The sequence below is a fragment of the Lactuca sativa genome, chromosome 3 (genome assembly GCF_002870075.4).
Source record: "Lactuca sativa cultivar Salinas chromosome 3, Lsat_Salinas_v11, whole genome shotgun sequence".
Lineage (NCBI taxonomy): Eukaryota > Viridiplantae > Streptophyta > Magnoliopsida > Asterales > Asteraceae > Lactuca > Lactuca sativa.
In genome coordinates this window covers 316,246,927-316,319,015 of record NC_056625.2, presented here as the reverse complement: position 1 = coordinate 316,319,015, position 72,089 = coordinate 316,246,927, and positions in this window count along the sequence as shown.

The following is a 72,089-nucleotide window of genomic DNA, read 5'->3' as shown; positions in this document are numbered from 1 at the left end:
CCGATCTGCGTAGCTCTTGTGGCGACTCTGGGCTGTCAGTAACCTCCGTTTGACTTGCTAAATTTGCTCGGTAGTCTTCAACACTATCTTAGTGTAACCCATCACTTGCTTCCCAATCTCTCCCCAACAGATGGGGGTACGACACCTCCTCCCATATAAGAGCTAGAAGGGAGGCATATCAATACTACAATAGTGGTTTTTGTTGTAAGAAATCTCATCCAAGGGCAAATAGGCGTCCCAACTTCCTCCGAAGTCCATAACACATGCACATAGCATGTCCTCAAGTGTCTGAATCGTCCGCTCACTCTGCCCGTTTGTCTATGGGTGGTATGTGGTACTAAAATGTAAACGGGTACCCAACTCCTCATGAAATTTCTTCCATAACCTGGAAGTAAAACGCACATCTCAATCTGACACTATCAAGGCCAGCACTTCATATTGTGCTACCACCTCTCTCACATAAATCTCAGCCAGTTTCTCTGTAGAAGAGCTCTCACTGATGGCAAGGAAGTGAGCACTCTTCGTCAACCGGTCTATAATCACCCATGTCGCATCAACCCCACGCGCGGTCCTCGGTAGCTTGGTGATAAAATCCATCGAAATTTGTTCCCACTTCCACTAGTGAATCTTTAGAAGCTGTAACGGGCCATGTGGATGCTGGTGCTCCGACTTAACCTGGCGACAGGTCAAGCGACTCTCAACTACCTAGGCCACGTCCCTCTTCATACAGGGCCACCCATATTCTCTCTTTAGCTCCAAATACATCTTAGTGGCCCCGGGATGGATCGAGAATCTCAATCTATGTGACTCCTCCATCAGTATGCGTCGTGATCCACCTGTATAGAGCACCCAAATCTGCCCTCGAAAAGTCATAAGCCCACGACTGTCTGTCTCAAACTTATAAACCTGCCTAGTAACCTGCTCTCTCTTACGGTTCTCCGGTCTCACGGTCTCCACCTAGTCCTCTCGAATGGTATCTAAGACTGGAGTCATCACTGTCATCCTCATGCACATATCTCGGATCGGAGCACTCACTGTTCTACAACTTAGGGCGTCAGCTACCACATTAGCCTTGCCCGGATGATATAAGATCTCGCAGTCATAATCCTTCACTACGTCCAATCACCACCTCTTGCTCATATTCAGGTTGGGCTGATCCGTGAGGTACTTCAAGATCTTGTGGTCTATATATATGGTACACCGGACTCCATATAGGTAGTGGTGCCAGATGTTGAGGGCGAACACCACCACCCCCAACTCCAAGTCATGGGTTGGATACCTCGTCTCATGAGGATTCAGCTGCCTCGATGCATATGCTATCACGTGCCCCCTCTACATCAACACCGCACCCATCCCGGATATAGATTTGTCACAACAAACCACAAAGTCATCCACTCCCTCGGGTAGGGCTAACACTGGGGCTTCACACAATCTCTGGAGAAGGGTCTCAAATGAGGCCTGCTGCTCGGTCCCCCAAGTAAAAGTAACACCCTTTCGGGTCAACCTGGTGTGAGGAACGATAATCTTGGAGAAATCTCTGATAAAACTCCGATAGTAGCCGGGCAAACCCAGAAAACTCCTGATCTCGGACGGGGATCCCGACACCTCCCATCTCATAACTGCCTCAATCTTAGTCGGGTCGACCAATATCCCATTCTGATTAACAAGGTGTCCCAGAAACTGGACCTCTCATAACCATACATCACACTTGGAGAATTTGGCGTAAAGCCTATCCGTCCTCAGTACTCCAAGGATCTCTATAAGGTGCTCCTCATGCTGCTCTCTGGATCTCGAATACACGAGAATATCGTCAATGAACATGATCACCGATCCATCCAACATAGGCCTATACACCCAGTTCATGAGGTCCATGAACGTTGACGGTGCTTGGCGAGTCCGAAAGGCATCACCACAAACTCGTATTGCCCATAACGAGTCCTAAAGGCCGTCTTCTGGATATCCTCCTCGCAGACTCTTATCTAATGATATCCATATCTCAAATCAATCTTGGAAAACCAATAAGCCTCCTACAACTGATCGAACAGATCGTCGATCCTCAGTAGTGTATAACATTTCTTGACCGTCAGCTTGTTCAACTCCCGATAATGAATACACATCCGGTGTGAACCATCCTTTTTCTTGACAAAAAGGATCAGTGCTCCCCATGGTGAGCTACTGGGTATGATAAAAGCTTTCCCATGCAGCTCCTTGAGCTGTGAGGATAACTCTTGCATCTCTGGTGGCGCAAGGCGATACCCGACAACTCCTCGGGAAAAACATCCGAAACCCGCACACTATCGGAACCTTGGTGATAGAACTCGGCCTCTCTGTAGTAACCTGTGTATCCATCACATACGCCAAATAGCCCATATAAACCTGCTGTAGACACTGCTCGCTCTGGAAGCATAGCAGAAAGGTGATCCAGATTTGGCGCCCACACCATACACCGTGAGCACTCCCCCACTAGGGTCTCGTATGGTTACCATCTGACGCTCGCAGTCGATCACAGCTCCAAACTGACTCAACCAGTCCATGCCTACTATGACACATACATCACCCATTGCGATCGGTACCAGGTCTATCGGGAAATCAGCACCAAAAATCTCTTGTACACACCCCCGATTACATCAGTAGAAAAACCGCATGCTCTTCGGCTATAGAAACGCTCAGAGGTCGACTCAACGCCTCACGTCAGATACTGATGTGACAACTAAAATCTAAAGACACAAAGGATCGACTCACACCCGAGTCAAATAACACCAAAGCAGGTACAACACTCACAAGAAAAGTACCTATGCACAACACAATATAAGCACAACATATATCGAAATATCATAAATAAGGAAATATGTACCGGCCACGAAGTCAGGTGCTACGCGAACCTCCTCTGTTGTTAGCTGAGAGGCTCTCCCACAAACCCTCAGTGTCTCTTTCTTCGTTGGTCGACTATTAGTAGCACGTAAAGCAGCAACTCCAGATCCTTGTGCTGATCGCTGAAGAAGCTGGGGGTACTCGACCTTCCCATGGTCGGTTTGGTTGCAGTGAAAGCAAATTGAAAACCCCTTCGGGGAATCCTACGCCGTGTGCCCGTCTTTGCCACATTTGTAGCAAATACCTTCTTGGAACGATCCCTCGTGACTCTTGCTGCACTTACCATAAGTGCGGCCCTTCTAGCCCCCTGTCCTCGTATCAACGGTCTTAGCTCTCTTTGTCGCCAACTGCGACTGCATTGGTCTCCGGTCCCTACCCCGAGACTCCTCCTCCTCCCTGGTCTGTAACTCTAGCTCGATATCCCCCGTCTGGCATTGGTCTGAAGCTCAACCAATGTCCTGTATGATGAGTTCTCCACAAACTCTTGTATATCCCTCCTCAATATTCTCATATACCGACTTACACGTGCCTGCTCAGTGGACACGTGTTTAGGGCAAAACAACGCCCTCTCATGAAACATCATCGTAATCTCAGTCACTGACTCTGTCTGCTTGATAGATAGAAACTCATGGGCCAAATGTTCCCTTTTCACTGGGGGAACATACTCATCTTAGAACAACTGGGTGAACCTCTCCCATGTCACTGCAACATGGTCTGTAGGAGTAAATTTGGTAGTCAAAAACTTCCACTAGTCCTTGACCCCCGCGTGAAGTTGGTTCAGCGCCAGCCGAACCTTCAAATGATCAGGACATGAACACGTATAGAAACACCCCTCGATATCAGAGATCCATCTTATAGAAGCAATTGGATCATATGTCCCATCAAACTCTGGTGGCTTCGTGTTGTTGAACTCTCGAAACAACAATGAGTCACCTCCCTGTGGTCTGGCAGCGGCGACAACTATGGTGGCTGCGGCTGCAGTCGCCTCAGTAACAACATCATGTTGCTCATCAAATGTCTCAATCAATGTGGTCTTAATGGACACAAACATCTCAGGAATCACCTCTCGAATTGCTGCGGACACCTCCTCGTGAATCATCCTGCGAATCTCATCATCACTGGTCCCACTTCATGTACCCACCATGATGTCTCTGAAACACAACACAAAAATCATCAGAGACTCGCTCAAGCATACTCACACTCAATCACTCATCCATACTTGTTCCTTAGCACCCTAAGGATTCTTACTTCGGTTGCATACAGATCCGGTGGTTTCAGTAGTACGGGCCCAATACTACCTTGCACACCAACCTGTAGTCACCCCAAGCCTCCTCCTAGGATCCCAATTCACAAGTACTCTATCTATCATGAATAATAGACTACCCACTCAGTAGATCTATCATATACTCATCTAGGTATCTCTCCTAGATTATATCCCGACTCAGAAATCTCTCTCTAAGTTATTCCTACTAGATACTCTCTCTCGGCACATACTCAAGGCACATAACAGATAGCAACGACTCCTAGGCTAAGACATCGCAAATCAGACAAATCTATCCCTAAATATGAATTACTTAGCCTGTCCTCTAACATGCATTACTAATATCTCATAAATATCTCATAACACAAATAAGTAAGAGTATTTTGGGAAATCACCGTTCGGGCTCTGGTTGATTATACACACTACTCCAACTTGTTTTCTCTTAAAAACTCTTTCTTATTTTAGAAAAATCATTTCTTGTAAATTTTTTTCTCAAATCCTCAGTTTGAGTTCAGATATACCCGAAGGTACACCCGAATCCCTCAAACCAAGGCTCTGATACCAACTTGTAACGACGTAAATTTTCAAACCAAAATTTTCATTTTTTAAAACACATAAAAAGTCATAATATATCTCAAAAACATAATTGTCTCAAGTGTCAACACAAATTCACATAAAAATGTTACTATCCCAAACTCATCCACATATTCTCGAAGACATAATGCAGGTTGTTACAATCCTTAATATAAGCACATAAGACCCTCCGATCACACAAAGATTACCACTCTAGGTAAGTATAGTGAGAAGACTCACCGCGTAAGCAAGCAAGTAAATAATCTCGTACACGAATCTCCAACTAGCCTCCTCCTAATAACATAAGATAATTATATCTAATTAACATTTAAGTCATGAATCTTAATAAACTAAGTTATTCTCTCTCTCTCTCTCTCTCAAACCCTTAGAATTGGTAAAAGACCATTTTACCCCTCCATGGTCCCCATAACCCCTGCCTTAACCAAACCCTAAACTCAACAAAAGTCAACACTCAAGTCAACTGTCCATGTTGACCTGAATCGCCGAGTGCATCTATGTAACTCGCCGAGTCCCCCTAGTTCCTTCAGAACATCACGAAAACCCAACTTAAGTCATCGAGTAGTCTCATCAACTCGCCGAGTTACCCATGTCCAGACTCACCGGGGAAAACCATAGCCGAGTCGTCGAGTCAGCTCATTGACTTGTCGAGTCCCTTAAGTTAAATTCTCATTCAGATTATTTAAAGTAGAACCCATGCCCCATACTCCAGATCTGACTTCCTAAGGCTCAATTATGATGTACAGCTTCGATCTTTACGTTCACGCATGGAATATTTGTTGGGTTTTGAGCATTCTAACACTCCTAAGTCTACATGCAACCCTAAATACCTTGGATCTATTTTTTCTCTATTATACATGCAAATAAGAACATCCAAGGTATTATCCTAATCTAGCATACAAAACAATGAATATAACAAGATAGAATACATACCTCTTTGGTGTAGAATGTTCTCAAGAAGATTGAGTGCCTAGTGCCCCAAGTGTGACACCTCAAATGGTTCACACAACACCAAATACACTTGGAATAACTTGAGAGAAACTTGAACACTTTATGAAAATCGGCTAGCCCTTCTCTATCTCACTTAATGACCGATTTTTCCAAGAGTATGATCTTTATATAGTGTTACAATTAGGGTAAACCCTAATTGTCATGACTTTCCATTTCCTTGGATCCATGGGTTCAAATACACCATGGTGCATCCATGGAGCATCTTATGGGTTTTAGCCCAACTTGATAATCTATGAAGCATTAGCCCACTATACAAGTATAGATGATTTACACAATCAACCCATATATTTAATTAGTCTTCTTTTGATCACTTAATTAATTCTAGATTAATTCTTGATCAATACTAATTAAATAATCTTATTAATATATTATAACTTATAATATATTAACAAACCTTAAGTGTTATTTCTCTCATTATAGTCTATCCAAATGCATGATGCCATGCAACCCAAATGGACCATGCCAGGTCGGGTCAAGTCTTACCAATTATAGTTATGGACTTAGACATTAATCCAACAGTCTCCCACTTGGATAAGTCTAAAATTATTATTGCGTATGACTTCAAGAACCGACTGGCAATCGTAGCTCTCAAAAGCTTCCGTCGAACTCTGACCTTGCCGATGATCTCTGACCTTTGTCAATGACTTGTCCATTAGATAAGGGATAATATATTCCTCCATTCTAGATATCATATGGACTGATACATGGATTGTAAATCATTCTCTCTGTCCATCTGTTGTTTCCCGATTTCCAATTTATGACGACTGACTGATTGAAAAAATCAAATCAGTCCTGGCTTGGCCAAGCACTCACATGTATCATCATTAAATCATCGAGGGGCCCATAGATATCGCTTCTATCCTGAAGGTAAAAGGAATGGATAAACTTCAACTCATATGGCTTGTTATGCTACTTGTTGAATCATACACAAAGGCACGTTTTATAACATCGAGTTACCAATGCGGTTTCGCGCAATCAATGTATAACCAACTCATAGTAACAACTCATATCTCTAGGTTTGAAGAATATAAGATATTATCGTCTCATTATCACTCGTGATAAAATCCATGAAGTGATTCAAATGAGCGCGGGTTGAATCAAATACTCATAACTTATGAGCACTCATGAGCGTTGTAGCACAACTTTGTCCACTAACTTGGACCTCTACATGCCAACCTATGACAGTCTTGATTCATATCTACTTCCAACATATGACCGACTGTGGATAGTTTGAATAAGTTAGTCATTCCGGAAGAATAACCTAGTTATTATGGAAGTCAAAACATGCAAAGTGAAACACAAGAATAAATGAATCAAATATGGTATCAAACCCTATGAATATAAATAGACCACTTCTATTTATCACCATACTGATTACTCATTATTCATTGTTTCAGTTTTATCAACTTTATACTTGAGTTAAAACATTAGGTATCCCATGCTCCAAGCATGTACACTATGATTTCCTAAACAATAGCTTTGCCATACACCAAGTATGCACTCTATGTTTATCTATGATCCTTTGTACAATAAACCAATTGACCAAACTTTCAATGATTCTAATTTCACACTCCCAAATCAAAATTTGTTAGATTTTAACCTTAAATGCACCACCCTCTTGCAATGAGTGTGTACAAAGTCACAAAGACTTGTCAACAACCATTACAGGGTATTCCAATGAAGATCTATTCCATGGACACAAAGCCTTATGTTCAAAGTATGCATTGCTTTGAATATGCTTCTTGCACTAAGTTCTTTCTAATCTTACACATATTGTTTCTATCTATAGAGACAACTCTATTTCCCATTTTGACTACTACTTCTGAACAAAAGTTTCCTCTTTTTAGACTATGTCAACATGGCCCTTCCAATATTAACAATATACTTCCAACTGTTATAGCACATGTAATCGATCTTTTACCCAAAGTAAATGACCCAAGGCATTTGGAAAATGCATAAAGAATAAATATTATAGCACATGTAATCGATCTTTTACCCAAAGTAAATGGGACACGATTCATGATGTTTCACATAAAGACATGGTTCTAGACCATTCCTCCTTAATGACCCAAGGCATTTGGAAAATGCATAAAGAATAAATATTATAGCACATGTAATCGATCTTTTACCCAAAGTAAATGGGACACGATTCATGATGTTTCACATAAAGACATGGTTCTAGACCATACTTTTGCATAATAACTTTTGTTTGCCATATTCTCAAAATTTTACTATGAAAAGGGATGCCTTAATCATAATCGAATTTTGAGAATGCAATATATAGACTTTTCTTAAGTTGAACCAATCCAACATGAAATTCATATATAAATATATATATATATATATATATATATATATATATATATATATATATATATATATTCTTGACTAAAGGTGATTAAAATCTCAATAAAAGCTCTTTAAAATGATTATAAACTCAATCTAAGCTTTTCATAATTGAAATGAAGTATAATTTAAAATCTCAATAAAAGCTCCTTAGAATGATTATAAACTCAATCTAAGCTTTTCATAATTGAAATGAAGTATAATTTCCTCTCCCTTAATTATAGCAAAACAACTTTTCCAACCCCTGCAACCTCACGAATTGAAACTTTTGTTTTCTATAATTAACATTGCTAACTTGCAATACTCATCATAATTATCAAGCTCCTACTAACATGATGATTATTAGCATAACACTTATGCTCCCACTAGCTTTGACATGTACTCAGAAATCAGCTATTGACTTTTTTTTATACCAAAGTTCAGATTTCTGATACTAGATTGCTTTGATAAGACTTTATCAAAATTATACACCTTATCTTAGATAGCTTACAGGTGTGTCTAAACAATTTCAGAACTATGAAAAGGGATTCCGTAATCATAGTCTTTATTGTTTAGACCTTTTCTATTTCTCATAAGTCCATGTTAGTGTGCCTACTAACAACTTTGAGAATGCAAAGATTACTATCTACTTACAAATCTACTTAGTGGAAGTGTTTCCTCACCATCATTTTCATGAATCGGAGAGAAACCTTATGACACTTAGATTTTTATGGTGTATAAGTTCCTACCCATATGAATTTGTCAAAACCATAATCACAAGACAAGGTTAGTGACAAATCCAAACTCATACAGATTGAACTTGTGCAATCTTAAGTGCTTTCCATTTGGCAGTACAGGGCCTGCCATTGCTTCCAAGTTGTTATGCAACCAATTGAGGACTCTAAGAAATCATATGCAAAGCCAACTTTAACTGGAATGGGCACAGAATATGTCAACACGATAGGTTATAAACCTCAAGTCGTGTGCTAGTGAAGAACCTCAGGTTTTATTCTTGATTAGTTCTTGAGACTTTCAAGACCTTTAAGACTCCCACTTTCCTCTTGACATATAAGACTCTCTTGTCAAATATTCAAGGGATAGTGTGGATTCTTGATCAAGACAAACACTTCACACAATTGGTCTAAGTTGGTCTCTGTTTTATCCAAAACATCACAACTTATCAATTTCAAATGTACAAGAGTAGATAACCTTTTACTCTTACATTTGACTAGTGTTAATAAACCTTCTTTAAGATATGTCACTCACGTTACAATCTTGGAGTATGACTCTAAGAATTGTTTTTGGAACAAAGTATGACTCATCTTCTTGATTTAACCACTTCAACAATTCATAACTCCTCTTCTTAGCTATCAGAATGCACTTAGAGGATGAATTGTGATAAGGTCTCTTAATCATTAAGATGATCATATATCATAAAGTACTCTCCCATCTTTTCATATTTGAGAAACTTTTATCCTTCTTCCTAATTTGATTCTTCTCATTCGTTCTGCCATACATCGAGACTTTTCCAATGCTTCAGAATTATACTTAGACTTATAAGTATAACCATATTTACTAAACTTTAGTAAATCATGACGAATAGTCTTATCGATTATTTGTGGTGGGCTTGATCAGTGCACAAGAATGTGTACTCGATCCCTTAGTCCTTTACTTGACTCACACATCCATGTGAACAAGTAATTAGTCTTAATTTTCCAATGCTTGAAAGTTCTCATTCATCATACTATACAACTAGCATGATTCCAAGTTTCGGTCCAATGGAAACTTGGGTGATGAGAATCTTTTTTTATTTGGTAAATTTAGACATTACCACAAATGAAAGAATCAATTTCATATTTCTAGTCTTGCTATTAATGGAATCTTATAAGCAACAAAAATTTTCACAGATTCCATATGAAAACTTTTTGTTATCTATTCCTAACCAATGTGTCATAACTCCTAAGTAATAGCTTCAAAATTCTGATGCGATCGAAGTCCATCTTCACGAACAGAAGCAGCATATACTTCCTTTAAGCTTTCTCTCTTTTCTTTGATTATTATAACATCACCATGTGACTTAGCCACATTATGTAATAAGAATCTCCAAATGGGAGCTTAACAGAGTTAGACAATGGACTTTACCTGAAGTAGAGTCAAACTTATTGACTTTAACATTCTTAGGTAAGTTTGGCAGCTTCGTAACCAAAGTCCCATCCTTTGGCAATAGAAACATATGGACCCTTAGGTAATAGTGCATGGCACTATCTCAGACTTAGCCTTTCTCTTTAACATTTAGTCAACCAAGTTGACTATGGCCAATCCCTTTCCATTGGGAAGAGAATGCTCTTCTGGATTTCCTGTGTCACTATTGTCCCTGTCCATCAAGGCTTTGGAAAGTTGATCTGCTAATCACATTTTGTGACAACCGTCAATTTTTGGTCAAGTCAAAGTGAACTGAAGTCAACAAGTCAAACCGGTCAACTCAACTAACCCTTGTGTACTAGGTCTTACGTTATGTAATTACTAAACAACTCGCTATTCTAATAAGGGATCATAAATCGAAAAGTACGTACATCTAGATCTCCTTAACCTAAAACTTTGGTGATTGACGAGCCAAACTGATAATACAATGTTGCATACTCATCGGGAGTGTGTAAGATCCTTAAGCAAGGCTTAACGGGGTTTACGGACCTTGCATTGCGAAGCCGGACACTCAAAAAGCTCACAAATGAAACCTCTCTCAATCGTTTCCACTCTATCTCTTCTTATCGAGAGTCTCTCCCAAATCTCTCTAAGTATGTGGAATCTCACCCAAATATCTCTTTGTATGTGAAATCTCTCCAAGAATGTCAAATCTCTCCCAAATCGCTCTAAGTATGTGAAATCTCTCCCAAATATCTCTTTGTATGAGAAATCTCTCCAAGCATGTCAAATCTCTCCCAAATCTCTCTAAGTATGTGAAAACTCTCCCAAATATCTCTTTGTATGAGAAATCTCTCCAAGCATGTCAAATCTCTCCCAAATCTCTCTAAGTATGTGAAATCTCTCCCAAATCTCTCTTTGTATGAGAAATCTCTCCAAGCATGTCAAATCTCTCCCAAATCTCTCTAAGTATGTGAAATCTCTCCCAAATCGCTCTCAAAAGTTTCCGTAACTTTTTGAAGTCATTCGGGTCATTCCGATCCTTAACCGGGTCAAAAACGGCTTAAAACGGAGCAAAAACGGACAAAAAGGGCTTAAGGACCCGAAACCTCTCTTAGGACCCGAAAGTCCTCTTAGGGACCGAAACCAAGAAGACCCGAACCCGAAGGCCCTCTCATGGCCGAACCTCGCTCAAGGGAACCGAACCCGAAGGGTCCTCTCGGGCCCGAACCTCGCATGCCACACCCGAACCCGAACCTTCGGTCCATTTCGAATTCTGATGCCTTCGGACCGAGCTTTCGCTTCTCGCTTCCTCGCCTCCCTTCATTTCGGACCTAGCCTCGCTGGAAGTGCTTTTCTTCCCGGTTTTCGACTACGACTTCATTTTAGCTTCGTTTTTAATTGTTTTAACGCGGGATTTTCACCCAAAACTTTATTTTAACATATAAGGACCCGTAATTAATTAATTATCATGTTTTTAAGGACAAAACCTTATCCAAAAAGAGTTGGTGAAGTACAAGAGGTGGAGTGTTAACTTTCCATTATTTTATGACACAAACAACCTCCCATACCCACTCCATGTCACTATTCCCCATCAGCCCTTACCTAGTCACTTTATTGTACTTTCCCACCTTTTTCCAACCACACAATTAGTCAAAGGCTAGAAAAGTCTCATCTCTCCTCACTTCTCTCATTTTCTCTCTTTTTACCAAAAAGATCAAACTCTTTTCTCTCTCACTTCCTCTCTCTAGAATTCGAGATTCAAGGGCTGATCTTGGGTTTTTCCTCCACATTTGGTAAGCAAAATCAACTCTCCTTATGATTATTTCACTTCTTTCTACTCAAATCATAGATATCTTACACAAACTCCATCATAATTGTGTTAGATCTTCGAATCTTCAAGTGATTCTTCAAGTGTTCTTGGGTTGAACACTTCTCCTCTTCAACACTCATCTTCTGAAATCACTCAAGGTGAGTTCATACCCCTACATTTTCATGTTTTCTCAAGTTTTTAGGGGGGGGGGGGGGGGTGGGGAATACAAGTTAAAACACCAAGAACATAACTAAATTTTTCTAACAGCCTTCATTAGAAAAGTTCAACTCCATTCACGGACTGTTTTGGACCACTTAAACATTTATGTTTTCAAAACTGTTTTATGGTGATTTTTACAAAACTGTCTATCATTGCAAACATCAATCCGGACCAGTCTGTGATTATGGACTTTTTCACACAAGTAAGAGGTCATTAAAATTTATAATAAAAATTATGAACAAACTAGACTCATTTTCCAAACTCTCAGAATTTACGGATTCTGATTTGCACCTTTAGTTATTTTTCTATGAATTTTCTAAAAACAGAATAGAAATCGCAATACTAGAAAAATGTTTTCAATTTCATATACACCTTGTAACTTGTTGAGCAAGGTGTGTACCTTCATGTGATGATATGTTATTACCATATATGTCATCTTGTCTTATTATATAGACATACATCAGAAAACAAATGGATTCTTACCTCCATAAGTACGGTAAATATATAAATGATATCACAAGGCTATATCCATTAAAATATAAACATTGGTAAACTATGACAAGTAAGGCTTATGCTCACTACCCAAACAAAGTGATAAACTATAATAGGTATAGTTTAGGGTTCTTTTACATAACAAACACATTATTAAAGGTGTTACACATACAAAAGAGTTATTACCACTATGAATAATTATGATAAACTATAATAAGTATAGTTAAGCCATTATACCCCCCACAAACGGACACGCTAGTTATAATCGGTATAGTTATGGCATTCATATATTACAAACAAAGTGATAAACTATAATAGGTATAGTTTATGTTTCATCAACACTACGAACTTAATTACAAGAAAGGAATTCACCATCACCACCACTTTTGATAAGCTATAATATGCATAGTTCATGTTCACTACCACTATCACTATTTGATGAACTATGATGTGTATAGGTTATATTCACCATCACCACCACTTTTGATAAGCTATAATATGCATAGTTCATGTTCACTACCACTATCACTATTTGATGAACTATGATATGTATGGGTTATATTCACCATCACCACCACTTTTGGTAAACTATAATATGCATAGTTCATGTTCACTAGTCACTATCACTATCCGATGAACTATGATATGTATAGTTTATGTTCACAGTCACTATTACTATTTCGTACACTACACTAGGGTTTGGTTCCGGTTTTTGGATTTAAGTCCACATTCAATTTTCGCATTGGCTTAGAATTGGTGGTGCCCGCCTCATCTCCTGTTCCTCGTTGGGTTGTGGACCTAGGGCAGACCCACTATATTCAACGTTTTATCTAACCTAAATCTTATATAACTCATATACGCTGGACGATCATAGGGGAAACCTACGGGTCATTCTAGTGTTCATTAACGCATCATATAGAAATATTCTACTCATGCTTAACTAAGAAAATATTGGATTTTCTGGAAATAAAACTCTATCGATTTTACAAGAAAATTGGTTTCTACTTCAAACAAAACTCTTATGAACTCACCAACTTAATTGTTGACACTTTTTCAAAACTATTTGTATTATCAGGAAATCAGTGAACACAGGAAAACTTCAGCGCTTTGAGGATGGGACGTTAAACTGTCAACAATTTATTTTTGTCATCATAATGTAATTGATTTTGAAACATGTAAACATATACTTTGGTGTAACTTTTTCAATTATATTTATGATGGTTGCATCTACTTTGAGCACTATTATACACGTTGTTGTGATACTGTACATGAAGTCCTCCACCCCCGGACGTTTCCACCATCCTTGGTTTGGGGGTGTGACAGATTGGTATCAGAGCATGGTTTATAGTGAACTCAGTATATCGAACCACATAAGATATATAAACTATAAACACATTGGGGCTGAAAGTATCTGATTTAAAGTTTTCAAAGCAACTATACTTTTAGAAACAAATAATTTCTCGGTAAAAGTAGGAGCATGTGCACACACACTAGGGTCAGTATCATGGTGGAATAGGACACAAGTGGTGATTATTGAACAATACGAGTAGGCTTGGGGATGTATAGTCAGGTTTGGGAATGACATAGCCTGATCAACTATGTCTCACTCAGAAGTGATTAGCATATGCCCAGGAGTGGTCTTAGGTGTTGCAACAAGTCTAAAAGCTTACCAACACTACCACAATGAAATACCATAGGGGTATTTGGTGTTATTATAATTACTTATCTGAGAACTAAATAGATTTTTATCAATAGGTCAATAATTGCTTAGTGGATACATTAAAATTATATGTATCCAGGACGTCATAGACTTAGAATCTGTGGATCTTTGCTTTACTTCCTGTTCTCGTTGGATTGGGGATTTAGAGTTAGGGTCGCTTATTCGAAGGTCTATCCTGTCCCAAATACATGTGACTAGTATGCACTAAACAATGTATTGAAGTACCTGATAAAGATCATCTTATAATTATCTAAATCGTACGTCTACTTAGTTACTTCTTATATTCCCTTTTTCTTGCAAAGATATCATTGCTGGATTCCATTCCCACAACGACCCGTACTACCCTAACCACGACAATACTGAATGGCTCGGAGAGGAGCCAGAGAATGATTACCCAATCCCTGTGGATGGTCACCAAGTTGAAGGCTTTGCTGATGGTTCTGACTCCGACCCTGAAGTGGAGAACCTACCCCGATGACCCTTGTTCCGAATCCTAACCCTCGCCCGGTTTTTTCAAGGCCCGACGCCTCCTTGGGTAGAATGCTTGGAAACCTGGAGCGAAGAGCAAGCCCAACCTATGCCGTTTAGTGGAGACCGAAGCTTCTACAACATAAGCGAAGGAAGCTCAACAGATAGAATCCTTCTAATCCATGTTAGTAGATTTGCCCGAAACGAGATTCAGGGCAGAACAACTCTCCATCATATCGTATAGGTTGATGCAAATTCAAGAATGCATACAATCCGCACCAATCGCCTTGAGCACACTTGTGAAAAATCTGAGAGAGACCATGAAACCCGGCTGCAAGCACTGGCTGAAACACGAACCGAAGTCATAGAACTCCGAGTATGCCAGAGGGTGTACGAAAGGCACATGCTTGATACAGAGCGGCAACTAGCTGAACTGAAGGTTCACCAGAGGGATGACCGCCGCCAGTAGTAGATGCCTTACTTTCTTTCCCTGTTAAAAGAAAAAAGAATCGTCTTTCCTATCTATGTCCTATGTGGCATTCTCTATGAAACTATCTTGTACTGTAAATACTTTTAGTTAGGCCTTTAGGTGGCCAAAAACTCTCCTGCTCCGGATGTGATGTAAGACCCTCTACAAAGTCAATTTTCCCAAGCCTGTTACATCTTAAACATCAATGACGTTGTCAATCGGATAAATTCTGTGACACTCTTTGTTCAAATAGTTCCATAGGAGTCTATCTGAAACCCACTTTAGTCAAGTTGTGGGACTAGAGTAATTTAGCTCCGGGATCGTTCCCAATTCTCTTTCCAAGGTTGGATCATGTTATTCACCAACCAATGGAACCCGATTTTGAAATGACAAACGTCATGAGACTATTCTACGAACTTACTTCTACTCCGTAATAGGACTGCATCATAGGGATGTAGGTCAAACCTTCGAGAACATACTTCCACTCTATAGGTGACCAATCGAAATACATCTAGGTTCAATGATAGCCCTTACTAGGAATTCTAGTTCATCAAGAAGGATTAGTAAGAACGTTATTTGTAATGATTTCCTCACTTATACATTCCCCAGTTATTTATAACGAAGACCTGGTAGACAATAGAATGTGAGATTTCTAACTTAGTTTCTTTTCCTCGTTGGGATGTGAAACTGAAGTAGAATCACACATTTTACTATCCGCCCAGTCTTGGTTATATCATAATGTGTATAAGCTAAGTTTTCATGTACAATAACTTATCTCTTAGTCAGAATAAAAATAATTCAGAGCCAACCTTAGTCACTCACAAACTCTTTGTCTTTCGTGTTGCAGAATCGTATCATCATCCAGAAATAGTCAGCCGAACAATGAAGCCCCTATCCTTCATATCGATGCCGCTACATTTCAAGCCGCGGTAACAGCTGCTGTGGCAGCTGTCCTTACAAACCTCAACACTGGCAACGCAATCACGACTGACAAAGGAATTGAAAATTTCGATTGTTGTATCAATCCAGGAAGCCAAAAAAGGGCAACAGTCATGGACGTACAAAGTTGTAAAACCGAGAAGAGGAAACGAAATTGCCAAGCTCAAAAGGAGCGTCAACGATCCCAAAGACTTGCCATGCAACAACAACAAGTGGCAACTCCTGCCCCTTTAGCACCGGCACAACCAATTTCTCAAGCCCCCGACATTGGGACAAACTCTACACACAAAGGTTGTGGTAAAACCGGACCCCGTAAAAGGAAAGTTTCGAAGTGGATGAACGAGGAGGGCACCCGTGTCCATGTAACTTTGACTAAACACCTCACTTCCACCACCAATGCTAGTGCAAGCCAGATATGTCACCAATGTGGCGAGATTGGACACCTCAGAAAGGACTGTCCAATCATAAAGAACTCTGGCGCAGACAGGAGGATACTAAGGATCACTGCCGCAGGAGAAACTATTCCGGACCTCGTTAAAAATATCTAAAGCATTCGTTGTATCAGACTCATAAACTGCTTAAAACTAGTGCAACTAGAGTCTTATCTTTTGCGAGACCCCGTCAGTGAAGGGACCCTCGTGCTGCGTATACTTGTCTTTTGTAGTATACTGTTACACCCCGCTAAAGTGGAAACGCAAGATATGACAGCGATAACGGTTTCATTGCAAAAGATAAAGATACATCACCATAGCAGTATTTAAAAGTTTACAACTCATAGCTTAAAAAGAAACAAAGTACAAGTTTCTTTCCAAAACAACATTGTTCAAAATATAACTTCATAATAGCTTTAACACGATGCGGCATGCTTTATGATGATGAATCTTTACATCCACTTACTAATTATTTCCTGAAAAAGCATGTAAAACAAGCGTCAACTATGAAAATAGTTGGTGAGTTCACAAGTTTATAAAATCGAGCTTGAATTAAGGCTTTTCATAAATACAAGTACATTGCTTTAATGATAAACAAAGTTGATTGCTATTAATGAATACAAGTTTATTGCTATAACGAGAAACGAGTTTGTATGTATATGAGCAAACAATGAGTCTCAACCAAACCTATGACTGAAGCCCTATCGAGATCTATGCTTATCGTTCCATAGATGGATATGGTATCATGCACTCCAGCAATTCGGGCGAGTGAGGAGTTGTCAATTCCTAATAGCGCTATCCATAATGACCATTGGCTCAAAGAGTTAATGGTTAGAGATAAGGGAAGGGCCTTAGTACGATAAGTTCTCATGTTCCGTGTTGCATAGACATACATAAAGAAACATAGCAATACAATAGCAATCGTGTTTAATAATAACCAATTTAAATACAACAAGCAAATTATAGTTTTTCTGGACATGCTTTTCCACCCCAAAACATAAAAACTGAAAATAGGGGAGTGCGTGAATACTCACAATATTTCGAGTAGGTACAAGTGGTACTTCGGAATGCACCAACGTCTGACTACCGGGATCCTACGACATCAAACACACACTAGTGAGTTTCCATGTCGAAATCTAGTGCTAATATACTAAATTCTACATATAGTGAAATGCCAATTTATGTTTTAGTATTTGATTTTATATTAATTGGTTACACTTTTTCTGAAATAACGAAATTCTACAAGTCGTGCGATTAATTACAACATTGGAATATAAATTTTCCAAATTTTAAGTCTTTATAACAACATAAATTCACGAAAAATAGCATTCAAAGGATAAAAGTTCTCAAACTTTTTATTCATCTGATATTACACAATACTAAGCTGGGAAAGATATAAAAATGGATTTCCAAGCTGTTTAATTATATTTTATGATTTTTGAGCATTTATTCCAATAAAAATTGAAATAAATATAAAACAGTTTCCAAAATTACCCAAACTTTTTATTTAACTGTTATTGTACATAAATATGCTGAGAAAAATATAAAAGATATTTTTCAGTGGGTATTTCTATTTTTCCTTGTTTTATTCCTTTAAATAATCATTAATTGAAGAAATAATATTAAACAGTTAAAATAAATTACCAAAAATTTTTTGTAACATCATTTGCAGTATAAATAACCTGGGAAAAATATCAAAAGTGGTTTTCGTAGTGTATAATCTGGTTTTGGGTATTTATGTGTAATTAACTTTAGAAAATAAGAGAAAAATAGTTTACAGTAGAGAAAAAACCTCAACATTTTTATGTAACCTCCTACTGTACAATATGATGTTATGGTAAATTTTCCTGAATTTTGGATAATCAGAACTATTTTTCCCATTTTAAAACCATTATAATTACCAAAAACCGAGAAAAATAGCAAGGCATGATGAAAAATGTTGAAATTACTTTTCTGAGTCACCCATCACAGGTACAGTATGCGAAAATTGTTAGATAAAATTTTCACACTCTCTAAGGTGGTTTTGTGATTTATTATATCTTAACAAAAAAGAAAATCGGAAATCATACCACACAGCAACAAAAATTGATGACATTTAGTGAGGAGTCATTACTCATCATAAGGGTCATCCATGAATTTGTTCCGGATTTATTGACCTCTGGAAGTATTTTATGTGATTTATGCCCTTGGTTTCTAGCAATAATTTTAATAAATCAAAGAAATAATAAAAACTTTTGGTATGTTACAAATTATCACATGCATGTGAGGGTTTTCAAAAGGAAAAATGTTAAAAATTTATTCAGAAGGGAAATAGGGGTATTGAACCCAAACAAGTTAAGAAATGTTGCATGCAATGGTGCATGAGATGTAAATGTGGCTGAAGTTCATGAATTTGTGTAGCCCATTCAGAGAGGTTTTAAGCCACGAAATTTCAGTCATCATTCACTGGATATGTTAAGTTTCTAAATTATTTTTCCTCAGATTTATGGTTGGGTGTAAGGCCATTGATCATGCAAGGCAAAAATGGTGATCACAGAAAAAGAGCTGTTTGCGCAACTATTTTGTAAAAATTGCCAAAAATCGGATATTTAATATTTTACAGTGAGACCAGTTGGGTTTGAAAGCTAACTCATGGAACTATCCAATACAAAAATAATATCATGATTTGGTTGAGTAATGACCTTTGTTAAGGTCCGATTTCTAGCACATGCATGGAGTGAATGAGCATCCAAGATGTACTAGAAATGTTTTAAATGCTTTTGATCATGCAAGAACACAAAAGAAATGGAGAAGAAGATGTAATACTTGTTTTTGAAGTCACATGAACATATGTGCATCATTTTCACTCCTTGCATGGGTTTGATCCCGGATTTTCACCATTTCAAACACATGCATTGTGTTATGGTGAGAATCTACAAACCACAAGGGAAAAATAAAGATTTCTAGCCATGGAAAGGCATAGAATCCGAAAAGTAGAGAAAACTATGAAGAAGAAGAAGTAAAAATCATGAAACTATGAGAGAAGATGTTGTTGTTTACCTTGGTTTTGACTTTGAGGGAAGTAAGAACACTTCAAAGTCTTCAAAATTTCGAAATTTGGCAGAGGAATGAGAGAAATTTCGTGAGTTAGAGAGAGAGGAAGAGAGTTTGTGTGTGTTAGGAGGGTGGAGTGTGAGGGAGTGAAGAGAGAAGAGGTAGAGTGAGGGAGAAGTTCTAATGATTGAGTTTTGGGAAGAGGGAGCATGGGGAGAGGGGAGATGGCCGGTTTTTGAGTGGATTAGGAGCCCTCTCTCTCCAAAAATTCAAATTAATAATTTCCCTCTTCATTTTTTATAAAAATCTAATTTTTATAAAAGTGATTCTTTAAGCAATTTTTGATTTATTTAAAAATCTTGTTTTTAACTAATTAATTATGATTAATGCATGTTAATTTATATTTCTATTTCATTGGTATAATCCATAATTTGATTAATAAAATTTGATACTTGGAAGTTTATAGTCAAATTTTATAAAGTTTTTAAGCTTTATAATTTATAAGTTTGGATTTTTAGCTCTTTTAGGGTTTTGGAATATTGTTTGATATTCATCATCATAATGAAGTATAATTAGAATATTTTAATTTATTTTTAGGGTTTTATACCATTTTTCAATTATAACTAAACTTGAAAGTTTCATTCAAATTATCGCATTGACATTTCCTATTGTAGTTAGGGAACTTACTAGAATCGTAAGTGTCAAGTATATTAGTCCAAGATCTTAGTTGGATCCTAGTTTATGCAAGATTTTGACCTAATCTATACTACTAGGCCAAGGCATGTTGTGCATGAATGGTTTTTATAAAGATGCATGAGTCCAAGAATGACCTGAATTTGACAGTTGTCACATATACCTAGTTCGCAGCAATAGTCTTGTAGTAAATCTATAGTACTATAACTCTGTTAAAAGTTGCACAGTGGTGTCTTGTCTGTAACGCCTTTATGATCAAATCTAGTGCCTTTATTACCATGTGACTTCGATTTTTTTTTATCATACGACTAGAATGCCAACCAAGGACCTGGATTCACTTGAGAGCGTGAGAATCAATCGATTAGGAAGTATCCCCACTTTTTGGCTTGATTATTCATGCCTACTCCTTGTCTAAATTCAAATTTCGGGACGAAATTCCCTCTAACGGGGGGATGATGTGACAACCGTCAATTTCCGGTCAAGTCAAAGTCAACTGAAGTCAACAAGTCAAACCGGTCAACTCAACTAACCCTTGTGTACTAGGGCTTACGTTATGTAATTACTAAACAACTCGCTATTCTAATAAGGGATCATAAATCGAAAAGTATGTACATCTAGATCTCCTTAACCTAAAACTATGGTGAGTGACGAGCCAAACCGATAATACAATGTTGCATACTCATCGGGAGTGTGTAAGATCCTTAAGCAAGGCTTAACGGGGTTTACGGACCTTGCATTGCGAAGCCGGACACTCAAAAAGCTCACAAATGAAACCTCTCTCAATCGTTTCCACTCTATCTCTTCTTATCGAGAGTCTCTCCCAAATCTCTCTAAATATGTGAAATCTCTCCCAAATATCTCTTTGTATGAGAAATCTCTCCAAGCATGCCAAATCTCTCTAAGTATGTGAAATCTCTCCCAAATCGCTCTCAAAAGTTTCCGTAACTTTTTGAAGTCATTCGGGTCATTCTAACCCTTAACCGGGTCAAAAACGGCTTAAAATGGAGCAAAAACGGACAAAAAAGGCTTAAAGACCTGAAACCTCTCTTAGGACCCGAAGCCTCTCTTAGGACCCGAAAGTCCTCTTAGGGACCGAAACCAAGAAGACCCGAACCCGAAGGTCCTCTCAGGGCTGAAACTCGCTCAAGGGAACCGAACCCGAAGTGTCCTCTCGGGCCCGAACCTCGCATGCCACACCCGAACCCGAACCTTCGGTCCATTTCGAATGCTGATGCCTTCGGACCGAGCTTTCGCTTCTCGCTTCCTCGCCTCCCTTCGTTTCGGACCTAGCCTCAGGAGGACCGAACCTCCGACCCCTTTCCGAGAAGCCTCGCTTGAAGTGCTTTTCTTCCCGGTTTTCGACTACGACTTCATTTTAGCTTCGTTTTTAATTGTTTTAATGCGGGATTTTCACCCAAAACTTTATTTTAACATATAAGGACCCGTAATTAATTATTTATCATGTTTTTAAGGACAAAACCTTATCCAAAAAGAGTTGGTGAAGTACAAGAGGTGAAGTGTTGACTTTCCTTTATTTTATGACACAAGCAACCTCCCATACCCACTCCATGTCACTATTCCCCATCATCCCTTACCTAGTTGCTTCATTGTACTTTTCCCACCTTTTTCCAACCACACAATTGGTCAAAGGCAAGAAAAGTCTCCTCTCTCCTCACTTCTCTCATTTTCTCTCTTTTCACCAAAAAGATCAAACTCTTTTCTCTCTCACTTCCTCTCTCTAGAATTCGAGATTCAAGGGCTGATCTTGGATTTTTCCTCCACATTTGGTAAGCAAAATCCATTCTCCTTATGATTATTTCACTTCTTTCTACTCAAATCATGGATATCTTACACAAACTCCATCATAATTTTGTTAGATCTTCGAATCTTCAAGTGATTCTTCAAGTGTTCTTGGGTTGAACACTTCTCTTCTTCAACACTCATCTTCTGAAATCACTCAAGGTGAGTTCATACCCTTACATTTTCATGTTTTCTCAAGTTTTTACGGGGGTAATACAAGTTAAAACACCAAGAACATAACTAAACTTTTCTAACAGCCTTCATCAGAAAAGTTCAACTCCATTTACGGACTGTTTTGCACCACATAAACATTTTTGTTTTCAAAACTGTTTTAAGTGTAAGTAGTTCTAGTTCTTATCTTTAAAATGACTACTTGCACATCTCCATACGATTTTTCTACAATTTATGGTGATTTTTACAAAACTGTCTATCATTTCAAACATCAATCCGGACCAATTTGTGATTATGGACTTTTTCACACAAGTTAGAGGTCATTAAAATTTATAATAAAAATTATAAACAAACTAGACTCATTTTCAAACTCTCAGAATTTACGGATTCTGATTTGCACCTTTAGTTATTTTTCTATGAATTTTCTAAAAACAGAATAGAAATGGCAATACTAGAAAAATGTTTTCAATTTCATATACACCTTGTAACTTCTTGAGCAAGGTGTGTACCTTCATGTGATGATATGTTATTACCATATATGTCATCTTGTCTTATTATATGGACATACATCAGAAAACAAATGGATTCTTACCTCCATAAGTACGGTAAATATATAAATGATATCACAAGGCTATATCCATTAAAATATAAACATTGGTAAACTATGACAAGTAAGGCTTATGCTCACTACCCAAACAAAGTGATAAACTATAATAGGTATAGTTTAGGGTTCTTTTACATAACAAACACATTATTAAAGGTGTTACACATACAAAAGAGTTATTACCACTATGAATAATTATGATAAACTATAATAAGTATAGTTAAGCCATTATACCCCCCCACAAACGGACACGCTAGTTATAATCGGTATAGTTATGGCATTCATATATTACAAACAAAGTGATAAACTATAATAGGTATAGTTTATGTTTCATCTACACTACGAACTTAATTACAAGAAAGGAATTCACCATCACCACCACTTTTGATAAGCTATAATATGCATAGTTCATGTTCACTACCACTATCACTATTTGATGAACTATGATATGTATAGGTTATATTCACCATCACCACCACTTTTGATAAGCTATAATATGCATAGTTCATGTTCACTACCACTATCACTATTTGATGAACTATGATATGTATAGGTTATATTCACCATCACCACCACTTTTGGTAAACTATAATATGCATAGTTCATGTTCACTAGTCACTATCACTATCCGATGAACTATGATATGTATAGTTTATGTTCACAGTCACTATTACTATTTCGTACACTACACTAGGGTTTGGTTCCGGTTTTTGGATTTAAGTCCACATTCAATTTTCGTATTGTTAGACTTCAACTATAATCGTTGAGCGTATATGCTTGAGTCATATAAGAATTTAGTCTTGATTGGCTTAGAATTGGTGGTGCCCGCCTCATCTCCTGTTCCTCGTTGGGTAGTGGACCTAGGGCAGACCCACTAATTCAATGTTTTATCTAACCTAAATCTTATATAACTCATATACCCTGGACGATTATAGGGGAAACCTACGGGTCATTCTAGGGTTCATTAACGCATCATATAGAAATATTCTATTCATACTTAACTAAGAAAATATTGGATTTTCTGGAAATCAAACTCTATTGATTTTTCAAGGAAAATGGTTTCTACTTCAAACAAAACTCTTATGAACTCACCAACTTAATTGTTGACACTTTTTCAAAACTACTTTTGTTCTCAGGAAATCAGTGAAACAGGAAAACTTCAACGCTTTGAGGATGGGACGTTAAACCGTCAACAATTTATTTTTGTCATCATAATGTAATTGATTTTGAAACATGTAAACATATACTTTGGTGTAACTTTTTCAATTATATTTATGATGGTTGTATCTACTTTGAGCACTATTATACACGTTGTTGTGATACTGTACATGAAGTCCTCCACCCCCGGACGTTTCCGCCATCCTTGGTTTGGGGGTGTGACACATTTGCTTTACTAGCCTTCCAAATCATTGCTGATTCAGCAGTACCAAGCAAATAGATAAGATCATTAAGGGTCTTGTCATAGTTTGTTTCATAGGAGTCCCAAAGAAACTCGCTATGTGACTTAGAAAGTGATTGAAAATCCAACTTTCTCAAGACTTTGACACCCAACTCTCCCGGCTTGTCAATATGTGACTTCATCTCCAAGATGTGATCACACCGAGACCTTGCCTTGCCAATAGGGTTTGAGTGACCTTGAACTTGTGGGTTAGGGAGAATAATTAAAGGAGGTGGAGGAAGTGAAATTCCAAGAGATTTGGGAAGATCATAGATGTCTGAACTAGACATCTTGGGAGATATTCAAGTTGAGTTGATTTAAAAGTCCTTAATATAACACCCAATATGAAATATTAAGGCTAGGACCCTACAAACTATTTTATAACTCAGAAGAGGGATGCCATAATCCAAGCTACAAAATATTTGAAGGTAGGTAAATGACGATTTACCAATTTCCACCATGAAAAACGAAATATAATTAAGTTTTAATTGGATTTGAAACTCCTAGATCTTTTGAGATTCATTGAACTTTTCAATGGCATGTTTCAATCTTGAGTGAGCCCTTCAGGTTTTGTGACTGGGATGTCGAGGATCACAAAACAAGGTGTGAAATAACCATGCAAATTACTTGGTACTCTTAAATTTTTATCACCCAACCGATGTGCCGATAAACCACACACGCTCCACCGGCCTATGATTAAACTTTAAGAAACCCTTTGCCTACCTTGTTAAATCAAGCCAGTGTGCCGGTAAACCACACACGCTCCACCAACTGACTTAAGCAAAGTACAAAGTGTAATTTCATGGGTTAGCACCTTATTCACATTTTTACTAAGTAACTAAGATTTGGAATTGTAAGTGTTTAGTTACTTAGTACTTATCATTAATACTTTTAATGAAGGGAGAATTATAGTCCTTGTCCTACCCGTTCGGATAACGACCCTCCACCAGTCAAGGAAGCGGTGGGTGAGAGTGGACACCCATTAAACTGCCATTTTATAGGCAGTAACCTTATACCCCCTGATAGACCAGCTTCGTGAATGAGACCTACTAACGGTAAGACTGACTTTATTCTTAAACATATATATAAATATTATTAACTTATAATATGATAAAGTATAAGGGTTGAATTTTAACTTTTAAAATTCTAAGGGCTGAACTTGGAATAAAAGTATTCATAGGAGAAAACTTTTCAAATTCCAAAACTTGAGGGCAAGTTTTGAAACTATTCAAAACTAATTAATTCCATAACTTATGAGTTTAAAGTAGCTTTAATTAAAAAACTCTTCAAGTTCCATAACTTGAGGACAAGTTATGGAAGACTTTAAACTAATTAAAAAAATAACTCTTTTTTTTATTGTAACTTATGGAACTAATTAAGGTTACACTTTTTTTTATTATTTAATGAAAAGACTCTTGAACCTCCATAACTTGAAAACAAGTTATGGAGTCATAAAACCATTTAATTAGAACTAGACTCTTCATTTTGTAACCTTTGCCAACTTTTATGAGTTTTATGATTCTTAAATGTGACTTTTCATATAACTTGAAGACAAGTTACAAAAGCACACTTTGAAATCAACTCTTAGATTAAAATGGATTGAAATCAACTATTTCACACAACTTTTCTATTAATCTAAGAACAAGATAATTCAAATCATCAATCTTCAAGAAATTAGCATGAACATACAAACTAATACAAATCTTGAAATTATCACAATTATCTTAGAAATTGGATTAGCATGAAGATTACCACATCAAAAACAAGTTTATAAGTCCAAAAACATCTTAGGTTAATGTTCCTAGTCCAATTCCAGCCAAAACAATCGAATATATGCTGTCAGGGGGTCCAACTCGGCGAGTTGGATCATTTTTCATCACGTTTAGGCATGGACTCGCCGAGTCTGATGATCAGACAGCAAACAGGTTTGATTTTTTGAGCAGTTTTGCAAGTATAACAAGAAAACAAGCCTAAGCTCTGATACCACTCCTGGGTTTTGAGCATTCTTACACTCCTAAGTGTACATGCAACCCTAAATACCTTGGATCTATGTTTTCTCTATTATACATGCAAATAAGAACATCCAAGGTATTATCCTAATCTAGCATACAAAACATTGAATATAACAAGATAGAATACATACCTCTTTGGTGTAGAATGTTCTCAAGAAGCTTGAGTGCCTAGTGCCCCAAGTGTGACACCTCAAATGGTTCACACAACACCAAATACACTTGGAATAACTTGAGAGAAACTTGAACACTTTATGAAAATCAGCTAGCCCTTCTCTATCTCACTTAGTGACCGTTTTTTCCAAGAGTTTGATCTTTATATAGTGTTACAATTAGGGTAAACCCTAATTGTCATGACTTTCCATTTCCTTGGATCCATGGGTTCAAATACACCATGGAGCATCCATGGAACATCTTATGGGTTTTAGCCCAACTTGATAATCCATGAAGCATTAGCCCCCTATACAAGTATGGATGATTTACACAATCAACCCATATATTTAATTAGTCTTCTTTTGATCACTTAATTAATTCTAGATTAATTCTTGATCAATACTAATTAAATAATGTTATTAATATATTATAACTTATAATATATTAACAAACCTTAAGTGTTATTTCTCTCATTATAGTCTATCCAAATGCATGATGCCATGCAACCTAAATGGACCATGCCGGGTCGGGTCAAGTCTTACCAATTATAGTTATGGACTTAGGCATTAATCCAACAATATTTTCTCCATAATGCCAATTCACGCTCCAACAAGGGTTAGTGTAACACCGTAAATTTTAAAATATGTTTTTCATTTAAAATCGCATAATTCTCATAACATATTTCACAAAAATCTCATTTGTTTAATTTACAAATCACAACTTCATAATTGTTTGATTAAAATCCAGGATCTTTAAACATACTTAGGTGAAAGATCGCAACCAACGCTACCCCACAGGGTTTACCTCCAAGCTCAGAAACCGGAAGCTCAATATCTCTTCTGCTTCTTCACCGAAAATAGCACAACTTAATTCACAGAAAGTGGCATATCCACTATCAGCAGATTGCTCAACTCCAACTATAATCCTCCATAAAACACCATCTCTACTCATCCCTGAGTCTTGTGACTCTAACCGTCATCTCACCAAAAATCTCTCGGAAACTAACTCAATTTCCCTCTCAAGGTATGATCCATTGAAACTTGTTTAACATGGCCCTCTTGCCCCACACTCTATCACATATGACCTCAGTCTAATCAGTCTCAATGGGATAACTAGTAAAACCAGAAGTACTAACTGCCATGATGCATGGAACTTTAACCATGTGACCACCTCTTTATATGATATGAATCATGGTACCCGAACAATGTTATCTCCTCTCAATCTGCTACTTAGAACATCTGGAATTCTACCTATTTTGATTATGGGTCCTCTGCTTTCAGTAGTACGGGCCCATACTACCTGGCACATTTACCCATACTTTCAACACGGATCCTTCCAGATTTTCTAAGTAGTTGCTCAGTATTCTCAATCACCAATCCTGTCATGCGTGTTCGCTCCCCAACGAAATACTCTACTCTATCAGCGTACTCATCTGACTAAGGTAACTCCCTAGGCTCTTCCTAGGTTCTCACACTTCTCTACCACCACCTGTTGAAGAACTCCTTTTGATGCTAGCCATCTACCTCCTGAATATCGTTATATTTACTTAGTAGTTGACTCCCATCATCGAGAGTTCCACAAATCATGAAGCAAGCAGCATTTGGGCATCGAATAATCTCCATCAGTATGTAAAACCACTCTAAGTTACAACTCTATTTTGTTCTACTCACACTCAAAAGGCGTCAGCGAAATCAAGAAACTCTACCCCACGCGAGTATCTAACTACTCTCTCAGTAGTTTTCTCCAATGCTCATCTAGGTATCTCTCCCATATTATCTCTCGACTCAGAACTCCCTTAGTAAATGACTCCTGCTAGATACTCTTACTTAGCACATACTCAAGGCACATAACAGATAGCAATAATCCCTAGGCTAAGGCATCACAAATCACGAATCTCTATCTCTAAACATGAATTACCTAGCCTATCCTCTTGCATGCATAATGATATCTCATAACATCTCATCAATATTTCATAAAGTAAACAATTTTTTGGTACTTTCGGAAATCAGCATTCGGGATCGTTTTTCTCTTAGAAATGTTACTCGTTTTAGAAAAATCTTTTCTTTTGAAAACTTTTCTCAAATCCCTAGTTTGAGTCAAGACATACCCGAAGGTGCATCTGAATCCCTCAAACCAAGGCTCTGATACCAACTTGTCACACTGTAAATTTTCAAATAATTTTTTTTGATTTAAAATCACATAATTCTCATAACATATTTCACAAAAATCTCATTTGTTTAATTTACAAATCGCAACTTCATAATAGTTTGATTAAAATCCAGGATCTTCAAACATAACTCTTTCACTGGTGTGTATAATCAAGTCTGTGCCTTCCTGCGATCCTGAGAAAACCTGAAACACATAACACATAACACGGTAAGCACGAAGCTTAGTGAGTTCCCCAAAATACCACATACAGCACATTAGCCACTCGAGGCTATAACTCTGTAAGACCCTCCGGTCTATGTCTTAGTGGGACCCTCCAGTCCCGCGGCTCGTTGTACCCTCTGGTCCGGTCTCAGTGAGGACCCTCTGGTCTCACAGCTCGTTGGACCCTCTGGTCCGGTCTCAGTGAGGACCTTCCGGTATCATAGCTTGTTGGACCCTCCGGTCCTGTCTCGTTAACACATAACATAGCATATATATCACATAGACAAAATGCATAACTCAAGTAAGCACATAAGACCCTCTGGTCACACATAACTACCACTCTAGGTAAAGTATAGTGAGAAGACTCACCTCGCAAGCTAGCCAGCAACAACCTCGCACTCGGAAATCCCGAACTAGCCTCTGCCTAACACATAGGATATCACCTCTAATTAATACTTTATTCATGCTCAAATACACCAAAGGCTATTCTCTTTCTTTGTCTAACTCTTGAAGTGGATAAAATACCATTTTACCCCAACCATAAATTAAACAGAAGTCAAACTTGAGTCAACAATCCGTGTTTGACCCGACTCGTCGAGTGCACTCTTGCGACTTGTCGAGTCCTCGTGTTTCCTTAAAAGTTTCAAGAAAGTCCAGCTTAACTCGTCGAGTTGACCCCCAAGTCGCCGAGTTATCGCACAATCAACTATTCTCCTTCAAAAGTGCATTAATAACCACAATATTAGCTCCTCTCTCACTCTCTAGCTCAAGAGGATGATTAGGGTTTCTCTTAAGCGTGTAAGGTGACTGGTGAGGCAGAAATGAGGGCTTAAGGCCCCTTAAATAGGTCACAAACCCAGGGATTTAGGGTTTCCTCACACAACGCCAACTCGACGAGGCGGCTCTCTGACTCATTGAGTCGGTCTTTAAACCCACATGACCAATCCAATTCTACTTGACGAGTCGGACACACAACTCGTCGATTCACTCATTAAATCCCAAAAATAAATAAGTAAATAAATTTAATACATGGGAGTCGGGATGTTACAATATTTGGGTGCTGGCCTCCCCTTCGGTCTCTTTCATCCGGTAACTGGGGACTATTTCACCCCTACCTCTACCTCATGATAGCATAACATACTAGCAGATAAAGCATATAAAACAGTGGCATACCAGACAATTATCACAAAGACAATCATCTCATCTATAATCACCTACTAGTGGGCCAACGTTGGTTCCTTAGACCCAATCCTACTGGAAGGTAACTCACCTCAATGTCGTGAAGTAGTTGAACTGTCCTCGGTGTTGGGATGAACTCCTATCAAACTCCTACACATAACAATCTCCTATAATTACCCTCTCATACCCATAAACCCTATAAGGGTCATCTATGGTCCAAGTCAAAATCAAGTCAACACCCTGGTCAAAGTCAAAGTCAACCTCTGGTTCACTGAAATCACCGAATTGGTCCATCAACTCATCAAGTTCCATGATTCAGAGAATCTTGAACTCGTGGTCTAACTCGTCGAGTTACCCTCTAACTCGCCGAGTTCTTCCTTATGACCATATCGGGACTTTTCGTTTGAACTCGTCAAGTTCTTCCTTGGACTTGTCGAGTTCTCCTTCATACAGAGTCGGGATATTTCACTCACAACTCACCGAGTTCATCATTGAACTCGTCGAGTTCCTCTTCATCTCAGTTGGGACATTTTGGTCTCAACTCGCCGAGTTCATCCTTGGACTTGTCGAGTTCTTGGATCCTTAAGTCCATAAACATGTCCAACTAGTCGAGTCCTCTTCCAGACTCAACAATTTTATTCAGTAACAGAAAAGTTTAGGGAACCACAACCCAACTCGCTGAGTCTTATGAACGAATCATCGAGTCCCCCAAAGCCTAATTCCATATAGTCTATTTTAGTCGGGCTTAATGCATCCAAAACATAGATTTGGCCTCCTAGCATCTATATAACACGTAAAGTTACAAAATTTATGTTCATGCATGGGCTATTTAGCTCAAATAGCCCTAAAAAGTGGTTCATATGATGAATGGGACTCCCATGGCCATAAAGTTGGCACCTTTATGCCATTGAGTCCCTCAAAGGCTCTGGATCTTAAGTCTTAGCCCCAAACATGCTTGCAACCATGAATGATTCCGAAAATGGTTCCTCAAAGCCCTAAACTACTCCATGATGGGATCTAATAGATGAATAGACAAGATATAGACTTTATACCTCAAATGAGCACAAACTCTGGATCTACTTGCGTCCTCTTGAATCCCCAAGTTTTCCTCTTCTTTCTCAAGCTTCAAATCACCAAGAACACACAACAAAGGCTCAAGAACACTCAAAATGGATTAGGGTTTCGTGAATAAGGCGTTGCGATGATGGAGGTTGTAGTTAAGGCCAGTTATGGCAATTAAATAGGGTGCAAACCCTGAAAATTAGGCTTTCACCCAGACAACCCTACTCTTCGATTCGAGGCCTCTCGACTCCTCGAGTAGACTTCAATGGCCGCGTCCAATCATTCGTTCCTACTCGACGATTATCGGGCCTCCAACTCGTCGAGTCCCTTTGCAAAAATGAATAATTCTTTATTAAAATATATACCAAGAATTGGGCATTACAAATCTCCCCCTACTTATTTTAGACTTCGTCCTCAAAGTCTGCTGCATCAGGAAATAGCTTGGGGTAGTGCTCCCTCATCTCGTCCTCCGGCTCCCAAGTCCATTCTGAGCCCTTGCGGTGCTCCCATTGCACCTTCACCAACTCGATCTTCTTGTTCCTCAGATCCTTCGTCTTCCTATCGAGGATGGCTACCGGCAGCTCGATGTAGTTCAAACTATAATCCACCAAAATATCCTCTAGAGGGACCACCGCAGAGTCATCTACCAGGCACTTCCGCAGCTGGGAGACATGAAAGGTGTCGTGGATCTGGCTTAGCTCGGCTGGCAGATCCAGCCTATACACCACCTTGCCCACCCAGGATGCAAACCTGAAAGGACCAATGTACTTTGGGCCCAACTTTCCCCGATTCCTGAACTGGATGACACCTTTCCAAGGTGACACCTTCAGGAGAACCATATCCCTAACCTGGAACTCCTGGTCCGATCGGTGTGTTTCGACGTAGCTCTTCTGCCAACTCTGAGCATTCTGAAGCCTGCTCCTGACCTATTGTATCCTCTCTGTCGTCTTGAGTACCACCTCAGTACTCCCCATGAACCTTTGTCCAACCTCACCCCAACATATCGGGGTCCTGGACTTCCTCCCATACAACATCTCAAAGGGAGTACGATCGATACTCGTGTGCTAGCTATTATTGTAGGATTACTCTGCCAAGGGAAGGTAGGTATCCCAGCTACCACCAAAGTCTAGGATGCACGCCCACAACATATCCTCCAGAGTCTGGATGGTCCGCTCGCTCTGACCATCCGTCTGCGAGTGAAAAGTCATGCTAAATTACAGACGAGTACCCAGCTCGTCGTGAAACTTCTTCTAAAATTTGGAAGTGAATCGTACATCTCTATATGAAATCACAGATGTAACAACTCGAGATTTCTATCTTGTGCAACCGTTCAAATAAATCAAATTCAGACTCGTTTATGCTATCTTTTGGCATTGTTTAGAGTCTGTTTGAGTGTTCTAAGCCTAGTACCTTCAAGGTTAGGCTTTAGAAATGTGTTCCTTAAGTTCATCACTTTTCAAAAGGGCCAAACACTCCTTCATGAGGAGTGTACGGCCGTACACATGGGTGTGCGGCCGTACACCCGCTTCTGGCTGCACACTGTCACATATATATGTGGGACTTAGCCATTTTCAAACACTTTTCACTCCTTCAAGCCAAGAAATCGATTCTCTTTCAACTATCATCGGACTTTTCATCTAGATCTTCAAAAAGTGTTCCTTCCCTTGATTTGTTGATCCATTACACTACCTAGTGAAGATCCATGATTTCATCCATGAAATTACTTCATTTGGTTAGATCTTCAAATTATCTTCATGAACACCAAGAATGCACACTAGTTCTTGGACCTTAAACACCCCTAAAGGCTTCAAATTCATAAGTATCACTGCCATCTTTTTGTAAGGCTTGTGAATCACTCCTTTTCTAGCCTTAAATGATCATTGTATGCATGAACTCAAAGAGTGTACGGCCGTACACCCTTCATATGGTCGTACACCCCTTGTTTAGTGCATATTTGGCCTCACACTCATGGTATACTCCAACACAAGGTCAAGAACACTTAGGGGATGCTAGATATAGCCTTAGACCACCCTTTTTGACATGTTCTTCAAGGAGTGTACGGACGTACTCTCCATGGCCATACACCACTTGGCTGTACACACACTAGTGTGGCCTTAAACCCATTTTATGTTATCCTTGGTACTTCTAACACTTCAATCTAAGTGTTTCCTAGTTCCTAGAGTGGTTTTCTTGCATGATTAGTTGTATAAACACTAATTATATCCATATATGTATCATTATATGCTTATTAGGATACGTTTGTGCTCAAGGTTTCACTTGACACTTAGCATCCATTATCGATCTTACACACTCACTACAGGTCAGTTCATACCCCCCTTAACTTATCTTTTAAATGATTTTAAATGCCTTTATGGGGGAGAATACAAGTAGAAACATTATAGTTGTTATATCAATCATATGTGATTAATAACTATCAAACAAGTGAATTTTCTTATACATCAAACTATTTTATCAAACAACTCTTCAAAACATTTTATAAATTGACATCAAGTCATCTGTTGCCATTCAAATGTTTATAACTCCTTTATATGTAGACCTTTCACTAAACTCTTTTAAACTTTTATATTGTTAAAATCATGTCTATATAGTATAGTTATATAACTAAGATTGAAAGGACTTAGGACTGATAACTCACTATATTTCATGTTCCTTATTTGGTTGTGGACTTAGGGTATCCGGTTATTTGTCCAAGTGTCGTTTGAATCTTAGTTATATATTATGTATAGATATAAAAGTTCTTACATCAGTTTGGCACCTTTAGGTAGCAAAGTTGTACAAACATACTCAGTTATTCAAACAACATTACTAGTAAGCTATAATAGGTATATTTTAGGGATTTACTACTCACTACATCTAGTACAATGAAACATACAAGAGTTAGTTCATTCATGAGTCAATACAAACTTACTATTACGAGAAACAGAAAGAACATACTATGATGAGAAACTAAGAGAACATAAACTACAATATACAAAGAGAACATACTATACATTAGAACAGAGAGAACACACATTACACTAGAACATATTATACAAACACTAGAATACTATAACATTAATGTGAGCCACTACCTCATGGCATGACAATCTACTGGTGTGTCACATTTTGTAACTAGAGTCTCCTAGAGGGAGAGCGTGAATTTGTGTATAGATCTATACGGGACTGACCGTCCTACACCTTGCTGCTAGCTACAGTGGGACCTGCAGGTCTACGGGTGACAAATCTCATACCATTTCGACGTCATCGAGCGTCATGTTTTACTAGTCGATCAAGTATGGTTACAATCATATCACATTTTACCTTAATTAACAAACTGGTTTAAGGAAGTTAGTACATTAATAATTACTTATATACAATACTACAGTACATCGTTATTTTCCCATTGCATTCACATTGTGATCTTCTCACATAAACGGAAATGTAAACTATATTTTAGTATTGATAGTCATACTTGGGAAAGATACACACTTTTACAAACAAAAACATGCAGAACATTCAGGTGTTGGTAGAAGGCTACCTTTAGTAGAAAATATAGGATTTTGTAGGAGGTACAAACATCTATTACAAACATTTACATCAAAAATTTTCATACAAACAATGACACTAAAATACTTATGAACTCACCAGCTTTAATGTTGATCTACTCTTTCAAAATAACTTGTATTCTCAAGTCACCAGTAGACAGGTACCGATGACCAGGTTTTGAGAAGATGGAGCTTTCAAGACTCGTCTTTATTTTGATTATTCATATTTGGTGTCTTATAAATTATACACAAAACACAATTGTATTAAAATTATATTATTAATGAAATGGATGATGTTGTGGCTTATTTACTACTATGCATTGTTGTGATATTGTACATGACGTCCTCCGCCCCAGAATGTTTCCGCCGTTCAGGTTTTGGGGTGTGACAACAGAAACTGGCACTTCGTGTCGAACTACTACCTATCTGATGTAGTTTTCGGCCAACTTCTTGGCCGAGATGCTCCCCTGGATTGGAATGAAATGGAAACTCTTGGTCAATCGATCCACGATGACCCAAATCGAATCCACTCCCCGTGCGGTCCTGGGAAACTTCGTGATGAAATAAATAGTAATGTCCTCACACTTCCACATAGGGACATCTAACGGTTGTGTCTGGCCGTGAGGCCTCTGGTGCTCCGCCTTGACCTTCCTACAGATCAGGCATCTCTCGACGTACTAGGCTACATCCCGCTTCATGTAGGGTCACCAGTAGTCACGGAGCAGATCTCTATACATCTTTGTCACCCATGTATGGATGGAAAATCTGGACTTGTGGGCCTCATCCATCAAAATCAGTCGTACTCCGCCCCAATACGGAACCCATAAGCTCCTATGCAGGTTCAGCAGCCCACATCTGTCATAGTCGAACGAGGTCACCTGTCCTATGATCCACTCACACTTCCGGTGCTCCTTCTTCATACCCTCAACCTACGCCTCTCGGATCAACCAAAATATTTTTCTGGTTGACAAGGTGTCCAAGAAACTGCACCTCGCGCAACCAGAACTCGCACTTGAAGAAATTGGTGTACAAGATCTCCCTCCTCAGGGTATCCAACACCTCTCACAAATGCTCCTCATATTGCTCCTGCATTTTGGAATAAACAAAAATGTCATCGATAAAGACTATCAAAGACCGATCCAGTATCGGTTTGCATACATGGTTCATCAATCCTTGGGAGTGGGTAACGGTTCCTCACCGTTACCTTGTTCAGCTCCCGGTAGTGTATACACGTTCGATGCGACCCGTCCTTCTTCTTCACAAACAGGATCGAGGTTCCCTAAGGAAAACTGCTCGGCCTAATGAACCCCTTGTCTAACAGCTCTTGCCGCTGTGTAGAGAACTCCTGCATCAGGGAGGAGCCAGTCGATATGGTGCCTTGGCTATTGAAGCTGCACCAGGGACTAGGTCGATCCTAAACTCCACCTATCTCTCTGGAGGTATCCCAGGCAGCTCCTCTGGAAATACACCCGGGTAATCTCGCACCAATGGTACATCACTCACAGCTACTGTTGAGTTATTAATTAACTCATTGATCGATTAGATCTTTGTAACAGGTATGCGATGAACGTAAAAACAATGAACAAAACAAAAGTATGAATCAAGATGTGTCGAATGATTAGATTACTCGATCCTCAGTAGAGCTCGACTAAGAACTTCCACTGTAGAGGATTCTAGGGTTACAAAAACAAGAACGATAAATCTGCTGAACAATAATACTCTAATCGTTACTTATCGTCCCCTCGTTCTAGGATGCATGCAAGCATCTATATATACTAAACCCTACAAAACTCACGGATGGACAGGCCCATACCGGAGATAAATGTATTGGACTAGCTAACGAGCCCAATAGACGCAACACAAAATACGACCCAACAATCTCCCCCTTTGCGTCAAATTGGAGTGAGACTACTTCTTCTTCTTGCTTGGGCCAGCAGCAGGAGCCTTCTTTACGGTATCAAACAGTCGTGTGATAAGAGCAAGGATAGTCTGTCTGAACCGAATGTACCATTGAATCATATCATCAAACTACTTGATATCATCCACTGTGTTCTCCTTGCATCGATGGATGATCCCTAAAATGTGTTCCAAACATGCAGTGGTGTAGAGATGTTTGTCTGCCAAGGCGAAAAGGCATTTCTGTCCTTCGTTCATGGTAAACATGACAAAGTTTCTCTTTGGGTCAATCTTCCCCATCTGCATCATGTTGAGATCACTGGCAGAGCCAATAGGAGATATGGTAGGCTTCTTCTTAAATACGCTCACAATCTCCTGATCGATCAAAGCAACTTCCATGATATAGCATACAAGCATCCTCTTAAAATGGTCGATGATCGGACCATATTCAGCTTCGTTTGTAAGAAGGATGTTGTGCAAGATAATCCAATCATGGGGATTAAGGTTGGGAAGATCTGCAAGTGAGATGGCATGTTCGGCTTTGGCAGATCCCCTTAGTACCTTGAACCGAACGTTGGTGAAGTTGCCTTCCTTGTACGGCTTCAGGACCCGAACATTGACAATTTTCTGAGCGCTCCAAGTCTGGTATTGGGGTTGAGCGGCCTTCAGATAAAATTCGATTAAGTCCCGATCAACCTGTGGATGAGGATGAGGGAACTCTGCAATGTTGTCAAAGGCATGAAAAACAAACGCCTTTCGGGTCAGTGGCATGTCGAATTGTGAGTCGACAGTGTTAGAATGATCTAAAGAGATCACAGGTTCTAGCCACAAGATACTTGGTGTGTCAATAGCTTCTTTAATCAGCCTCTCAATAGTCCATGGAGGCTATAACTCTGTAAGACCCTCCGGTCGTGGGCTTCTTTCTGTCTTCTTTCGGCTTCTTCAGCCTCTCTAGCCACACGAGCACTAATGTCAGCCTCTTTATCTTGACCTTGACGCTTCAGAAGGTCGGTAATTGTCTCTTTATCATCATCATCACTCTCCTCAGCAATATTTTTTCCTTTGTCTTTCACACCAAAACCGGAGGCTTGGCCTACTGGTGGAGGTTCGGTTGTGTGAGTTGCTGAAGTAGGAGGTGGTTGAGACACTTGTTCTTTTTCTCCCCCAATTTTGCTGAGTAGAGAAAGGGCAGGAGCGAGCTTCTCTACAAGGGTACGGCGTACTGAATAATTGATGATTGGGTCATGTGCTTCAGGGATGTTGGAGATAGCAGAGTGGACATCCGAAACACACGATTTAACCACCTCTCTTTCAGATCGAAGAGAGTCAATCTCCTGTTGACAGTTGCAGAGTTGAGTACTCTTGACCTTCAGAGCGGTAGTCTTCCTTGCGAGAGCATCCATGAGAGAGTTCTCGGCAGCTAAGTCTTCTTGAAGCTTGGAGAGACGCTCCTCAATGGTGGTTCTGAAAGCTGAGTTGTCGTCAGAGATGGTTTGACGAAGCGAAGCGAACGACTTCAGCTCAGAAGCGACTGATGTAGCCAACGGGTTGATAATGGGTTCCAGCATAGTCTTGGTGGCTTCAGCACTTTCCTGTAAAGATTTCAACAAGAAAGAAGCATCAGTGAATAGTTTATCGACTTTTTCGGTCGCTGCCTCACAAGCTTTGGTTGAGGCATCTATGGCTGCAGTGGCGGAATCAAGAGAAACTTGATGAGCTTTGGAAAAAGCCTCAACAATTTTCTGAATTGCAGCTTCAGATATGGAGGATTGAGATGTGGAAGACGAAGCGATGAGCGGATCAATTTTGTCATGTAGCTCCTTGAGATGTCTCTTTGTGATAGGAGCATCATCATCGTCGTCACTTTGAACTTGAAACGGACTATAGTAGACCGAATCAAAAGTCATATTCTCCCCGCCAAGGAGTGGTTCTTCTTCCTCTGAAGCATGAGCAGGAGAAGATGGTGGTGGTGAAACTGTAGGCTCGGTAGTAGTAGTAGTTTCGGGTTGGGTGGTGTGTTCGGTTGTTGGTGTGGGTTCGGGTGCTGAGGTGGTTTTTGGTGTGTCAGTATGAACCCCCGTATCAGATACGTTGGTTCTAACATCTGCAGTGGTGGTGGTTGTTGCTTCGGTAAAGATTGGTGGTGGTATTGGGATGGAAGTAGGTGATATTTGAGTGGTAGAGGTTATGGGGGGAATAGAAATAGGAATTTTAACGGGTGGAGAAGAGATAGGAGAAGTAGAAATATGTATCTTTGGGGTAGGCGAACGTGGTGGAGTGTTGCCACGTTGAGATCCATCCGAATCAGAACCCTCGTCCTCAGATTCGCTTGAGGATGAAGCGATAATCAACTTTCGTCGCGGTTGGGTTTTTCTCCTCTTCTGTGGTGGAGACTGAGCAGCCTTAGTGGGTTTCCTTTTCTTGGGAGATGGGCCTTTTGCTCCCTTTGCCACCTGTTTTCCCTTATCAGCTTTCTTGCCTCTAGGAGCAGGCTTGTCAGCGTCATGAATTGATTTCAGCATCTCAGGAGTAAGATCCATCGGACCAGAACGTCTGAACTCCTTATACGTTTGAATGATCCGGCTGTCAGCAGGAACGTCACCATACATCGTTTCCGGGATAGACCCGTTGAAGGGAAATTTCGAAGCATCCGACACAATGATCTTCGTGGTATGGAAAGTACCAATCGAAGACATTGGAGCACCAGCGACAATGGGGACGTGGTACTTCTCCATCACCCATTTCGTGACAATAGTCCAGAATCGGGCATAAGAAATCTCTGAGTGTCGAGAAGTCGAAGAGAGACTCTGAATGAGTTGTTGCCATAGGACCGACCCGTAGTCCATGTTGATGTCATTGTAGATCCCGTACATGATGGAGATAAATAAACGACTTGCCCCATCGGATCCAGCACTTCGTTCAGATAAGCCCTTGAAAAGAACAGTGAACATTCCATTCCAATGAGGGGGCAGGCACGACTTCTTGAATTTCGTAACAGTAGTGAGCACCTCAGTGTACCCCATGTTGTAGAACATGTTAAACAGATGACCCATTGGAATGGTTTCCGGATTAACCCTCGAAGAATCGGGGGCAAACCCTAACAGTGTGCAGAACCTCTGTTTGGAAATCGACGCCTTGTGCTCAAAGACATCGAAGAAAATCCTGTCGACAACCTTGTCGTAGTGAGCCGTGGAAAAGATTTGTGACAGGAACTCCATTGGAACAACTTCAGCCCTGGTAAGAGCAGGAGCGATTGGCGAGAACTTCAGGCATTCGATGATGGGAAACATGAAAGCATCGTACGCCTTAGGAGTGAGATCAATGATCACACTCTGCTGGGGACGAATGGGCAAGATGTGAGAGGTCGCGTGAACAGATGAAAAATCCGCCATTGTTGAGATGAAAGTGGGAGAGATGATGAACAGTAGAGGTTTAGAGGAATTTCTTGCTTTTTGAGAATTTAGGTGCAGTAAAGAGGTAAACGGTGGATCACATTACCTTTTATACTGTGGGTAAAGGAGAGAGAAAGATCTTTCCCAAATCTTTAATTGAAAAACGAAGGGTTTTTCGGAGGTGACTGATGCGTGAAAGTTGGGTTTGACGATGATCACGTAGGAGAGAGAGTGTCAGTCCCTAATTACACACCTTCCCATCAGGCGCCGTTTGGAGATGAAATAGTTCCTATTCGCACACATTTCCCTGTTGCGCCGTTTGAAATAAAATCGATTGGACTCCCGCCTGAGTCAATGTTTCGTCATCTTATCCCTTTAGAGTGAAACGAAATCTTTAAAATAAAATTGCCACGTGGATCAATATTAACCACAACTTTTGTTAACAGCCAACCCAATTAAAATTCCTTAGAATTAATGAAACCAGAATTTTGGAAAATCAAAAAGATTTTCGTGCTGAGTGTGTAAAAGAAAAAGAAATAAAGCAACACTTTTGAGGGATTATGTGATGTCAATAAAAACACGAAACAGTTGATCCCAGGCATGAATCTCTTCCTTCAAAGTCAAGAGAGACTTTAAAGTGTTTGTGTGGTTTCCCATTGAATAACGATCAGACACTTATTAAGAAGTGTTGAAAGGCTTCTTTTAATTAGGCTTATGAGGTGGCTTTCGCTTCAATTCATAATTTCTGATCTTGATATAAGATAGAAATCGAACGAAGTACTTGTGAGACCAGTGTAGTCTGTTTGAACAAGTAGGTTGGAGATAATTTAAGTGGCAAGGTAAACTAATGTATGTGAAATCTCAAAAAAAATTAAAACTGGATCCCAAGGGAAGAAATGTTATTGGATTTAACAATTTCATAGGAATCACTCAAAAGAAAAATAGATATTTCATGTTGTACTCTCATGGATAAGTTCGTCAATTCATTAGTGAAAGCTAGAGCAAGTTAATTGTTCATCATCAATGCATAGTAGGTATTGAATTATGGGTTTCACTTAGCACGGAGTGACACGAAGCTAAGATCATGAACACAGGAATTGTGCAACCATAAACCTCAGTGGTAATGTCTGAGAGTCTCAAGGGTTACGTTTGTGAAACAAGTGAGATGGAGAATAATGATGTAGATGGTGTAAAGAAACCCAAAGTACCTCTGCTATGAAAAATAGGACTAAGCAGAAAACTCTTATCTCATGTGAGAAGAGAGTTAGGTAGCTCATGATTAGAATAAATATGATAGCCTAATTGGGAAGACAGGGTTTGTTTGTACCAAGTCAGTAAGGCTTTTATTCAGAATCAGATGAGGCTTTGGTCACATATAACAACATGCTTCTAGGGACACTTAGCTAGTGAAATAAGTTAACCACAATGAAATAAATAAAATAAAATAATAAAAAAAATATAAAAGCCAAAATAATATATTTTTGGAGTTTTTGAATTTACGAAAAAAAAATTTGGAATTTTTGATCGAAATAAATAAGACATAAAAAAAATTATACAAAACAAAAAAAATGTTGGAATCGAACCCGAGCGTTCGGTTTATTTCGGTTGAAAAAACTTTGGAACCGAACCCGAGCGTTTGGTCTATTTCGGGTGAGAAAAATTTTGTAACCGAACCCGAGCGTTCGGTCTATTTCGGTTGCCAAAAAAAATAAGATTGAAAAAGAGAAGAACTTTGACAATAAGATAAATGAATTAAGAAAAATGATACAAAAGATTTACAACCATAGAAACTACCTTTGAGTGATAGGAGAAAATCAGATGATACAACCGAACCCGAGCGTTCGGTCTATTTCGGCACACCAGATCAGGACCCGAACCCGAACGTTCGGTCTATTTCTCTTCTTACGTTTGATCTTGAGAGGTAATTTTTGGTACTGACTCCGATTCCATCATTCCAAGCCCTTGTAGAATTTTGTTGAAAGAAGCTTCAGGAGGAGCTTTGGTGAAGATGTCAGCCAGTTGATCAGTGGTTCGAACAAAATGAATTTCGACGTTCCCATCTTCCACAGGATCCTTAATGAAGTGATACCTCAGTGCTATGTTGTTAGTCTTGGAGTGTTGCACTGGGTTATGACAGATCCTAATTGCACTTTCGGAGTCGCAATATAGTGGGATCTTTTTCATATTGAGTCCATAGTCCCGGAGTTAGTTTTGGATCCAAATCACTTGAGATGTACAGGAGGCAGCTGCGATGTATTCTGCTTCAACTGTAGACAGAGATACACAAGTCTGTTTCTTTGATTGCCAGCTAACCAACTTCCCGTCAAGGAATTAGCAGCCTCCAGTGGTGATTTTCCTGTCTAGTCCACAACCTCCAAGGTCTGCATCTAAGTAGGCTTGAACGAAGAAACCTGAGTTTGATGGATACCGTAATCCGAGAGTGGTAGTTCGTTTTAGATACCGGAGAATGTTCTTCACTGCAAGCATAAGAGGTTCACGAGGATTCGCCTGAAATCTAGCACAGTAGCAAACAGAAAACATTATATCAGGCCTGCTAGTAGTAAGGTACATTAGAGAACCAATCATCTGGCGATATAGCGTAATATCGACTGCTGGCTTGTCCAAGGATGGAGTGAGCTTGGTGCCGAACGCAATTGGAACTTTAACCTTTGAGTCTCCCATCATGCCGAATTTAGCAAGGAGAGTCTTGGTGTAAGCTTCCTGGTTAATAAAGATGCCTTCGGGTCCCTGTCTAATATTTAAGCCAAGGAAAAAGTTAATAGGACCCATTGAGCTCATTTCAAATTTCGTCTCCATTAGCTTTCTGAATTCAACCGTTAAGCTAGGATTCGTTGAGCCGAAGATGATATCATCGACATAAATTTGAACAATCATAAGGTGGTTACCTTCCTTCTTACGAAAGAAGGTTGGGTCAACCGAACCTTGTTTGAATTTGGACATCTTTAAAAACTCGATTAGCGTTTCATACCAGGCTCTAGGTGCTTGTTTCAGTCCATATACCACTTTGCCCAGAATATAGCAGTGATTGGGGTACTTTTCATTCACGAATCCTGGAGGTTGCTCCACGTACACCGTTTCTTCAAGTTCTCCATTTAGAAATGCGCACTTCACGTCCATTTGGTAGACCTCAAAGTTCTTGTGTGCAACATAGGCAAGAAATATTCGAACAGATTCCAGCCTAGCTACAGGAGAAAAAGTTTCCTCATAATCGATTCCTTTCTCCTGGCAGTATCCTTTCACAACCAGACGAGCTTTGTTTCTTATTACATTGCCTTCCTTGTCCATTTTATTCCTAAAGACCCATTTGAGACCAACAAACGAGGCATCTTGAGGAGTTGGAATGAGGCGCCAAACTTTATTTCTTTCGAACTCATTAAGTTCGTCTTGCATAGCTTGAACCCAATCAGGGTGATCAAGAGCAGTATTTACTGTCTTCGGTTCAACTTTTGAGACGAAAGAGTTAAACATGCAGAACTCTACTTTTGAGAACAAAGATGCTTGCTTTGCCTTCAGTTGAGATCGGGTCAGGACCTTTTCAGAGACATTTCCCACTACCTGTGAAACATGATGATCTCTGGTCCATTTGACAAGAGGAGGGTAATTCGGATCATAGGATGGATCCAATTCAGCATTTACCATCTCTTCTAATTCAGATTGACTGTCATCATCATAAAACATATCGGCATTCTCCCCCTCGACTGATGAGTTTTCAGGGGTATCTTGACTTTCTGGTGCTACAGGAGTTTCGGGAGCATTTGGGCTTTCGGTAGCTACAGTACCTTCGGGTGTAGTAGAGCTTTCGGGAGCTACGATACTTTCGGGTGCAGCTAGAGAAGAGTTCTCCCCCTCAACCTGTGAACTTGGCAGTTTTCAAGAAGATGGATTCTCCCCCTCAACTGAAGCACCGTGCTGAGAAGATTCATTTAGAACTGATTCTCCTTCACCCAGTCGTTTGGCAGCGTCATCGACGATTTTCTTCAGATGGTCAACTTTGTTGTCTGCTGCATTGGCTTCTGAGAGAGTAGCCTTCTCCGGTTCATAGAATAACTCCACAAATTGCTCAAACAAATTTGCAATCGAGGCTGTGACTTGGCCTGTTTGAGAAAAGATTTCTCCAACTGATTCTTCCGTGGCCTTCAGCTTCTTGACATAGCTGTCATCGAAAGTCACATAATACGTTTCTTCAATCTTCCTCGAACGCTTGTTTAAAACCCTGTATGCTTTTGACGTAAGAGAGTATCCCAGAAAAATTCCTTCATCGGCTTTAACGTCGAACTTGTTACGATGATCTTTAGAATTGAAGATAAAGCATCGAGAGCCGAATACGTGGAAGAATTTGACGTTTGGCTTTCTGTTGTTGATGATCTCATAAGGAGTAAGAGTGAAACGCTTATTAAGATAGGACCTGTTCTGCATAAAACATGCTGCAACAATAGCATCAGCCCAGAAATATAGAGGTAGAGAAGCGAAACTTAGCATGGTTCGGGCCGCCTCACACAAAGATCAGTTTCGTCTTTCGACAATTCCGTTTTGTTGAGGGGTGTAGGGAGCTGAGAAGTTGTGACTGGGTCCTTTTTCTGCTAAAAAGTCTTCAAATTCTTTATTCTTGAACTCCAGCCCATTGTCGCTTCTGAAGTTGCGAACGACTTTCCTCAGCTGCACTTCAACCTGCTTAATAAACATCTTTAGCTTGAGAGTTGCCTCAGATTTGTGCTTCAGAAAGAACACCCATGTAAAGCGTGAAAAGTCATCAACAATAACAAGAATATACTTGCTACTGCCAATGCTTTCGATAGAAGATGGTCCACATAAGTCAATGTGAATTAACTCAAGTGGTTCAACGACTTTAGTGTTGATTATGGATGGGTGACTTTGACGACTCTGCTTCCCCATTTCACATGCAGCACACAAATGTTCTCGATCGAACTTGAGCATTGGAAGACCCCGAACATGACCTCCCGTGACAAGTTTGTTGATATCCTTGAAATTGATATGGGAGAGCCTTCGGTGCCACAGCCAAATTTCGTCAGAATGTGCTTTGGATAATAGACAGATAGCTGGATTTCCTTTGATAGGTTTGAGATTGAGAGGAAACATTTTGCCTTTGCGCTCTGATTTGAGAATCACTCTTTTTGTTTTCTTCTCTATTATTTCCGAACCCTCATCATCAAATGAAACTTTAAGACCGGTACCTCCAACAAGCTGTGATACACTGATGAGGTTATGTTGCAGTCCTTCAATGTATGCAACTTTTCTAATCGTGAAGTCTCCATTTGTTATCATCCCATAACCTTTTATCGTGCCGTATGAGTTTTTCCCGAACTTGACATTCCCGCCGTTTGGAAGAGATCGGAATTCCCTCAGCTCTTACTTCCTTCCGGTCATGTGACATGAGCAGCCACTATCAATATACCATTCTTCGTCGAACTGCTCGTCACTGATTACCTGCAAAAATCAAGCAGATTTAGGAACCCAAAGTTTCTTGGGTCCATGTGAGCCTTTCACAGGAACAGGAATAGTAACAAAAATGTCAACTAGATATGTTCTTTTTATTAAAGTTGTTTCATCTTTCTTCTTAATGGTGAAAACTTTAATTTTGTTGTGATTTGTTACAGTCAGTTTGGATTCAGGTTCAGGTGTTTGGGCCTTGGAATGCTTTTGATCATTCTTGACTGAGGTAACCTTCGATTTTCCTTTCAAATCTGTTAAAGATTTTGCATTTTGAGTTTGAACATAATTAGATTTAGATTGGGGTTGAGAAGAATTAGAATGAGAGAATTTAGACTGAGAAGTTTTCTTGACTTGACGTTCTAGGTGGCCCTTTTGTTTTTGGTCATTAGTGGGACCGAACCTTGAACCTTGGCAGCTTTTGCTCGCGGAGCCGAACCTATGCTTTCGGTAGTTGGTGTTCTCTGAACCGAACCTTTCCCTTCAGTTGTTATTCCTTTCTTGCGGTCTGTCTTCTCTTTTCTCTAAATTTCTGTCATGATCAGAAAAATGAGCGTTTTGAGATCGCCAGAACTGTTTCCGCTCTGAGAGATTCTTTTTGTATCTCAGATTCCTTTGCTTCTTTTGATCCTTCACTTGCTTCGGCTGTCTGTGGATATTGGCGTTTTGCTTTTGCTTCCTGTCAGCCGGTTCACTTTGAACCGATGATGTTTCGCTTGAAGGAGTGACTTCTTCTATACGAACTTCTTTTGTACCACTGGTACTTGGCACATCGAAGTTGTCAGGCTTGTTTAGTGGCTCTGTCACATATCCGCCTTTGGTTTTCCAGGACGTTCGCTCTGGCAGACCAACAGTTTCGTCAGCATTATCTATAGGAGCAGACCAGAAAAATTCATCACAGCCATCTGCATTATCTTCGTTTACAATGGCGGTGAGTTCGGCTGTCTGATGTTCGGTTACTCCTGTGACCTTATACACCTGATTTGGTGTTGTTCTCTCCTTTTGGTACACAACTGCCTTCTCTTCTAGAATTGGGGACTTATTTTGGGACAAACGAGCAAACTCCACAGAATTTTCAGAAATAAGATTTTTGTGGTTTTCGGGTTCGCTCTTGACAAACTCAGAACAGTCGACTTCATCCTCTACATAAATTTCACTCATATCATCATCCTCATTGAGCTCAGATGCGTTTTCAACATCAATTTTATTTTCTGAGCTTAAGTTGGCATTCAATGAGTCAAACTTTTGTATGGTTTCGGTCTTTAGTTTCAGTTTATCGTTTTCATCCAAAAGGTTTTTCAACATGTCCTTATGGTCCTTGGACTTTATAAAAGATTCGATTTTGTCCAGACCATACATATACATCGGATTCACATCATCAGACGAAACTACACTTTCACAATTATATGCTTCAGCGTCGATTTCATCTTCCTTAAATTCAAGGAAGGGTAAAATCATGCGATGAATTTTCTGCCCTATTTCACAGTTCAAGTGAAGTTGAGTGATGTTAGCATAAAGACGTTTAGCAATTAAACAAAAGACATTTCTTTGTTTCAAAAGTTTTAAATTGTCTCTTTGCAAATAAATGTTTTCATCTTTGGTTTTAATTAGCTCCGACTCCTTCAGCTCTATCCACATCCTCCGTTCCTCACTCTTGGAAGACACCCTGCTTATTTGGTCAGTTAGGTTAGAATTGGTGACCCGTGTTAGAGTTAAACTGCTATCTAGATTTGACATTCTTGAATTTAAGCTTTTTAATTCTTTTTCATACGAATTTTGTGGGACTTTAAATGAAACAAAAACGTATTGTACCTTCTTGATTAATTCATCAAGCTCATTGAACTGCACGCTGAGAGGTTTTGCTATGAAGCACAGGTCCTCTCGCTCCTTGGTGTCCTCATTCCCACCATCCGTATTGTATCCCCTCATTTGAGATACATCTGTCACCATCAAGCACTTCCCGCCGCTTTCTTCACCTCTTGCAACGTATGCCTTTCCATGAGATGGCTTCATGACCTCATCATCCTCTGAGTCGGTTGACCAGACCTGCACGCCACCGAACTCATCATTCGCTGCCGAACCCTGCACAATTAAAGCATTCATTGAAGGGTTAGCAGTAGCTTTCTTTCTCTTGATCTCTTCTAGCTTTTTCATCAATAAGGTCTCTTCATCTTTTTCCTCATCCTTCTCTGCCATTTTCTTTAGAATGAAGTCTTTGGCATAGTGGTTCTTTCCTCCACAGTAGTAGCAGTTCACACCTGAATCTCCTTCAACTTTCGCCTCTTTCTTTGGTTTGTCTGTCTTCGGTTCCTCCCTGACCTTTTCAAAACTGTAGCTTCCCTGCCAATTTCGGTTCTTATTGGTAGGGAACCTTTTCTTGATGAACCTCTTTGGATTCGATACCATGATTGCATAGTCTTCAGAAGTAAGATCATAGTCTTCTAAATTGAGATCTTCATCTTCTACCACACTTTTGCTTTTGGACAAGAGAGCCAAGGACCCTAAACTGGAGACAACATTTTTCTCTTGTAAAACAATCTTTTCTTGGGATTTCAAAATCCCCACCAGCTTTGCCAACGAATAGGATTTAAATTGCTCATGAGCTTTAACAGTGGACACAACGCTCTCCACTGGGATCTAAGGCCATTCAAAAAGGTAACTTTTTGCTCAATCAGCTTCCTTTCTATATCGTGTTTGATCATCTTGCTAAGAAGATGATTGAAGCGATCGAACGTCTGAGTAACAGTTTCATCTGAATTCTGCTTAAATTCACCAAACTCAGACAAAAGCAAGGTCTAAATAGAATACTCCAAATCTTCATCTGTAGAATATAGCTCTCGCAGCCTATCCCATATTTCTTTAGCAGTGCTGCATGAACTCACTAGCCTGAATGTATCTGATTGCAGAGCGAATCGAATCAGTCTCAATGCTTTAATGTTGCATTGAAACTTTTCCTTTTCGTCTTGAGCAATATCCTTAACGTCCTTTAACAGATTATTGTACTCCTTCTGAGTTTTAATGATTTTTGACGTTCCAGAGTGAGCAAATGGTCCAGAAACGATTGCTTCCTAAATAAGGTATCCATTGTCTTCCGATCCGATGACATAATCTTCAAAGTGATGTGCCCAGACTTCGTAATCCTGGGTGTAGAGGATAGGAATCTTCGTCGTCGATCCAATGCTGTTAGAGATGTTGATGGGATTAGATTGTGACTCGTCCATGCTTGATCGTTTTTAACCTGTTTGAAAGATCAGACTTGTAATATTTAATATTAGGCCAAACAAATAAATGTTGAGTTACGTCAATAACGGAGTGACGGCTCAATAAATATTATTTAATGAGGAATAACCCTAATCACACACTCTTTCACAGAAAAGATGTGTATGAATTACACAGCCTCCTGCTCTGATACCAATTGTTGAGTTATTAATTAACTCTTTGATCGATTAGATCTTTGTAACAGGTATGCGATGAACGTAAAAACAATGAACAAAACACAATTATGAATCAAGATGTGTCGAATGATTAGATTACTCGATCCTCAGCAGAGCTCGACTAAGAACTTCCACTGTAGAGGATTCTAGGGTTACAAAAACAAGAACGATAAATCTGCTGAACAATAATACTCTAATCGTTACTTATCGTCCCCTCGTTCTAGGAGGCATGCAAGCATCTATATATACTAAACCCTACAAAACTCACGGATGGACAGGCCCATACCGGAGATAAATATATTGGACTAGCTAACGAGCCCAATAGACGCAACACAAAATACGACCCAACATCTACCTTACCCGCCTCCCGGGTATCCATAACGTAGGCGATGTACCCTGCGCAACCCTTCTGCAGGTAGCGCCTAGCCCTTGCTGCTGAACACATAGCTGGTCGATGCTGTAACCTCTCACCCTGAATCACCAACTCTCTCCTACTTGGGGTCTTGACAGGAAACAACTGCTGCGCACAGTTGATCACCTCCATATTAGGGCTTATCCAATTCATACCGATGATAACCTTGTTCCCACGTAATGGAATGGGAACCAAATCCACTAGGTAGCACTCGTCGTACAGCCTCAAAACACAATCCCTGAAAATCTCTGATGCTCAGACAGATCGTTCGCCAGCTATCTCAATCTCTTGCTAAGAGCAAGAGATGAATGATCGGATAGCCCCCGAGTCAAATAACACATGTACTGGAATGTCGTTCACATGGAATGATCCTACAAAAACACATAAATATCATAAACAACATATAATAAGATTTCGGGAGAAGAAAGATACTCGTCACCACATTTGGTGCGGCACGCACCTCCTTAGTGGCCAGATGGAAGGCTCGGCTCCTCACTACTAGAGCATCTGTCTTGCCCTGTTGGCTATCTTTGATCCATAGGGTAGCTAGAGCTGGCGCCACCACTGGCGTTGCTGGTACTAATCTCGGACAGTTGTACTTTTTATGTCCCTTCTGATTGCAATGAAAGCAAATCAGGTCTGATGTCTGGAGAGTGGGGGTAGGGGCAGTACAATCTTTGCCAAAATGTCCAGTCTTGCTGTCACACCCCCAAACCAACAGCGGAAACATTCGGGGGCAGAGGACGTCATGTAGAGTATCATAACAATGCACAATAGTAAAACAAGAACAATATCATCCATTGCATTAATAAAATAATTTAATACAATTGTGTTCTGTTTAAAGTTTGAAAGCCACCAAAATATGAATCAAAAATAAAAGACGAGTCTTGAAAGTACTCCGTCTTCTCAAAACCTGGCTATCTGTACCTGTCTACTGGTGACCTCAGAATACAAGTTATTTTGAAAGAGTAGATCAGCATTTAAGCTGGTGAGTTCATAAGTATTTTAGTGTCAAATGTTTGTATAAGTTTGATGAAAATGTATGTAAATATTTGATGTAAATGCTTGTATACTTCCTAAAAAAACCTATATTTTCTACTAAATTTGTAACGACCCAATTATCAAGACTAAAAATTTCTTTTATAAAACATTACTTAAAACTTATTTGTCAATCCATAACATAATCAGGCTGTTATTTCCAAAACACAATTTCATTATCAGAGTAAAACATCCCAGGCTGACTAATCAATGGTGTGTGCCATGCGATCACCCCGAGCTCTTCCCTCCGCTACCGGAAGTACCTGAAACCAAAACTGGAAACTGTAAGCACGAAGCTTAGTGAGTTTCCCCAACCTACCACATACCCTGCATAAACACATACTGCACATATTGGGCCACACCCGCTATTCCGGGCCTCGATCGCTACAACGGCCCCGCCGCTCCAAGCCTCGCCTGTCACTGGGCCTCGCCCGCTAAGATATACTAACACATAAACATATCACAACACATAAGCTAAACATATACTAATGAATCCTGTTCTAAGGCCTCGCCTATCTTGGGCCTCTCCCTTGTCCTACTACTGATGAGTCATGGAACCCCGTCCACGCTCCTACTGACAGTGAGATACGGGCCCAACCCACACTCACTCTTTCCCTAACTTGGGCCTGGCCCCTACTCTGCTGCTAATGAGATGTGGAACACCGTCCACACTCTACTATTGGTGAGATACGGGACCTCGCCCACACTCACCTCCCTAGGAGGCACATACAAGTATCACACAGACAACAAGTATACTCTATCATGCAAACCATTCCTTGGGCACCCGCACACTATCAATGGAACTTGGTCCCAAATATCATACTGGCATACAGTGCCTAGGACTAACCCCTGGGTCTTCCTACTTATATCTACATGGGCCGGCATTGTGGCCTTAGACCCATCCACACAAAAGGAAACTCACCTCGAATTGCTAAACTTCTGTTGCTACTGTTTGAATGCTGTCCGACAATTCTCTGAACTGCTGCTCCACTAGGTCCCCGAACTACCAATATCAATATAACACTGAGTCTAACTGTCCTCCCAAAAGTCAACTAGGTCAAATTTGGTCAAAGTCAAAGTCCTGGTCAATTCAACCTTGCAGGTCAACCCTACTCGCCGATTCTGCTTACTGACTCGCCGAGTTCATAGGCTCAGAATCCTTTCATTCGTGACTCGACTCACCGAATCAGTCCCTAACTCGCCGAGTCTACCGATTTTTGAATCCTGTCCTGTCCAACTCACTGAGTCTCCACTCAACTCACTGATCTAAGCCTTAACTCGAAGGGTTTGGGGTTTCGCGACTTGACTTGCCGAGTCCAAGAACAGACTCGCCAATTCCAAGGCAATCTTCAACAGACTCGCCGAGTTGTTCATCCAACTCGTCAAGTTCCTCCTAATCTTCATACTACTTGCCGAGTCCACTCGATGGAATCACTAAGTCTATTCAGTCCTTCAAATATTTAGAGGCTTTTTAAGTCATGCAGGGACTCTAAACTGTAGATCCACTCTTCTAAAGCCTATTCCTCACGTAAAGTTGCAAACTTTACATGTAGCTAAGGAGATCTAGGCTCAAAACACTCCAAACTGGGGTTTAAGACAACCATGCTTCACTTACACCCCCAAGGCTGATACTTTATGGTTCTCTAGGCCAAAACACACCTAGATCCGAAGTAGCAACTTTAGATATGGACTTCTAACTCGAAATGGCTCTTAATCATGCCATAAAAGCCTCAAATCTCATAACAAAGGTAACACTATATGAAAAAGAGTGAATAACGACTTTTTACCTCCTAATGTTCTGAAAAGTCCCACCAAATCTGGATCTAAAGCCAATTCTTGAATCACCAAAGGTTCCCTTCCTCCTTCTTCCTTCAAATCACCCAAAATGGCAAGAAAGCTTGAGTGTGCTACAATGGAGGCTTAGGGTTTCGTGTTCTAGATAAGAGAGGCTATAAGGAACCCTAAGGGAGAGAATGAGATGTTTAAATAGTGCACAAAGTCCCGGATTTAGGGTTTTCCTCTTCAGACCGGACTCGCCGAGTCCTCTTGCCGACTCGTCGAGTCGGTCACTTAGTCCATGCCCGGATCCCACTCCGACTCACCGAGTTCCTTCCTGGACTCGACGAGTCGAGCCTTTAAACTTAGGGTTTTCCTTTCCTTTCTTGGTCTTTCTGATTATGGGTGTTACGAAATTGGAAGTAGTCCTCTACCAAGACGTGACTGTTTTGAATGTTTATTTTTGTTGTAAAAGTGAGTGTTTTCCCAATTATGCCTATCATTACTAGAAAATAGTTTACATTACTGTTTATGTGAGAAGATCACTATATGAATGTAATTTAAAAAAAATGAAGATGCACAGTAGTATTGTATAAAGTAACTATTGATGTACTAACTACCTTAAACCAATTGTTTAAATAAGGTAAAATGTGATGACATTATAACCATACTTGATTGACTAGAAAAAAAACAACGATCAAAGACTTCGAAATGGTATGACATTCGTCACCCGTAGACCTGTAGGTCATTCTGTAGCTAGCAGCAAGGTGTAGGGTGGTCAATCCCATATAGTTCTATACACAAAATCACGCTCTCCCTCTAGCAAATTGTAGTTACAAAACGTGACACAACAGTATATTGCCATGCCATGAATTAGTGGCTCACATTAATATTATCTTTGTTATTGTATTAGTATGTATATTCCTTCCTGTTCTAGCTATAGTATGTTCCTTCTGTTTTAGTTATAGTATGTTCCTTCTTGTTCTAGTTATAGTATCTTTGAACTGACTCATGTATGAACTAACTCTTGTAAGTTTCACTGTTCTAGAAGTAGTAAGTAGTAATCCTCTAAACTATACCTTATATAGTTTACTAGTATGATTGGTTGACTGATACTGATGTATAGAAAAGACTCAATTACTTACCAAGCAACTAAGTTAAGTATAATTCTTAAAAAATAATGAGTTTAATATCCACATATGTATTTAATAAGTATAACTATGATTTAACTAACATTCGGACTAGTAATCCTACCCTAAGCCCACAACCAAACAAGGAACATGATTCAAGGTATCTAGCAATGGTCCTAAGTTTGTTAAAGCATACTTATATGTAAATAGATAGACGAATATGATTTGATATAAAAGAAGTTTATAAAATGATTTGAAACAGTTTATTTGATAACACAAATTTGAAGTCTAAGAAATCCTTTTTTTATAGTTATAAATCACATGTGATTGATACTATAACTATATTGTTTTCTACTTGTATCCCCCCATAAAAGCATTTAAAATCATTAAAGGATAAGTTTAGGGGTATGAACTCACCTATAGTGAGTGATTCGAATGAAAACTTGGTATATGATGCTAAGTATGCCAAGTGAAGTCTCGAGCACAAACGGATCCTATTAAGCATATAATGACACATATATGTATATAATTAGTGTATATAACAACTAATCATGTAAGGGAACATCCTTAGAGACTAGAAAACACTTGAAATGAAGTGTTACAATCACATGTGATTGTATGAAAGGGTGTTCACGGCCACACTATATGTGTTTACGGCCATAGGATAGTTTACAGACACGCGTGAAGTGTTTACGGTGCTTGGCTTGATCCTATGAACGGTTTACGGCCATGAGTAGAAGGGTTCATGGCCACCATATGATGTATGATGGGTTTAAGGCGCAATGAAGGGTTTACGGCCGTAAACTCTTGAAGATCATGCATAAAGTGGTTTTTTCTTGGATGGAAATCAGGAGCTTCTAATGGATAATAAGTGTATGGAAAGGATACTTACCTAATGGAAGTCTTGAAGGTGTTTACATCCCTAAGAACAAGTATGTGTTGTTGATGTTCTTGGTGAAAAGATGATGATTTGAAGATCTAAACCCAAAAGATTTGAATTCATGGATGAAATAAAAGGGTTTCAACTGAATAAGAATGATATCAAGTAAGAAAGGAAAAATCACTTACACTTTTGAAGATCAAGGAGGATATCCTTGATGATACTTGAGAGAGAAATGAGATTTCTTGACTTGAAGATGTGAGAAATGAAGAATAATGAAGGATCTTCATACATATGAAGAGGGGTTCACGACCAACAAGGGTTTACGGCTGTAAACCCTAGTTTGCGGCCTTGAACTCCTGGTGAAGGTGGTTCCGGCTCAATTGCAACTCAATGAAATCAAGTAAATACTTCTTAACACCCAATCCTTGAGTGTACTAGGATTAGAACTCTAAAACAGATCCTTAACAAAGCTAAAAGTAAACAGAAACAACTTTGCCTGTGGATTGAATTGATTGGCTTTACAAGCTAGAAATTTCGGGTTGTCACATCACCCCCTGTTAAAGAGAATTTTGTCCCGAAATTAGAGTTTAAGCAAATATAGATAACTAAGGGAAAAGATGAGGATATTTCAGTTTCATTTGATCCTCGCGCTCCCAAGTGAATTCAAGTCCCCGCTTGGCATTCCAGCTAACCTTCACTATCGAGATATGGCTTTGGTTCGTTTTCTTAGACTCTCGGTCCATAATCTCTACTAGTTCTTCAATGAAGTTGAGACTCTCATTGATCTCGATTTCATCGAGTGGGATAACAAGAGTCTCGTCGGATAGACACTTTTTGAGGTTCAAAACCTGGAAAGTAGGGTGTACGTTACTAAGTTCTTGAGGTAGTTTGAGTTTGTATGCTACAGGGCCGATTCTAGCGAGAATCTCATAAGGCCGTATGTATCTTGGATTCAGCTTCCCATGCTTTTCGAAGCGTATCAAGCCCTGACAGGGGGAGACCTTCAATAGAACATGGTCACCCACCTAAAATTCCAAAGGTTTCATTCTCTTGTCTGCATAGCTTTTCTGTCAGTCTCTAGAGGCTTTCAATTGTTCACGAATCTGAACAATCTTCTCTGTCGTTTCCCGTATGATTTCTGGACCGGTGACAGTGCTGTTAGAAACTCGTCCTTTATTTAATTGTGTATCACCCACTTGAGCCTAGCACAGAGGGAATCTGCACTTCCGACCATAGAGTGCTTCAAATGGAGCAGCTTTTATGCTCATGTGATAACTGTTATTGTAGGATAACTCGACAAGGGTTAAATGAGTATCTCATGTCTTTCCAAAGTCTATCATACAGGCTCACAACATATCTTCCAGAGTTAGAAAAGTCCTCTTACTTTGTCCATCGGTTTGTAGATGATAGGCTGTGCTCATATCCAGCCTAGTTCCTAGGGAACTTTGTAGTGACTGCCAGAATCTTGAAGTGAATCTACTATCTTTATCATAGATAATGGATATGGGAGCACCATGCAGTCTTATAATCTCCCTAATGTAGGTTCTTGTTAGTTTCTCCATCTTGCCAGTTTCTTTGATTGGGAGGAAGTATGCGGACTTGGTTAACCTGTCTACGATCACCCATATGGTATCGATATCACCCGTTGTCTTGGTCAACTTGGTTATGAAGTCCATTGTGATCCGCTCCCACTTCCACTCAGGTATCTCCAGTTGTTATAGCAAACCTATGGGTTTTGGTATTCGACCTTAACCTTGGCGCAAGTAAGACACTTACTTACGAAGGTATCAATCTCTGCTTTCATGTTAGGCCACCAATATAACCTTTTGAGATCCAGATACATCTTATTTGAACCTGGGTGGATAGAATATCGAGTATTGTGCGCTTCGGTCATGACTAAGTCTCTGAAACCACAATGCCTCGCTGTCTAGATCCGATCCATGAGATAAAAGGCTCTGCCACCTTTGATTTCCAAGTTTTTATCCATCCCTCTAAGGTATTCACCCGTCACATTTTCTGGTTTCAAGGCTTCTAGTTGAGCCTCCTTAATTTTTGTGGATAGATGTGAATGGATAGTCATAACGAATTTCGCATTCATAGTCATTGAGTAGCTTGACCCACCGTCATTATCTCATATTGAGCTCCTTCTGATTGAATATATGTTGAAGGATCTTGTGGTCTGTAAAGATAGTGCTTTTTGTACCGTACAGGTAATGTCTCCAGATCTTCAGAGAAAATACCACTACTCCTAACTCAAGATCATGTGTGGTGTAGTTGACTTCGTGTGTCTTTAGTTGTCTTGAGGCATAAGCAATGAACTTAGCTCGTTGCATAAGAACACAGCTAAGCCCTTGGTTGGATGCATCACAATAAACCACGAAGTCTTCTATCCCTTCTGGGAGGGATAGTATCGATGTGCTGCATAAGGCTCGCTTCAGCGTTTTGAATGCCTTTTCTTGTTTCTCTTCCCAGTCAAAGGCCACGCCTTTGTAGGTCAATGTAGTAAGCGGTTTTACAATCCTAGAGAAGGTCTGAATGAACCTACGATAGTAGCCATCGAGACCTAAAAATTGACGAATTTCTGTAGGCGTCTTCGGAGCTGACCAGTTCTCAATGGCCTTTATTTTGGAAGGTTCCACGTGAATTGCCTCTTTGCTAACCACGTGATCCAAGAATTCGACTCTTCGAATCCAAAATTCGCACTTCGAGAACTTCGCGTAGCGTTTCTCCTAGCGCAATGTTTCCAAGACTAGACATAGATGTTGACTATGCTCCTCCTTGCTACGAGACTAGATAAATATGTCATCAATGAACATAATAACAAACTGATCCAAGTAAGAACGGCACACTCTATTCATTAAATCCATGAATTTTATGGGCGCATTAGTTAATCCGAATAGCATCACTACAAACTCATAGTGTCCATAATGAGTTCAGAAGGCTGTTTTGGGAACATCTTCCTCTAACAATCGTAACTAGTGATATTCAGAACTCAGATCAATCTTTGAAAAGTAATTTTCCCCTTGCATTTGGTCGAACAAGTCGTCTATCTGAGGTAGAGGGTAACGATTCTTCATAGTAAGCTTGTTTAGTTCTATGTAGTCGATGCACATACGAAATGATCCGTCCTTCTTCTTCACGAACAAGACCAGTGCTCCCTAGGGTGAGAAACTTGGTCTAATAAAGCCCTTGCTGATTAGTTTGTTCAGTTGACCAGATAGCTCTTGCATCTCAGCTGGTGCTAGACGATAGGGCGATTTGGCTACTAAGGTAGCCCCTGGAACTAAGTCGATTCTGAACTCGACATGACGTTGTGGTGGTAATCCTGGTAGTTCTTCTGGAAAGATGTCGAGAAAGTCGCGTACTCCGGGATGTTCTTTATGTCTTTCGCCTCTTGGCTCATATCAACTACGTGAGCAACGAATGCATGACATTCCTTTCGTAATTACTTTTGGGCTTGTATACTCAAGATACTATGAAGGTTCGTGTTAGGTTTGTTGCCATAGATAACTAGGGTTTCGTAAGACGAACTGCCTTCTTATAACACATGATGTCAGCACGATGAACACTCAACCAATCCATGCCGATAATGACGTCGAAACTTTCAATTGAGATAGGCATGAGGTCGATTGGAAATGAATGTGTAACATACCGAGGATTTGGTAGGTATTCTCGAACCCTCCTCTATCATTACCTTGACATTTATGGTCCTTGGGGTTGGAAGTGAAGAGCCAAGATAAATTTAAGCATCAAGTTTGCAAACTCGGGTCAAAAGGGAGTACGTCGCGCGTACATAAGAGTACGCTAAGCATATAAAGGTCTGCCTTAGTACACTGGGCATACACTTGAGTACGTTGGGCGTACTAATGTCTGGGTGAAACCCTAATATGTAGGGTTTGGGGACTATATAGGCAACATAATGTGCACCAACACCTCTTTTACCTCAGCCTCCACAGATCAAACTCACCTCTCTCAAACCCTAGCCTCCCCTTATGTGTTAAGCTCAGTTTGGTGTGTTCTTGAGTGCCTTAGGAGGAAACCGTTGCATCAAAGACTTGAAGGAAGAGAACAAGCTTCTAGATCTAAAGTTAGCTCGTGCACAAGAAGCTCCAAAAGGTATAAAGTTCCAAACTTTATGCTTATATGATTAGATCTCTCCATTTTGCTTTAAAAGACCCATTTCATGTCCCAAAAACCACAAGTGGTGCATGTTGTGTTTTAAACGAAAAGGACTATCCTTCTGGACTCTTGAAGGGACCTTGAGTGATAAAAATGAGGTCCCATTAGCTGAAGATGTCTCATGCATGGAAGGATAAGGTCTTAATGGATTAAGATCAAGCATTAGAACTATATGGATGTCCAAAGTGAAAAAGTTCACGACTTTATGGATCCTAGGCATGTTAGATCTCTGGATCATACGTTTGGGCTTAAGTGCTTAAGACATTAAGCACTTAACAAGGTTTTGGCAAAACTGTCCAGTACGCCCAATGTAAATCCAGTACGTCCAGCGTACTGGGTCAACCACCCCGATGGTTGTCAACGTCTGATGAGTATGCCCCGCGTACATCCTCTGTTGGGGCATTGACAAATTGGTTTTGGGTTATGGGTTGTTTTTAGACTAAAGAGATTTAGCCCTTTGCTGGACTTTGTAAATAAGATGTTTTGGGCTAATTAGTGGTAGTGGATCATGGGGTAGGCCCAATAAGGAGGTTAGGCCCAATTTAGTAAATTGGGCTGATAGTGTACTGGTGTATTTGGACTTTCAAGTTAAGGACTCAGTGTGGGGCTTTCACCCAACAAAATGGAATGGACTTAATGGGTTATAAGGATACTTAATCAAGGGAGTAATATTGGGTATTAACCTAGTATTTACTATTATGTGACAGTTCGGGATTCCCGATGAGACAAAAGTCAGAGATTTGCAGTATTTTAGCACTACCAACTGGGTGAGTACCTCACTATACTAAGGGGTCTAAGGCACCAAGGCCGACCCCATGGATATGATATCCTAGCAGTTGGTAGTATGTTGAGTATGAGTTAGATTTGCATGCTAGTTGTTATTCCAGTTAGGTAGATATGTTGGAGTACCGTAGTATTATGTGTTTCTCTGTATGTGCATTAGTTGTGTTATATGTCGACATATTATGTGGGATGGATTGAGGCGATACTGCTCCATGCGGTAACCAATAGACCCGGGAGAATTCTAGATACGAGCTGAGGGAGACTCGTGTTGTGGGCTCGAAGGCAAACCAGATGTGAGCCGTGGGCCAGTAAGGCAATCTAGACTCACACTGTGGGCCCAGGGGTAATCCAGTCTGTAAAGCTATAAACCCAGTACATGTTGTGGGCCTAGGGGGTAATCCAGTCATTTTTTTGTTTCATGTACATCAGGGGATCGCGGCAAGGCGAAGGCATGATCGTATAGTTCCTTGTGTTATGTTTATGTTTCTGGGAAAACTCTGATGTTTTACATTTTGAAAAAAAAATTTGTAATGATTTAAATGGTTTGAAATGTTTTTAAAAGTTCAAATTTGGATTAAAATTTTTGTGTGTTACAGAATGGCTATCTAAAGATAGGGAACATCCTATAAATATACTACTAGTAGCCATTTCTACAGTAAATGGTTCTTTAAGTGCACGTGGTGTTTGTTTAAGTAAGTGTGCAAATATCTGGTTCACGAAACTCCTCTCCGATCCACTATCAAATAGTATGCATGCATAAGATTTATCGAGGAGAAACGTACCAGTGACCATTATAGGGTCTGCTACCGCTTCCTCGTGGCCTATCGCCAAAACTCTTCCCACTCCACCAGCGTTCCCGGCCTTCGGGCAGTTCCTCTTGTAGTGACCCACCTCGCCACATCCGTAGCAAGCCTGACCCACTCTGACGCCGTGGAATTGCATGATTGGCCTAGCCGGAGACTTGCAGAAACGGGCAGTGTCCCCCTTCCTGTTGCAGTTAGCGCACTGCATTTCCCGACCGGGCCCGTTGTGGTGGAAGTTGCACTTGTTACACTTTGGAAAGCTTCCCACATACTGCTTCATTGGCGCAGTGGCAGTAAGTGCTATCGCGGCATGAACAACCACTACCTGCTACTTTTTGGTAGAGTTCTACGCCGCGTTCCCTTTCTTCTTGTCCCAAAACTTCCGCTTGTTGTCAACGAATTTTGATGGTTTTGGGATGGCCATGGTTTTTGTCATTATCGGTGTGTGGGCTCCGTGATCGATGATCCGATGTGCCAGTCGCTTGGCACTGTCGAAGGTAGTGGGGTTTGAAGCTAAGACATTCCCTTGGAATGGAAGCACCAGCCCCCAAATATACCTCTCGACATTATTTCCCTCAGTAGGGACCATTCCCGGACATAGAGCCACCATATCATTAAACCTGGAGGCGTAGGCAACTATGTCAGAGCCCTTCATGGGTAGGCTCCAGAGTTCTTGTTCAAGTTTCTAAACATCGCCCCTTCCGCAGTACTCCTCAATCATCAGCTCTTTCAGAGCTTCCCGACCCATTAAATTAGCCACTATCAAGGTAAGTGACTTGACATGGCTATTCCACCATGTCAGGGCTCTGTCCGAGAAGGTACAAATAGCAAATTTTAGTTTGCTGCCTTCCAGACAAGAGCAGATCTCGAAGATTGACTCTGTCTTTTCGAACCATTGCGAGAGGGTAATGATTCCTTTAGTCCCGTTAAAGGTTCTGGGCTTGTAGTTGGTGAATTCTTTATACGAGCACCATCTAGAGCGCACTGGAGCATTACCTTGAGTAGAATGTACATCTCTTCCACTTCCGCTAGTACCGCTAGTGCTAAAATGAGCTAAGGCTGCTGTAACAGCCACAACCACTGCAGCTTGGAGAACTGTAGGATCGTATTGTGGAGGAGGTGGTGGTTGAGTTGGACTTATCAAAGGATTACTTCTCGTTAATCGACATGGAGGCATCTTTCAACTAATAGTTTACAAAGATAAGGATGATAGTAAGCATTTAATAGTGAGAAGAATGAGAGTGGTCCATGAACTAACTTGCCATAGTTCAACAAATAGACGAGAGTATGATTGAATTGCACATATAATGATGGAAAGTTGAAAACATTTGGATAAATATTTCCCATGAGATTAGATGTCTGTCAAAAACATTGGCATTAAAGATGTAACAAGTTTGGGAAAAATGACCTTAAAGTAGGTCGTACATCAAACTAGAAATGAGAAAATTTTGACAACACTAAGACCTAATAGACTGAAAGTTCAAGGTCTTAACATAAGCAGGAAGTTAGTACTAGAGTCTATACATAGACCTAATTATATCCAAAATACAGAGCAGAGTAGACTCTACTCGCGAGGGGAGTTGTTCTGGGTGGTATTTGATTCAACCTTGGCTTCAGCCAGCTACTGTTCCATTTCCCAAACACGTCTCTGTAGTGCCACTTGATTTTAACGAAGATCCGTTGATTCAGATCGAAAGGCATTCAAATCCACCTATAGGGCGTCTGTGCTAGACCATTCAAAGTACTGGTCATCGGTTAGATGATGAAGACGAACTGTGTTGAATCTAGAGTTAGCACGGATCTTCACGACTTGGTCGAAGTTCGCTCTCCTCTGCTCAACATTGCGAGAAATACATTGCACCAAGATACGAAGGACTCTGTCTGCTGAGCCTACCTCATTCAAGTTATAGTAACTCCGTTCTCCTTCATAGGGTTATGGTTTTCCCTGCTCATGGCTCCACCTGTCCGAGTTCACCGCCCATCGAGGCGTCGGGCCTTGAAAAGCCAGACGAGGGTTGGGATTTTCAGCAACTTGGGGTGGATTGTAGACTTCCAGTTCTGAGTCTAAGTCTTCTTGAACTTCTTCCTCGTTCTCTTCATCAGAACTCTCTTCAGGGTCTTCTTCTGTTGGGACCACCGGGTTCTCGTTTTCGGGTTCGGCCCCAAGCCATCCTCCGACTCCTTGATCCGAAAAGTACGGGTCGCCAGGGAGATGGAATTCAGCCATGTTATCTAAGAGAGAAAAGGGATGTAAGAATCATATAAAAGACATACTACTTAAGATAATTATAGGATGATCCTTACCATTTACTTCAACACTTGCGTAGTGCATACCAGTCATATGTAACCAAGATAGAATAGGCCTTCGAATAAGTGACCCTAACTCTAAGTCCACAACCAAACAAGGAACATGAAGTAAAGCAAAGATCACAGATTCTATGTCTATGACACCCTAGTCACATATTACCTTAGCATATACTCCCAACAACTATTTACCTACTAGTAAAGACCTTTTAGTTCTCAAATAAGTAATTATAGTATCACAAAATACCCCTATAGTATTTTAATTTTGTTTTATGTTCTAAAGTTTTCATTGTAGTAGTGTTGGTAAGTGTTTAAACTTGCTGCAACACCACAACCATTCCTAGGCACATGTTAATCACTTCTCGGAAAGGTATAGTTGATCAGGCTATATCACTCCCAGATATGATCATATGTCCCCAAGCCTACTTGTGTTGTCCAACAACCGCAATACTTTTGTTATGTTCTAGTATGACACTGATCCTAGTATTATTGTATGTATGTATACTTTAGTTAAATATTTTGTTATTTAAAAAGTATAAACTCTTGGTCAGAGTATTTTACTCCCAATGTGTTTATAGTTTTATATCTTTTATGGGTTGATATACTCAATTAACTATAAACAAAGCTCTGATACCAATCTATCACACCCCCAAACCAGAATGGCAGAAACGTTCGGCGGCGGAGGACATCATCTACAGTATCATAACAATCCACAATAGTAAAACAAATAACAACATCATCCATTGCATTAAAAATATAAATTATTACAAGTGTGTTCAGTGTAAAGTTTGAACGACACCAACATATGAATAAAAAATAAAAGACAAGTCTTGAAAGTACTCTGTCTTCTCAAAACCTGGCCAGCTGTACCTGTCTACTGGTGACCTGAGAAAAAAAGTTATTATGAAAGAGTAGATCAACATTTAAGCTAGTGAGTTCATAAGTATATTAGTGTCAAACGTTTGTATAAGTTTGATGATAATTTTTGTAAATATTTGATATAAATGATTGTATACTTCCTAGAAAATCCTATATTTTCCACTAAATTGGAAAGTAGTCTTCTACCAAGACACGACTGTTTTGAATGTTTATTCTTTTGTAAAAGTGAGTATTTTCCATGTAACACCTGGATTGAATTGGAAAGGATAAATGCATGGACTCGGCGAGTTGGGAGGCCAACCCATCGAGTAGGGTCGTGAGATCAAGAAATGCGGAACGAGACCGACTCGGTGAGTCGAAGGTCGACTCGGCGAGTCGAAGGTCAACTCGGTGAGTCCGAGCTATTTAAAGAAAACACTAAATTTTGGGTTTGCCCCCTTTATAAACGTCATTATCCGCCCCTGTAGCCTCCCATAGCACCATAGAAGAACGTTTACGGCCACACACCCTTTTGTGAGTGAAGTAAAATCAATTGGGAGATTATCCTTGAAATTTTGGGGAGGATTCCAAGCTTGAAGAAGAAGTATCAAGGGGAAAACACTAGATCTAGCACCTAGTTCGTCTTGGGCATTGATTTGAGGTATGAATCTGTTACCTTAAGCATAAATTCTATTTGAGAGTTGTGACCAACTTTGAGGAAATGGAAGCAAGCTTAGATCTGAACCTATCACAAGGATATGGTTCTAGATCTAGACCTTCTTAGGCCCCAAATATCATAAAGTTGCATCTTTTATTGAGCTCATTCCCTCTCGATGCATCGAAACCTTGTTTGAATGTTAGTTTTGGTGTTATGGCCAAGTGACGCTATGCATGCACGTAAAGTTTGCAACTTTACGTGATATCTTTACTAGGAGAGTATGGATCTGAAGTTTGAAACCTTAAATCCCACTGGAAAGAACCGATTACATGAGAGCTCGTCGAGTCCCTCTGGTGGCTCGGCGAGTCGAGAGGGTTCACAGCCAAGGGTTCACGATCAGGGGTGTACGGTTAGTGGTTTATGGCCGTGAACATCAAGGAACTCGTTGAGTCCCTCGGGTGACTCGGCGAGTCGGTCAGTGAAGGAGTTGACCCGACGAGTGACTGATTGTACTCATCGATTCAAGGTCAATATGGACTGTTGACCTAGAATATAGAGCTTCACTTTAACTAGGGTTGACCCTGGGGGTATTTATGGGATTATGCTGTGTAATTTACGCATTGATTATAGGCAGTTTGGGAGGAGCAACGTGGGATATATCTGACTACAGTTTTTCGGTCAAGCCTATGAGAGGCGAGTCTGCTCACCATATCAATGTGTCTAATGCACCAAGGCTGACCCAATTTATGAGATACAGTTATTGACTGAATTTGCAATATGATAGTATGTTATTTGCATGGAAGACCACGTGGAGGTTCACGTGGCTTTTGGTATAGGATCTTGGAGGGTTTCCATGTCATCCTAAAATATTTTCTTGTATAGTTTGCATTATGTTTGTTTTGTAGGAAGACCTTGTGGTGGTTCCCAAGGCAGGAAGACCTTGTGGGGATTCCCAAGGCAGGAAGACCATGTGGGGGTTACCATGGCAAACAAAGACCACGTGGGGGTTCCCATGGCATTTGGTATAAGACCCAGGAGGGTTTCCAGGGCTTCCTTAATTGTTGAATGCATGACTTATGTGATATATGTAGCGTATGGCTAATTAAATATGTGTTATGTGGTTTCTGTGTGGGATATGCCCTTGGGGACTCACTAAGCATTCATTTATAGTTTGAGGATTTGTTTCAGGTTCATCTGAGTCCATGGGCAAAGGCAAAGCTTAATGGCGCAACGTGCACTCTCTCTCTCTCTGATGACTTACAGGACACTCTAATATTTTAAAATAAAGTTGTAATGAATATGGATTTGAAACAATTGTTTTGGAAATTTTGGATTTCTGGAAATGTGGTTGGTTAATTAAAAATGAAAAAATTTCTTTGAAAAATTTGGTTCGTTACAATTTGGTATCAGAGCCTTGGTTTGAGGGATTCGGGCACACTCACGGGTGTGTCGGGACTCAAACTAAGGAAATGATAAAAATTTTTTTCAAAATAAAAGTTAAAAACTTTTAAGAAATGAAAGGAAGAGAGTGCAACGCGCGCGATCGGTCGAGCCAAGTAAGTAGTTCCCAATGTGTTAGCCATGTTATACTGATATTTGAACTTGATAATCGTATGAGACTTGTTATTTGTATGCTTTTAAAATTGTATACGATTAGGAACTTATAGCCTCAGAATGAATGATTTGGCTTCTTTCCTGTTCCTTGTTTGTTTGTGGTCCTAGGGTAGGATCTTTTATTCAAAAGACTATTTAATCCTTTCTGTGTATAATTTGCATGCATAAAGGCAACTGGCTATGAGTGGTTTGATTGAGAAGGGTAGAGCAAATCTTAGGTTAGCCTAGGATTTGGTCTATGCGGTGGTTTGTAGTATATGGTCATTTGGGACGAATTGGAGTTATCAGGTAGAGCCTTGGGGAAAGGTATAAGTAGGTGTGGAAGGTAGTATTGGGCCCATACTACTGGAAGTACAAGACCTGTACCCAAACCAATGTTAGATCTGACGACAACAAGGAGGACCTGTGAGGAGAGATCCATTTTATGGAAATCCTGATCGTTATGATTTATGACATTCCAGTTCAGCATGGTGGTGACACGTTTCGGAGCGGGAGGATTAGGATCGGGATCCGGATCCGGGAATGGATCGGGTGACACTATAGACGACATAAATGAGTGGATGCGCAAGCTTATTGCAGTCGAGGTTACTAGGGGCATCCTTGACGCTACCCCACTCATTTTGGGACGGTCAAGGAAGGCATAATGGAGATCATGGAGGAGAGACTCAGATCATTCAGGGCTGAGATTGCTTTGGGCCAGATTAGAGACTGGACTCCCTCATTTCGGGAGTTCAAGGCGTGTGGGGCGTTGGAGTTTTTCGGGGTTAGGGACCCTATTGTTAGCCGAGGCTAGGTGGCGGATATCAAAAACGCCCAATGCACAAGTTATTGCCCGGATGTGGCAAAGGTTGCGTTTGCTTCTTGCATGCTAAGAGACGGGGCCCGTGATTGGTGGGGCAAGGTTACTAAACAGGTGGGACCAGCCGGGGTGGCTGAAATGACATGGGCTGATTTTGTTCGGTGACTTGATTTGGAGTTTACACCACCCATTGAGGTGCAACGACTAGTGCGAGAGTTTCATGATTTGCAGCATACCACCGAGACTGTGGCAGAGATCACCGCCAAGTTCTGGAAACGAGCTTAGTTGATTCTGCAATATGCTACCGATGAGGAGATGAGGCGAACCTGATATCATTCCATGCTGAGGGACGATATTCGGGAGTTTGTGAGCTTTACAGAGTGCTAGAGTTTGAATGAAAGGGTGGAGAAGGCCCGGGAACGGGAAATGGAGTTGGAATCCTGCACGAAGCGGAAGCCTGAGCAGGCTTAGGCAGCAGTAGGACAGGATAAGAAGCCTAAGACCTTGAATGCATCTAGTAAGGGCCAGCAGGGCCGTGGACAATGTGCCATGTGTGGGAGATCCCATGGGGGGGCTTGCCGGGGGTCGAACCCGGTGTGTTATACATGTGGTCTGCCGGGCCACGTAAGCAGGGACTGCCCCAAGAAGGGCCTGATATGTTTCCACTGCAACCAAATTGGCATAAAAAGGTCGATTGTCCAAGGTTGCAGGGAGGAGGGGGAGCTGTGGCGGTGCCTACGCCCGCCACAATGAGGATTACTAATGGTCACCCTACTAAGGCGAAAGCTCCAGCAGTAAGGAGTCGTGCATTTTAGCTGACTACCGAGGAGGCATGGGCAGCGCCAGACATTGTGGCTGGTACGTATTCATTCTTCCCTACTCTATGTATTTGTTTCGCTTATGTGTACTATATGCTTGCATAAGGACCTTTTTGGTTAATGGTATGTTTGCTCATGTCTTGTTTGATTCGGGTGCTACCCGATCATTCGTATCTCTTGCGCTCAGCAAGAGATTCCAGGACGCGCCAGGAACTTTGGATTCCCCGGTCGAGGTGGAGATTGCAGATGACCGCACCATTAGTGTTGTGGGGGTGTATCAGGAATTTATCCTGAATGTTCTTGGTGAGAGATTCTATGTCGACCTAGTCCTGATACCGTTGCGAGGGCTGAATGTGATTATCGGGATGGATTGTTTGGGGGCCAACGTGGCCATGATTGACTGTAAACATCAGTTGGTGAGGGTTCTTGTAACGCCCGTGTTTCCAGGCTAAGCATTTTCATTGATGTAATAGTCTAGGTTAACCTTTGTAACCCGTTTTGAAATAATAGAAGTATATTATTTGAGTATTATGTGTTTTGTGCTTAATTGCTTAATTATGTGATTTGATTAATTAAGAATAAAATGAGCGTCAAAATTTAAGTGTAAAATAAACTTGATATCTTTGGATAATGTTGTAGTAGTAGAAACGAGGTTTCCGAATATATAAAGAACGCCCAAATCTAACTTCGTATGAGGAAGTTATGATTTTCTGAAGTTTCGACTTAGCGGTATGCAGCCCGAAATACTCGCTTTGAGATTGAGCGGTTTTTAGTTGAATCAAACGAGAATCGAAGATCTCGTTGTTGGTATCGAAGCGATGAAAATTTAGGCGAGAACGGACGTCAAACGAAGAAGTTATGAATTTATAACGAATTTTTTCTGTCCCGGCCTACTAAAAAAAATTAATAAAAATAATATCAAAATTAGCCGACGGAGTCCAAACGAAAGCTGTAGAGCGTAGTCCCACCTACGCGTGGATATAAAGAACGTCGAAAACGGAGTTCGTATGAAGAAGATATGAATTTTCGAAGTTTATTAAATATTTTGTATTTAAATTTAATCTTTAATTCGGATGTATATCCGAAGGAGTCACCGATCTGATCCGAAGTACGCCCAGCGTACCGCGAAGCGTACGCCCCTCGTACTGTTGTACGCCCTACATACTCTGAGGCTCCAGCCTCCTATAAATAGGATGCGAGGGCAGCCGGCTCATTTGCTCTTTTTCTCTCTTCTCTCTCCCGTTTTGCATCGTTTTGCGTTCCGGAAGTACCCGGAAGCCCCGGTATCATTCCTGAGCCCCGAAGCAAGTCCCGAGTTCCTGAAGATCCCGAGAAGTAAGATTCCCGAGCTGAAGCTCTGCCGGCGAGAAGTTCGATTTTTGTGGAGATCTTCCAGATTCACCGAAGAATACTACTTCTATAAGCCGTAGTGCTGTCCGATCATCTTCTGATCAAGTGAGTGTATACTAACTTTCATTAAAACGATAATAATACAAGTATGGTTTGAGTGTATTAAGTATATTGTTGTTTATATGCGTGAGTGTGTGGTTACTTTCTTCTAACGCATAATTATAAAGTATTTTATACGAAATACGTGTTATGTATATATTTTGTCTTATATGTGTGAATGTATATTCACCCTCTTCTATCTCATAGATCTGATTTATTTTCTATGAAGTACGTTGTATGTGTGTGTGCCTCATCTGTTATGTGGAATATGTATTGATTAAAGCATGATGTACAGTTTTTTTAAACTATATATAAAAATGTATATTCTTATCTACTAATATGTTGGGTAGAACATGGGTAGATAGTTGGTGTGTAATAAACAGATGAGAGGCCTCGTTGTTGTTTTGATTCAGTCATCTAGCGGAGTTTAGATGACGACCACAGACTTTTCTAGACAGTCATGTGGAACGCTAGCAGGTTCGCCACCTGTAGGTGTTAATGAACTTGGGTGTTCATTCGTTGTACTCCATCCCCCTTCATGGTTGCCTTATTTGACTTATATTGCTGAGGAACCCCCGAAGCATGTGTTGTCGCGCCGATGAAAATATTCTTAGACTAGGTCCCTTCTGTTAGTTATTTAAGAGACATAAAGTGAGAATAACGGGAATGGGTAATTGGGTTATTGTTGGTTGGTGGAATTCAATATAATTATTTATTGTGGGTTGAAAACCCTATATGCTCACCAGGCTCCCAAGCCTGACCCACTCAGTTTTATTTGTATTACAGGAAGTGGCGCAAGGGAATAAGATGGATGAACCATCAAGTTGTTTTGTTTTCAAGTCTGTATATGTATATATATTTGTTGAATGACTTGTAATGTTATCGTTTATGCTTTATGGTCTGTATCGGAACATGACATCCCGAGTTTTGATTATACAATGAAAATACATTTCTTTTATGAAATGCTTTGGTAAACATTGTTTTATCACGTTTTTTTGTTGGGAACAAATTCCGCAACTCTTTCAAATCAAAAGGATTTACTCTGAAATTATTTTAAAAGCATAAATGAAAATTGGTCTTTTTTGGCCGAGATTTTGGGGATGTCACAGTTGGTATTAGAGCATTAGTTTAAGCGAACTAGGAATTTGTAGGATTTCTAGACTTAAACTTAGAATGCTAAGTGAAATTTTGAGATGTGTGTCTGTGATATTTTAGACACGAGCACTAGTTTATTTTAGGAAACTTGCCTAAAATGCTTTATGTGCTAAATGTTATACGTTTCCATATATGATATTATTTGTTCGGATCTATGGTCTATTGCCGACCGGATCTAGAAACTTTATGTGTGTAGGATTCTAAGCATACGTCTACGATATTAGAACTAGCATGTAAACGTTTCGGAATGATAAGGATGATTTGATTATCTATCGTGAATGAGGATCTAATTTCACCTTATTCGGTGTGTAGATCAAAATGGTGAGAACAAGAAGTGGAGTTGGAAATGCTGATGAAAACAGGAATTAACCACCAGTGATTGAGCAAATACCTGTCGTAGCAGCAGCACCTGAGCCAATAACCATGGCTGGTGTGCAAATGATGATTCAAACAATGTTGGATCATCAGATGGATGAAACTAGGCGGTTGCTTCAACACAATCGTGAAGAACTGTCAATTCGTGTGGAAGAGCCCGAATTAAATGAAGGGCACTCGGAAGGTGGAAACTTCAGTGGGTCCGTTGGTCAAGCCAACCCACCGATAGTTAGGCAAAACAACCATGATGGAAGGAATGATGGAATGGGATGCAAGTACAAGGACTTTCTAACTTGCAAACCATCGACCTTCAATGGAAAGGAGGATCCGATTGGAGTTATGGATTGGATCTCCGAAATGGAGTTAGCTTTCATGACTTGTGGCTGCAGAGGCAAGTTGCAGACTATCTATGCAGTGCGTCAATTCCAAGGTGGAGCCGTTCGTTGGTGGAACACTTTAGGGAAGACGTTAAGCCATAATGAGCCACTGCAATTGACATGGGCAGAGTTCTTGGTCCAATTCAAGCGTAAGTTCTGCTCGGCTCAAAATCTGTTGGAGTTGGAGAATAAGTTTCTGGCATTGACGAAAGTCATCATGTCAGTTGATGATTACACCAATAACTTCACCGATAAGATGGAGTTTGCCTTGCGTATCGTCCCAGACGAGCTGACAAAAGTGGACCGGTATGCGAAGGGACTCCCATGGGAGTACGAGGTGCCAGTACGTCAGGCACATACTCTAGAGGCAGCTATCTGGGCTGCCAAGTCTGTTGAGAACATGAATAAGGGGAGAACCACCAACAAGGTTGAGGTTGATGAGAAGAGAAAGTTTGACGGAACATCTGGTTCCGGTAAGAAGAGCAAAATTTTGAAATCTGATTCGAAAAAGTTTGGTGGAGGAAAAGGAGGCGAAGCGAAATGGTGTGATAAGTGTAAGAAAAAGCACTTTGGGAAATGTAGCGAGGATGTAACCTGCTACAAGTGCGGAAAAATTGGGCATTTTGCCAATGAGTGTCCGAACAAAAAAAGAATGTGTTTTGGTTGCAATGAAGAGGGGCACATTTTGAAAGACTGTCCGAAGAAGAAGGAGGCAGCTAAGCCCAACATTCCACCAAAGCCGAAGGCGAGAGCCTTCCAGATGACACTTGAGGCTGCGAAAGATGAAGCTGATGTCGCTTCAGGTACCTTTCTCGTAAACAAATTACCTGCTCAAATTTTGTTTGATTCTGGAGCCAACTACTTCTTTATTTCGCATGAGTTAGGTAGAAAACTAGCCTTGTCTGTTGATAGACTAGATAATGCTCTATTAGTCGAAGTAGCTAGTGGCATGTTTGTACTTGTTAGCCATCGTATGGAAGACATCTTAATCGAACTTAATGGGAATAAGTTTCACGAGGAATTATTGCCTATCGAACTTAATGGTTTCGACATCATTTTGGGAATAGATTGGCTTAGCGCCAATGATGCCGAAATTTTATGCAAGAAGAAGATAGTTAAAGTAAACTCGCCAGGGAAAGATTCGTTTATGGTGTACGGGGACAAACTGTGAGTAAATTCTGGAATCATTTCCCTAATGAAAGCCAGAAAGTGTTTGACCAAGGGATGTACATCATATTTAGCATTCGTGATTGATGCTAAGAAGGAAAAAAAGGTGATGCAGAGTATTCCAGTGGTGTGTGATTATCCGGAAGTATTTCCCGAAGATCTTCCTGGATTACCACCTAATAGACAAGTGGAGTTCAGAATAGACTTGTTACCAAGAACCACGCCAATAGCAAAAGCACCTTATCGATTAGGACCGACGGAGATGAAGGAGCTGATGATGCAACTTCAGGAGTTATTGGACAAAGGTTTCATTAGACCTAGTTCATCGCCCTGTGGAGCTCCGGTGTTAGTTGTGAAGAAGAAAGATGGAAGTATGAGAATGTGCATCGATTACAGAGAGCTGAACAAGGCAACAATAAAGAATAAATATCCGTTGCCAAGGATTGATGACCTGTTTGATCAATTGCAAGGTTCGAGCTATTTCTCGAAGATCGATCTATGGTCAGGATAT